Source organism: Vanellus vanellus, assembly GCF_965231255.1.
Source record: "Vanellus vanellus genome assembly, chromosome: 3".
In the NCBI taxonomy this organism is placed as follows: domain Eukaryota; kingdom Metazoa; phylum Chordata; class Aves; order Charadriiformes; family Charadriidae; genus Vanellus; species Vanellus vanellus.
Window position 1 is genome coordinate 13,586,511 of NC_138907.1, and position 72,089 is coordinate 13,658,599.

At 45.2% G+C, this 72,089-nt stretch overlaps 1 protein-coding gene across 1 annotated transcript; it reads left to right on the top strand.

Moving 5' to 3' along the window:
• Window positions 1-20,050: 20,050 nt before the first annotated feature.
• On the top strand, window positions 20,051-51,000 carry LOC309669527 (aprataxin and PNK-like factor; the record flags this gene model as incomplete). Its single annotated transcript, XM_082480229.1, is given in 8 exon segments — window positions 20,051-20,065; window positions 21,749-22,137; window positions 28,913-29,038; window positions 31,576-31,622; window positions 33,032-33,054; window positions 33,058-33,070; window positions 50,797-50,908; window positions 50,910-51,000. Coding segments are annotated over 8 exon segments (816 nt in total).
• Between the last annotated feature and the right edge of the window lie 21,089 nt (window positions 51,001-72,089).

Sequence of the window (72,089 nt, forward strand, 5' to 3'; positions counted from 1 at the left end):
TTTGGTTTGGAAGCAATGGCTGGTCGTTGAGTATTTTTGTCCCCAACCATTGGGAAAATGGCACAAGGTGGTTTTGAGGCTGAAGACAAGAGGAAGGCCCTGAGCCGCAAGGTTTGTTGGGCAATGAAAGCTGTTCCAGGGGATAGCGAATACAAGGTATAGCTTTGGTTGATGGCCCCTCTGGTGTGGAAGCAATGGCTGGTCGTTGAGTATTTTTGCCCTCGACCATTGGGAAAATGGCAGAAGGTGGTTTTGAGTCTGAAGTCAATACTCAGTGACCAGCCACGGCTTCCACACCAAAAGATGCCAGCTTGCAAAGCTGTGCCATGTCCTCGCTGTTCCTGTAACAGCTTTCATTGTTTCACAAACCTTGCGGCTCAGGGTCTTCCTCTTGACTTCAGCCTCAAAACCACCTTGTGCCATTTTCCCAATAGTTGGAGGCAAAAATACTCAACGAACAGCCATTGCTTCCACACCAAAGGGGCCAGTACGCAAAGCTGTGCATTGGACTCACTGTCAACCTCAACAGCTTGAATTGCCCCATAAACCTTGTGGCTCAGGGCCTTCCTCTTGACTTCAGCCTCAAAACTAACTTGTGCCATTTTGACAATGGTTTGGGGCAAAAATACTCAATGACTATCCACTGCTTCCACATGAGTGGGACTAGCAGGCAAAGCTGTGCCTTGTCCTCACTGTCACCTGCAACAGGTTTCGTTGCCCCACAAACCTTGGTGCATAGGGCCTTCTTCTTGACTTCAGCCTCAAAACAATCGTGGGCCATTTTTCCAAATGTCGGGGGCAAAAATACTGAACGACCAGCCACTCCTGCCACACCGAAGTGGCCAGTATGGAAAGCTGTGCATTGTACTCCGTATCCCCTGGATCATCTTTGATCGCCTCAAAAACCCTGGGGCTTAGTGCCTTTCTCTTGACCTAAGCCTCAAATCCACCTTTTGCCATTTTCCCAATGCTCGGGGACAAAAATACTCAATGACCAGCCACTGCTTCCACACCAAAGGGGCCAGCACGTAAAGCTGTGCTATGTCCTCACTGTCCACTGCAACAGCTTGGATTACCCCACAAACCTTGGGGCTCAGGACCTTCCTCTTGACTTCAGACTCAAAACCACCTTGTGTCATTTTCCCAATAGTCGGGGCACAAATACTCAACGACCAGCTATTGCTTCCACACCAAAGGGGCCAGCACGCAAAGCTGCGCTATGTCCTTGCTGTCCCTTGCAACAGCTTGGATTGCCCCACAAACATTGAGGCTCTGTCGTTGTTGGGACGGACACAACACTGAACATCAAGTTGCAGCAATCCAATTTCTTTATTTAACAAGCAGTGCTTTTTTATATTCTTTTACCCAGGTGCTTATCTATGCATATATTCTAGCATTCTACTTTTGCCTGATATGCGCTCACATCACATGCTGTTCATGCTCTGGTCAAAGCCAGGATGTTTGCCAACCCTTATCTTTTTACTTAGTTCTTCTCAGGACTCCCCAGTCTTTTCAAGGGTACACGGATATCTGCTCAAGGTTAATGTTAAACTTGCATTCTGATCCTTTGGACCAGCTGAGGTTTCCCACAATTCCCCCTTTTTGTATTTGTGCTACAAATGCTGACCCCATCACCCGCTGCAGGGCCCTTTGCAGTAGGGAGATGAGACATGGCACCATCATTAGCACAACTACAACTATCAACAATATTATTAATCCTGCTTTGACCATTGAAACCAGCCATCCTGAGAGTCCCCAGTTTTGCAAAAGGTGATCAAAAGATGAACCCATCCCCTTCCTTTAACTTTTTCATTCATTCCATTAACTCTTGTATGCGTGCATGAATAGATTGAGAATGGTCTGATGAGTTCATGCAGCACATCCCATCAAAATCTTGACAACCATGACCTTGAGCCAGCAACAAAAAATCTATTGCAGCTCGATTCTGCAGTGTGGCATGTCTGAGTCTGTATCTAGTAGTAAACTACTTAAAGCTGAAGATGTAGCATTAGATTGCATAGCCAGCCAACACCCAAGCTTGTTAAGCGTAGCGAGCGCTTTAGCTGACGCCACTCCAGGGCCTAAAAAGGATGCCACGATTATTTCTCCAGGGTTCCAAAACTGTACATTGTCATCGCAGCTATTTTTGAATGCATGAGCACTTCGTTTTGGGCACCTATAGTGGTACACAATCATAGATGTATTTGGTGTTAGTAAGGTTAATCTTCCTAAACTACAGGGTCCCCCTTCTATATGAGAGGGGATACCAGGCCATGCTCTATCTCCACAAATGAGAAAGATTCCTGCTGGCAAGCTAAGAGGATGATTAGTAGATTTAGAGATATTAGTTGATGTGTAGTTGCACCAAGCAGATTCATTTCTATAAACAATCAGACTAGAATTAATACATTGAATGTTTGACTGATATTTGCCACTATAATTAAAATACAAGCAGTAATCCATTTTAACAGAGCCCAGTAATTCTAGTTCTTGTGGTTCGAGGTTACTGTATTGCAGATAGGGTACCCAGGCATCCCAATTATCAACTACGTCACCCCCTTTTGTCAAGTGCTTCAGAGACTCCGGCACAGGCCAGGTGTCTAAGGGCTGTCCCACCAGACATGTTGAGAAAGGATTTTCTGGTGATGAGGTTGACAAAAAAAGTGTGTCCTGGCCCACTAAGTTTGCAAGGGTGACCCACACATTAGTCTTTGGTTGTGCGGGCATCCAAAATCCCGAGACAGGAGTAACTAGAGTCACGCATGCCAGGATCAAGTGCAAAGCCTTCATCCTGCGAGTTCACGTGAGGAGTCGTTGTCTGTACACTTTAGGTATGGACGAATATACCTGGACGGCACCCACTGTGGTCCGTGATCTGTGGAGACACAAGCATAACTTCTTCCCCACGTGATCAAGTCATGTGGACCCAACCATTGTCCTGTCCTGAGGTCTCGCATCAGCACTTTTGCTCCAGGACCCACCTGTTCCTGGGTCACAAGGGAACCAAAGTGCCGAAGAAGGGGTGGCATCGCAGCAGGAGTATCATCAGCAAGCTGCAAAAAGTTTAATAAATATACAGCTTTAGTTAATCGTGCTTCAGGGGTTTCCCCTATCATTCCCCCTTTTTGTTTTTGTAAAAGGCGTTTTAGAGTCCCGTGTGCACGCTCAACAGTACTCTGACCCATGGGTGAGTGGGGGATGCCTGTGACATGTGTCACGCCCCAGAGTTGCAAAAAACAAGCTACCTTTTGCGATACATAAACAGGACCATTATCAGTTTTGATCTGTTGTGGGACACCTAAAACAAAAAATGCATGCTGCCAATGGCGTAAGACATCTCAAGCTGATTCTCCAGTGTGAGCAGTGGCTACGAGGGCAGAAGAAAAGGTATCAATTGATACATGTGTATACTTCAAACGGACGAATTCAGTAATATGTGTGACATCAGTTTGCCAAAGCTGTAAAGCGCATAATCCTCGTGGATTAGTGCCATAATATACAGGTACATGTTCATCTTGACAATCGGGGCAGGCCGCAATAATATTGCGGGCCTCAGTATTACTAAGATTAAACTGACATTTTAAAGCACGATATCCCTGATGATAAAAACTATGCGATGCTATTGCTTGCTGTTTAACATTGGGCACAGGTCCCAGGGCCACTGCAGACACTAAAGCATCAGCTTGTGCATTGCCTTCTACAATAAATCCTGGTAACTGGGTATGACTTTTAATATGCGTCACATAATATTCCTGCTTTCGCCTCTGTATTTTTATCCGTAACAGTTTCAATACACCAAACAGTCATTCATTAGTTACATTACCTAAACCAGCTTTATCTAAACGTTGTACCAGACCAGCCACATAAGCTGAATCTGTCACAATGTTGACTGGGCCAGGGAAACTCTGAAACACCATGGTCATCGCTCATAGTTCTACGACTTGGAGCGAACCGTCTTGATGTTCGATCTTATGTCGCCATTGTGTTCCTTGTCTCCAGACAATGGCAGCTTTTCCAGTTTTTCCTGACCCGTCTGTGAACACCGTGGGGCCCTCCACTGGGTTTCTACGACTGAGATTTTTTTGTCCAAAGGTTATTTGTGTGCCTAATTTAATCAGTCGGTGTGAAGGTAAATGGTCAACGCTTTTGCTACAGACCATTGACAAAGTGCAGGCAAGTTTTTCATACCTTGTGGCAACACTTTCCACTGATACCTTTTGGTAGGCTCCATGTTATTCATAGACGGAACAGTAAATGCAAATTTTTCTTTGTCTTGTTCTGCCAGAGGGATGGTAAAAAAAAAAAAACAAACTTTCAAATCTATTACAACAATTTCCCACCCCATAGGTATCATAGTAGGCGAAGGTAATCCCGGTTGTAGTGCTCCCATTGTTGCCATGACATCATTAATCTTTCTCAAGTCATGCAACAATCTCCATTTCCCCGATTTCTTTTTGATAACAAATACTGGGGTATTCCAAGGGCTATGTGAGGCCTCTATGTGTCCTGCAACAAGTTGTTCCATTACCAGAGGCTCCAGGGCCATTAATTTCTCTTGGCCAAGGGGCCACTGATCAACCCACACAGGTTTTTCTGTTAGCCATTTTAGAGCTAAAGTGGGTTGAGAAACACCCTGCAATACAGTGGTCCCGACTAAAAATCCATAGTTATGCAAACTCCCCATTGGCCTAAGCAGTCCCTTCCCCATAGATTTAAAGGAGTTGAGGTCACATATGGCCGCACTGTAGCCCTTTGCCCTTCTGAGTTTACAATCACAATAGGGTTAGTGGACATATAACTATTGGCAACTCCTCCGAGTCCTGCCACTCCCAAGGCATTGGAGGTTAAGGGCCAAGCAACAGGCCACTCCCGTAAAGAGATGATCGTCACATCTGCTCCAGTGTCTAATAATCCAGTCAGTCAGATCTTCTTGGGGGTGGCATCATTAAGTTCAAGAACACAATGCATTTGTGGGCATTGATTAGATACTCTTTGCACCCAATAGACTTGTGGCTTTCCTGTAGAGCCAAAACCACCGTTACCACGTGTAACACAATTTTGAAATGGGATTAACTGAGCAAGTCGAGTTCCCTTCTCAATAGTCACAGGTGGTGTAGCTGTTGATACCATGGCACATATTTGTCCTGTGTAATCAGCATCAATCACTCCAACATGTACCCTGAGGCCTTGTAAGGTGGTACTAGATCTTCCTATCAGTAAGGCACTTAAACCTTTGCCAATTGGTCCCCAAGTGTCCAGGGGCACCTTGTGTACCTCTTTCATACTTATTGTCACTGCGTCGGCAGTGGATACATCCATCCTGGCTGCCCCTCTTGTCTCTCCTGATAGCCTGTCACAGAGGGTTGCTCTTGCACTACTCCCAGGAACGGATTGTTGAGGCGGGGTATTTGTGTCTGCGCACGCCCTTTCATGCTCTTCTTGCAGTTTCCCGATGGTATAGGTTGCCCATTAAAGTGATATTTTGAGTGACATTGCTTAGCAATATGTCCCATTCTTCCACATCGATGACACATCATGCTTGCAGCACCTCCTGTACTCTGCTTTTGAGGGCTAGTTCTCTGTGGCTTCTTTCTAGGGCACTCTGCTTTTACATGGCCCGACTGACCACACCCATAACATTTTAGGCTTTGCACATGCACTGCTGCCATTGCTGTTGCAAGTGCAGTCATTTTATATTCCACAGACCCAACTTTAGCACATGCGGTTATCATTGCCTCTAAGGTGGGATCACCTGGCAAAGCTTCAATTATTTTTTGGCAGTCCGCGTTCGCGTTATCTCGGGCTAGCTGTTTCAGTAGCATCTCACGGAGATGAGTGCCAAACACCTGTCGCTCAATGGCTGCCTGCAGTTTTTCAACAAACGGAAGAAATGCTTCACGAGTACCTTGCTTAATAGTGGTATATTTCTGTTTTGGCTCTGCCAACTCGGCAGTACGGATTAATGATTCAATTCCTACTTGCTTTACTTGTTCTAACACAAGGGGGGGGCATTGCGCTTGGTGCTGTGGATTATTAAATTGACCCGTCCCTGTTAATACTTCAGCGCCATTACCATAGCGAGGGTCCCCTTGCGGAAACTGTAAGTTAGCCACAGCTTGTGCCTCAGCTCTTTGTTGCCAAATGCTTCTAAAAACTGTTAACTGCACCGGCTGAAAAATAATCTGAGCGAGGTGTTGAATATCATAAGGAGTCATCGCTTCTAAGGACAGCAATCTTATGAGTTGCATTACTGCAGGAGAGTTAGGGCCGTACTGAGCAACAGCTTTCTGCAAATCCTGAACCACTTTCCAGGAATAGGGCATATGTTCATGGGGCTGCCCTGATGCAGAGTCATTATATACTACAGGAAAAGCAGCAGGCTCGGCAATTTCAGTACTAGGAGACTCGGCATGAGAAAGTGAAACAGGTATTTTCTATGACAAGTCCCATTCACCCAATTCCACTGCTTTTTGCTTCACCTCCCTCCAAAATCGGACAGGGTTTTGGGGTTTAACTGTCACTTGAACTGGTGGTAAGTCCCAAGTTCGGGGATACTTTGAACAACAGAGAGGAGCCCCTTGTTCTATTTGCGATTTTACATCAGTTGGAGAAGGACAAGGGGGAGGTGGGGCAGAAGGGACAGAAGCTGGAGGAGAATTGCCCAAGTCAATCAAATTGCTTTCCTCCTCATCGTCCGATTCAGGGGGCAAAGGTGGATAAGGGAACGGTGGATTAGGAGGTTCACAAGGGATGAGCACCTCCTCCGGAGGGGTCTTTTGGACCTCTTCACTGCTTTTGATTTGGTCTCTAGGCAATACAAATCCCAATCGCTTAGCACCTTCACTTGCAACTTGGTCGTGAGGTAATACATATTTATATTGTTTATCTTTCGTGTTCATTGGGAACAGTCCTTTATTTTCCCAAGCAGCAATCTCCTGCTCCTTTAAATCATCAACACGAGGTCTAGAGACAAACGGCGCAGGGGCTGCAGACAGCTGTTCACTCCCTCCTGCTAAATCTCTCTGCTCCTTAAAATACTTTAATGTCTCTAATATAAGTCGCCATGTAGTTAACAACTCAACAGCCGTTTTTGAGCCGCGCGTAGCTTCCTCAAATAAAGTCTGCCCTAGCTTTGTCCATTGCGTTATACTAAATGCTGTAACCGATGTTACTTTTACTCCCCGTTCTTTTCCCCGCAATAGCATTTTTCGCAAAGTCACTTCAGGGAGGATTACACCTTGCCGTTTCAACAACAGCGTCCATGTGGAGGATATAGTCTGCTCCTCCTTAGTTAACTTCCCTCCGATGTCCCCAGTGGCTCACCTACTACAGGTGTCTTCTTAAATATGATCCGGATCCATTAACAGCTCTGCCCGCTGTTCTCAGCTTCACTGGGCTCCATCCCCACGACTATTTCCAGTCGTCTTCTTCCTTAAAATCACGTCAGGGTCACCAGTTGTCGTTGTTGGGACGGACACGACACTGAACATCAAGTTGCAGCAATCCAATTTCTTTATTTAACAAGCAGTGCTTTTTTATATTCTTTTACCCAGGTGCTTATCTATGCATATATTCTAGCATTCTACTTTTGCCCGATACGCGCTCACATCACATGCTGTTCATGCTCTGGTCAAAGCCAGGATGTTTGCCAACCCTTATCTTTTTACTTAGTTCTTCTCAGGACTCCCCAGTCTCTTCAAGGGTACACGGATATCTGCTCAAGGTCAATGTTAAACTTGCATTCTGATCCTTTGGACCAGCCGAGGTTTCCCACAAGGCTCAGTGGCTTCCTCTTGACTTCAGCCTCAAAATCAACTTCTGCCATTTTCCCAATGATCGGGGGCAAAAATACTAAAACAACCAGCCAGTGTTTGCACACAAAAAAGGCCAGCACGCACAGCCGTGCCTTCTTCTCGCTGTCCCCTGCAACAGCTTTCATTGCCCCACAAACCTTGGGGCTCAGTGCCTTCCTCTTGACTTCAGGTTCAAAACCACCTTGTGCCATTTGCCCCATGGTTGGGGGCAAAAGTACTTAATGACTAGACACTGCTTCCACACCAAAGGGGCCAGCACACAAAGCCGTGCCTCGTCCTCTCTGTCCCCTGGAACAGCTTTCATTGCTCCACAAACCTTGGGGCTCAGTGCATTCTGTTGAGTTCAGGTTCAAAACCGCCTTCTGCCATTTTCCCAGTGGTCGGGGACAAACATACTCAAAGACCAGCCATTGCTTCCACACCAAAGGGGCCAGCACGCAAACCTGTGCTATGTCCTCACTGTCCACTGCAACAGCTTGAATTGCCCCACAAACATTGAGGCTCAGGGCCTTCCTCTTGACTTCAGGTTCAAAACTAATTTGTGCCAGTTTCCCAATGGTCGGGGCCAAAAATACTAAATGACCAGCCATTGCGTCCACACCGAAGGGGCCAGCACGCAAAGCTGTGCCTTGTCCTTACTGTTTCCTGCAACAGCTTTCATTGCCCCACAAACCTTGGGGCTGTCCCGATCCAGTGTCGGGAGGTTTCGTTATCATTCCAAGGCGAGATTAATACACTGAATTCGGTCAAGTGTCATGTAACCTTTTACTTAGTTTTCTTAACAAAAACTGAGAAAGAATGGTTAAAAGGGAAGGGAAGGCAAAGGGGAAAGGAAAGGGGGGTAAGGAATGAAACAAAGAAAGAGGGAGAGAGTTCGCTACTGCCACCCTGAGTCCAACGGTTTTCGGCTGAGTCTGGGGTCCAGAGATGCACGCAGCAGGGAGGCGAGGAGAACAAAGAGCCCTGAGAAGTCCGTCAAAAGCCTTATATATGGCTTGCTATGGACCAGAAGTGCTGGTCCCATACAAGCCTCTTCCTGCTCTTTTTGCGCCGTTAGTCCTTGCGCAGGCGCACAGAGTCATCCACTTCCAAGACTGTGATGAAGATGATCCTTCCAGAAGACGGCGGCACGGTGGCAATGTCGAGACAAAATCTCATCTGGTATTGGTTCTCTACACCACCCCGTGGCTCGACATTGCAGCTTGGTGGCAGAGAGAGAGAGAGAAAATGAGGGAGAAAGGAAAGAGAACACAGAGAGGCATGGGAGAGTTGGGGATAAGGATGGAGAAAAAGAAATGAAAACAAAACAAAACAAAACTGGGGAACAACAGGGATTTAACAACAGAAAAAATTGCTCAATGCACACTTATTCTTGAATAGTTTTGACAACATTTAACTTTACAGAACAGACATTGGAATTGAGTCAATGAGATAGGTAACCGTTACATCAAGTACAATGCGATTGACAAGTATGATATGAGTATCAACATGCAATTTTCTTTACTCACAATAAATTTATAAATTTGGAATGGACTTAAACAATAGAAACCGAGGTGGGTTGCGGCTGATTGATGGCACGGATATATTTTGTGCCATCGGGTGAGGAAGTAGGAACAAATTGCATATTTGATACAACATTTCTAATTAGCTGAACAAAGCAAGGAATTATACAGGGTAAGGACACATAGCAGATACAATATTAACTGTTTGACCCATGGTGCCCCTGGTAGCCAGGACCATAAATCGCCATTCCAGCCATTCCAGGTCTGGACAGGGACGTGGGCTATTTTTTGAATATCTTTGGTTAATTGGAGAACTACTTCACCCACATCGTCTATTTCCAAGCAACAGTTGGAGATATTCAATTTTCCACACACCCCTCCCTCCTCAGCCAACAAATAATCTAGAACCATGCGGTGCTGAAGGATTGCTGTGCGCATTTGTTGAGATTGTCGAGTTAACAAATGCATTGCGTCAGCGGTTTTGTTGGTAATGATTTCTAGAGCCACTTGTAGCCTGATTATTTGATTTAGGTTATAAATTGGTTCTCTCGCCCCTGCAACGGGCCTATTAGGATTCCAAGTTGCTGGTCCATAATGTTGAATTATTCATTCGGGGGGCCACTCATTATTCCCCCATTTTTGCATCCCACCCAAATTTACCTCTATGGATCGCGTCTTACGGGCAATGCTTCTGTCCCCGAGATTGTCAGCGCGCAGAGGTTGTGACCTAAAAGACCCTGGAGAACAGATGGAATACAATGTACAGAGGTATCAGGAAGAGTAAAATCTACTGCTGTTGCCACGTCCACGCTGGCACTTCCCCTTGTGGCGGCGGAGACGTGGTCCAGACACCCTGATTTGCTGTCATTGCGCGGGGTGTCGACTTCGCGCTCTGACTGGAGTTTCCCAAAGGAGTCCCATTTTTCTTAAAATGTGAAAAACAATCTACACTATGATGACCAAATTTATCACAACGACTACACCTGGCTGGATGAGTAGGAGGAGGTTTCTGACTTACACTAGGTCCCCTAGGCTGTACTGGTCTACCTTGCCGACATTGTCGCTGCAGGTGCCCCATCTTACTACAATTATAACAGCGTACATTAGAGGAGGATCCTTTGGCTCCTCTCATGATTAAGCAGCGGCTTAACAGCAGCGGCAAATGCATTGGCAAGATACCCAGCATTCTCTTCAGCGGTTCCTACTTTTGCACATGCATCCATCGTGTCTTGCAATACTGCTGATTTCAGTAAAACCTGCAAAATAAGCTTACAAATTGAGTTAGCATTTTCTACTGCAAGTGACATCAACACTGACTCCTTTGCTCCAGGAGCTAAATCCATATTCCTTTTAATAGCTGCAGTAAGCCTATCAATAAATTGCATATACAATTCATTCGGTTCTTCCTTAATTGAAACATAAGATGGAATAGGTTTTCCAGCTTCAGGAACTGCTTTAAAAGCTGCCAAAGCAAGCTCCTGAGATTGCTGCAAAACTTCAACAGCCATGCGTATTTGTGCATTTTCTGAGCTAACAGACCCAAAGGTAACACCAGATAATGGGATAGTTTACCCCACGATTTGCGTTGTTATCTGCGGCATGATCCGCCAAAGTTTCAAAGGCACTTTTAAAATGTAACGCTTGGGACGGAGTAAGCAGAATATTAGCCAAACGATATTAATCATTAGGCACCCAAAACCATACTAGAAAACATTGCACTAAGCATTTGCTGTGTATAATTAGATGTCAACCCATATTGCGCAATAGCACTTTTTATTTCCTTTAAAGTTTTCCAGTTGAAAGACTGCCATGCCCTTTCCCCTTGAGCATTAACTACTACTGGAAAAGCATGAGGCAAATCAAGAGGCAAAATAACCCCATCTAGCATAGCTTCTTTTATAACTCCTTTCCAACATTGGGCAGCTGTATCATCTGTCGATGGTTTTCCCTGTGGTGGAAGAGGTAAGTCATCAGGCAATGGAACATTGCAGGGGTTAACATTCTTTTGTTGTGGCATCGACAATCGTTCTAAGCGTCGCTTCAGATGGATTAATTGTCTATCTACGTCCTCCTTTGAAACCGGAGTACACCACTTTTCTTCCCACAAGTCTATAGAGGAGGGCGGCGGGGGATTTACCGGCGGAGTATCGTCAGTAAAACCCTCCAATGGAGGTGCCGATGGTTCTGGCAGAGGATCAGGCAGCTGCATAGGTGGCTCTTTTCCTTGTACAGGCGAAGCCTGAGGCAGTGGCGTTGGCGCAGGCACAGGCGCGGGGGGGGTCACTCACCCTGCACAGCGGAGACGGCTGGAGCACAGCAGGGGTGGAGGGAGGGGCGGGGTGGGGGTGTTATCAAACATGCAGACCTTACGGCGCACTACTTTTTGTGCATCTCTCCCCCTGTCCTGGTCTTGCCCAGTATCCGAAAAAGCTGCACATGCTTGTAAAGTCACATTTTTCTCTGCTTGCATACTTGCTACTGTATCTTTAAGCAATTTCCATAATGTTGCTAGAGGTAATAAATCCTTTTTCCCAGATGAGATATCTTTCCATAATTCTTGCCCAAGGCTATCCCATTTTGCTGTCTGGAAAATGTCCTGGGCATCCTTTACTATGCCCGTTTCTTTTGCCCAAAAAAGCAATTTCTTTAAGATAACGGGGTCATACTTAAGTCCTCTCGTAGAGAGGAAATGTAGCAAAAGCTTTAAGATAGCTTGCTCCTTATACCTTACATTATTTCCCATTATAACGTATGACCCAACATGCTTTCAGCTGCTCATCTTCTCTCGTGGCCATGATTTACAAAAACTTCTCGTCTCTCAGCCGGTTTTCTTTTTCTTTTTCTTTTTCTTTTTCTTTTCTTTTTCTTTTTCTTTTTCTTTTTCTTTTTCTTTTTCTTTTTCTTTTTCTTTTTCTCTTTCTTTTTCTTTCTCTCTTTCTCTTTCTCTTTCTCTTTTTCTTTCTTTTTCTTTTTCTTTTTCTTTTTCTTTTTCTTTTTCTTTTTCTTTTTCTTTTTCTTTTTCTTTTTCTTTTTCTTTTTCTTTTTCTTTTTCTTTTTCTTTTCTTTCTCTCTTTCTCTCTCTTTCTCTTTTTCTTTCTTTTTCTTTTCTTTTTCTTTTTTCCTTTCCCTTTTTCTTTTTCTTTGTCTTTGTCTTTGTCTTTGTCTTTGTCTTTCCCTTTCCCTTTCCCTTTTCCTTTTCCTTTTCCTTTCCTTTTCCTTTTCCTTTTCCTTTTCCTTTTCCTTTTTCTTTTTATTTCTCTTTCTCTTTCTCTTTCTCTTTCTCTTTCCCTTTCCCTTTCCCTTTCCCTTTCCCTTTCTCTTTTTCTTTTTCTTTTTCTTTTTCTTTTTCTTTTTCTTTTTCTTTTTCTTTTTCTTTTTCTTTTTCTTTTTCTTTTTCTTTTTCTTTTTCTTTTTCTTTTTCTTTCCCTTTCCCTTTCCCTTTCCCTTTCCCTTTCCCTTTCCCTTTCCCTTTCCCTTTTCCTTTTCCTTTCCCTTTTCCTTTTTCTTTTCCTTTTCCTTTTCCTTTTCCTTTTCCTTTTCCTTTTCCTTTTCCTTTTCCTTTTCCTTTTCCTTTTCCTTTTCCTTTTCCTTTTCCTTTTCCTTTTCCTTTTCCTTTTCCTTTTCCTTTTCCTTTTCCTTTTCCTTTTCCTTTTCCTTTTCCTTTTCCTTTTCCTTTTTCTTTTTCTTTCTTTCTCTTTCCCTTTTTCTTTCTCTTTTTCTTTCTCTTTCTCTTTTTCTTTTTCTCCTTCTTTATCAGCCAGTTTCCTCTTCTTCTTCTTCTTCTTCTTCTTCTTCTTCTTCTTCTTCTTAAATCACAAACTGTCAATTTCAGTAAGAAATTGCCAGTGGCCCCACATTGGGCGCCAATTGTGGTGGGTTTCAGACGCAGACCAATATGATCATGCTGAAGCCGTTTTATTACAATACTTGAGGTATTATATACTTTTAGTACAATGTGTGTTAGTATCGTATCTTGTGCTCACTGGCCTTTAACCTTATACACACAAAGTATTATTGGTTAAATACAGCTGTAGCAATACACATTCAGCATCTCTTTAGGGGTCGCAGCAGTTTCAGTATCAGCGTGTGAATTCCTCCTGTGAATTCCTCCTTCATGTTGACCTTCAGACTGTACCAGCTTGTCTTTTATCTCTTCTGTTGCACAAACTTCACAAGCTCATTATTTCAACGTGTCCATTGTTTTCCAAAAAGCTTCCCACAACCAGCACACACAGTGCCTTCCTATTCACTTCAGCCTGAAAACCACCTTGTGCCATTTTCCCAATGCTCGGGGCCAAAAATACTCTACAACCAGCCACTCCTTCCAAATCACAGGGGCCAGCAGGCAAAGGCATGCCTTGTCCTCTCTGTCCCCTGCAGCAGCTTTCATTGCCCCACAAACCTTAGGTCTCAGTGCCTTCCTCTAGACTTCAGGTTCAAAACCAGTTTGTGCCATTTGCCCAATGGTCGAGGGCAAAAATACTCAACGACAACACACTGCTTCCACACGAAATGGGAAAGCATGCAAAGCTGTAACTTGTCCTCGCTGGCCCCTCCAACATCTTTGATTGCTCCACAAAACTTGAAGATCAGTGCTTTCCTCTTGACTTCAGCCTCAAAACCACCGTGGGCCAATTTCCCAATGGATGGAGGCAGAAATACTCAAAGACCAGCCACTGCTTCCACACTTAAGGGACCACCACGCAAAGGAGTGCTTTGTCCTCACTGTCCCCTGCAACAGATTTCATTGCCCCACAGACCTTGGGGCTCAGGGCCTTCCTCTTGACTTCAGCCTCAAAACCACCTTCTGCCTTTTGCCCAATGGTCAGGGGCAAAAATACTAAACGACCAGCCACTGCTGCCACACCAAAGGGGCTAGCACGCAAAGCTGTGCCTTGTCTTCGCTGTCCCCTGCAACAGATCTCATTGCCCTTCAAACCTTGAGACTCAGTGCCTTCATTTTGACTTCAGCCTCAAAACCACCTTCTGCCATTTTCCCAATGGTCGGTGGCAAAAATACTAAACGATCAGCTATTGCTTCCACACCAAAGGTGCCAGCACGCAAAGCTGTGCCTTGTCCTCTCTGTCCCTGTAAACAGTTTTCATTTCCCAAAACCCTTGGGGCTCAGGGCCTTCTTCTTGACTTCAAGTTCAAAAGAGGCTTGGGCCATTTTCCCAATGGTCGAGGGCAAAAATACTCAACAACCAGCCAGTGCTGCCACACCAAAGGGGCCAGCAACCAAAGCTGTGCCTTGTCCTCGCTGTCCCCTGCAACAGCTTTCATTGCCCCACAAACCCTGTGGCTCAGGTTCCTCCTCTTGACATCAGTTTCAAAACCACCTTGGGCCATTTTCCCAATGTTCGGCGGCAAAAATACTCAACGACCAGCCATTGCTTCCACACCAAAGGGGCCAGCACGCTAAGCTGGGCCTTCTCCTCGCTGTCCCCGACAACAGCTTTCATTGCCCTACTAGCCCTGGGTCTCAGGGCCTTCCTCTTGTCTTCAGCCTCAAAGCCACCTTGTGCCATTTTCCCAATGGTTGGGGGCAAACATACTTAATGACCAGCCATTGCTTCCACACCAAAGGGCCAGAAAGCAAAGCTATGCCATTTCCTCACTGTCCCCTGGAACAGCTTTCATTGCCCCACAAACCTTGGGGCTCAGAGCCTTTCTCTTGAATTCAGTCTCAAAACCTCCTGGTAGCAGTTTCCCAAAGGTCAGGGGCAATAATACTAAACAACCAACCACTTCTTCCACACCAAAGTGGCCAGCACACAAAGCTATGCCTTCTCCTCGCTGTCCCCTGGAACAGCTTTCATTGACACACAAACCTTGGGTCTCAGAGCCTTCCTCTTGTCTTCAGCCTCAAAACCACCTTCTGCCATTTTCCCAAATGTAGGGGGCAAAAATACTCAACGACCAGCCATTGCTTCCACAGCAAAGGGCCATCACACAAAGATGTGCCTTGTCCTCGCTGTCCCCTGGAACAGCTTTCATTGCCCCACAAACCTTGGGGCTTAGGGCCTTCCTCTTGACTTCAGTTTCAAAACCACCTTAGGCCATTTTCCCAAAGGTCCGTGGCAAAAATACTCAACGACCAGCCACTGCTTTCACACCAAAGTGCCAGCAACCAAAGCTAGGCCTTCTAATCGCTGTTCCCTGGAACAGCTTTCATTGGCCCACAATCTTTGTGGCTCAGTACCTTCATCTTGACTTCAGCCTCAATACTACAATGTGGCATTTTCCAAAAGATCGAGGGCAAAAATACTAAACGACCAGCCACTAGTTCCATATCAAAGGGGTGACAAAACAAAGCTGTACCTTGTCCTTGCTGTCCCCTGAAACAGCTTTCATTGCCGCACAAACCTTGGGGCTCAGGGCATTCCCCTTGACTTCAGCCTCAAAACCACCTTGTGCCATTTTCCCAATGGTCAGGGGCAAAAATACTCAACGACCAGCCAATGCTTGAACCGTAATGGGGCCACCACGCAAAGCTGTGCCTTGTCCTCGCTGTTCCCTGGAACAGTTTTCATTGCCTCACAAGCCTTGCAGCTCAGGGCCTTCCTCTTGACTTCAGCCTCAAAACCACCTTCTGCCATTTTCCCAATGGTCAACGGCAAAAATACACAACCACCGGCCATTGCTTCCACACCAAAGCAACCAGCGCTCAAAGCTCTGCCTTGTCCTCGCTGTCCCGTGCAAAAGCTTTCATTTCCCCACAAACCTTGGGGCTCAGGGCCTTCCTCTTGACTTCAGCCTCAAAACCACCTTGTGTCGTTTCCCAATGGTCAGGGGCAAACATGCTAAACGACCAGCAATTGCTTCCACACCAAAGGGGCAAGCATGCAACGCTATGCCTTGTCCTTGCTGTACCCTGGAACAGCTTTCATTGCCCCAAAAACCTTGGGTCTTAGGGCCTTCCTCTTTTCTTCAGCCTCAAAACCACCTTCTGCCATTTTCCCAATGGTCGACGGCAAAAATACACAACCACCCGCTATTGCTTCCACACCAAAGACAAGCGCTCAATGCTCTGCCATTTCCTCACTGTCCCCTGCAACAGCTTTCATTGCCCCACAAACCTTGGGGTTCAGGGCCTTGCTCTTGACTTCAGCCTCAAAACCACCTTGTGCCGTTTCCCAATGGTCGGGGGCAAAAATACTCAATGACCAGCCATTGCTTCCATACCAAAGGGGCCAGCATGCAAAGCTCAACCTTGTCCTCGCTGTCCCCTGCAACAGATTTCATTGCCGTAAAACCTTTGAGTCTCAGGGCGTTCCTCTTGACTTCAGCTTCAAAACCACATTCGGCCATTTTCCCAATGGTCAGCGGCAAAAATACTCAATGAGCAGCCATTGCTTCCACACCAAAGGGACCAGCACGCAACGCTATGCCTTGTCCTCGCTGTCCCCTGAAACAGTTTTCATTGCCCCACAAACCTTGGGGCTCAGGGCCTTCCTCTTGACTTCTGCCTCAAAACCAACATGGGCCATTTTCCCAAATGTAGGGGGCAAAAATACTCAACGACCAGCCATTGCTTCCACAGCAAAGAGCCAGAACGCAAAGCTGTGCCTTGTCCTCGCTGTCCCCTGGAACAGCTTTCATTGCCCCACAAACCTTGGGGCTTAGGGCCTTCCTCTTGACTTCAGTTTCAAAACCACCTTAGGCCATTTTCCCAATGGTCGGGGGAAAAAATACTCAACAACCAGCCATTGCTTCCACACCAAAGGGTCCAGCACGCAAAGCTTTGCCTTCTCCTCGCTGTCCCCTGCAACAGCTTTCATTGCCCCACAAACCTTAAGGCTCAGGGCCTTCCTCTTGACGTCTGCCTCAAAAACACCTTCTGCCATTTTCGCAATGGTCGACGGGAAAAATACACAACCACCAGCCATTGCTTCCACACCGAAGTAACTAGTGCATAAAACCCTGCCGTTTCCTCGCTGTCCCCTTCAACAGATTTCATTGCCCCACAAACTTGGGGCTCAGTGCCTTCCTTGTGCCTTCATTGTCAAAAAAAATATGGGCCATTTTCCCAAATGTAGGGAGCAAAAATACTCAACAACCAGCCATTGCTTCCACACCAAAGGGCCAGAACGCAATGCTCTGCCGTTTCCTCGCTGTCCCCTGCAACAGCTTTCATTGCCCCACAAACCTTAAGGCTCAGGGCCTTAAGGGCCAGAACGCAATGCTCTGCCGTTTCCTCGCTGTCCCCTGCAACAGCTTTCATTGCCCCACAAACCTTAAGGCTCAGGGCCTTCCTCTTGACTTCAGCCTCAAAACCACTTTCTGCCATTTTGCCAATGGTCGACGGCAAAAATACACAACCAGCAGGCATTGCTTCCACACCAAAGCAACCAGCATGCAAAACTGTGCCTTGTCCTCGTTGTCCCCTGCAACAGCTATCATTGCCCCACAAACCTTGGGGCTCAGGGCCTTCCTCATTCCTTCAGCCTCAAAACCACCTTTTGCCATTTTCGCAATTATCGGGCCAAAAATACTCAACGAGCAGTCACTCGTTTTAAAGCAAAGTTGCTAGCACACAAACCCGTGCCTTGTCTTCGCTGTCTCCTGGAAAAACTTTGATTGGCCCACAAACCTTGAGGCTCAGGGCCTTCCTCTCGACTTAAGCCTCAAATCCACCTGGTGCCATTATCCGAATGCTCAGGGGTAAAAATACTCCACGACCAGCCGTTGCTTCCACATGAAAGGGGCCAGCACACAAAGCTGTGCATTGTCCTCGCTGTCCCCTGCAACAGCTTTCATTGCCCCACAAACCTTGGGGCTCAGGGCCTTCCTTTTGACTTCACCCTCAAAACCACCTTGTGCCATTTTCCCAAACATCTAGGGCAAAAATACTCAGCAAGTAGGCATTGCTTGCACACCAAATTGGCCAGCATGCCAAGCTGTGCTTTGTCCTTGCTGACCCATGTAACAGCTTGGATTGCCCCACAAACATTGGGGCTAAGGGCTTTCCTCTTGACTTCAGCATCAAAACCACTATGGGCAATTTTCCCAATGGTCGGGGGCCAAATTCTCAACAACCAGCCATTTCTGCCATACTAAAGAGGCCAGCATGCAAATCTGTGCCTTGTCCTCGCTGTCCCCTGCAACAGCTTTCATTGCCCCACAAACCTTGGGGCTCAGGGCATTCCTCTTGACTTCAGTTTCAAAACCACCTTAGGCCATTTTCCCAATGGTCGGGGGAAAAAATACTCAACAACCAGCCATTGCTTCCACACCAAAGGGGCCAGCACGCAAAGCTGTGCCTTGTCCTCGCTGTCCCCTGCAAGAGGTTTCATTGCCCCACAAACCTTAAGGCTCAGGGCCTTCCTCTTCACTTCTGCCTCAAAACCGACATGGGCCTTTTTCCCAAATGTAGGGGGCAAACATACTCAGCGACCAGCCATTGCTTCCACACCAAAGGAACCAGCGCGAATACTGTGCCTTGTCCTCGCTGTCCCCTGCAACAGCTTTCATTGCCCCATAAACCTTGGGGCCTGGGGCCTTCCTCTTGACTTCAGCCTCAAAACCATCTTCTGCCATTTTGACAATGGTAGACAGCAAAAATACTCAATGACCAGCCATTGCTTCCATACCAAAGGGGCCAGCATGCAAAGCTCTGCCTTGTCCTCGATGTCCCCTGGAACAGCTTTGATTGCCGTAAAAACTTTGGGGCTCAGGGCCTTCCTCTTGACTTCAGCCTTAAAACAACCTTCTGTGATTTTCCCAATGGTCAGGGGCAAAAATACTCAACGACCTGCCATTGCTTCCACACCAACGGGCCAGCATGCAAAGCTCTGCCTTGTCCTCGCTATCACCTGGAAGAGCTTACATTGCCCCATAAACCTTGGGGCTCAGGGCCTTCCTCATGCCTTCAAGCCTCAAAACCTACATGGGCCATTTTCCCAAATGTAGGGGGAAAAATACTCAACGACCAGCCATTGCTTCCACACCAAATGGCCAGCACGCAAACCTCTGTCTTTTCCTCGCTGTCCCCTGCAACAGCTTCCATTGCCCTACAAACCTTGGGCTCAGGGCCTTCCTCTTGACTTCAGCCTCAAAACCACCTGGTGCCATTTTCACGGCAGTGACTGGTACCAAGTATGTACTTAAAACCCAAAATATCATACAGTCGAGGTCTGCAGTGGTTGGAAAATCTTCTGGTCAAAATACATTCAGTGGAAGTGTGAAAGGAACGCATGTGTATTTCCTGTGTAAGTAGACATAAGAGTATGTTACTTTCAATTTAGAAGTGTATTTATGGCAAACATTCAGACCAAGTTCTGTGTTTACATGAAAAGTAGTTGTTTATGTTCATAATGATTTTTTCTAGCTAAAAGTTAGTTTGCTTTCTCCGAAAAAAAAATCAGGAGACATGCAGAAGCAGCACCAACTATTCATCCTGTTGAAATGTCTTGTAGTGCATCGTTAATAGAACCAGCATGTTTCAACTGTGAGATACAGGCAGCTGAAAAAATGAGAAGAGATGATGTTACTTCCAGACATTTGGTGGGTGCTTAATTTTGAAGTTAAATTTAATATTTGTAAACATATGTTGGCAATGAAGTAAAGGTGTTGTGTTTTCTAAAAACAACTGGGGGTTGGTTTTCTTTTTTAATTAAATCTTAAGGTTAATTCAGGGTAGTTTTGATATAACGTAGTGTTATCTTTTAATCTGAGAGTGGTGAGTTTCGTTGGCTAGGTACATTAATACCAACTGCAGTGCTGTTTTCTCGATGTCAAATTCTAAGGTGAGTGACTAGGTAATGAATTATTTAATTTTGTAATTTTTAGGTATGAAGCCTTACTTATTTTCTCCTAATAATTTCTTAAATCTTGTTTATCTCAAGCATAGTGCAAGAAATTGCCTTCAGAACTTTGCAGAGAAAATGATGGGTTAGTGCAAGCAAAAGTAATAATTATAGAGAGTTCTAAAACATTGGAATTTTGGTATCAAAACCAAAACTATGCTCCTGCTGTCATATTTAAGGCGATTGAGAAAATCTGCTGTAGGGTAGGAAGTGAAAAGAATCTTAATTCTTCTAAGTGGCAGCAGCCGCCAGATGGCAGTGAGGTCACATACTCGTTGTAACCAGTGCCAATCGAGCTGTTGTCTCTGGTTTTGTTTGATTGCAACCTGATTTTTAACTAGTCATAACAAACTTTAGTCTCATTATATACAATATAGGCAATGGATTCAACTATGTAGTAGAGAAGGCACAAGTGGGAGTGGGAAATTAGATTAATCTAGTTCTTCTTTTGTAAAATGAGGACTAATTTCTTAAGATGCAGTTGTTTGCTGAGCCTGATTTTGGGAGCCTCGATAAGAGAGTCATCTTTGTCTCCAAGCTGACTTACTAAATATGCTGCTGTCAGGATGATTTGATGCTAATGCTGACTTTGTCCTTTCTTAATCAAGTTGCTGCTCAGATGTAATTGTTTCTGGTTTTGGTTAACGTTTTGTAAGACTTGCATTGAAAGGAACAAAACCAAATAGGAAACCACCAGCTCTGCCAAACACATCCTTGTAAACTAAGTATAAATTCACTGGAGGGGAACCTAGATAATAAATGGTAGAGAGCAGAGACCTTTGAATGGTTCTGTAGCGTATCAAAAGTAGTTCAGCCTTCAGGTATGCTTCCAGGTAACGTCATGGTTGTTGGGACAAGTTCCTGTCTTGGTTATGTATCTCATTCTTTTTCTAAAGCACGCATCTCTTATTTTAAGTGTGCATATGTTCAAAAATTTAAAATACAGTGTTTGTCAGAAGTGAAATCGTTGCCTGATGGTATCTAGAGACAAAGCTGTTTTATGATTTAGAGTCCTGAGCTGAAGCACTTAAGATGTATTGGGGTGGGATTAAGCTCCAGGTGTATATAATGAATTCCCATATATCTCCCATACATAGATAAGTATATAGGTCTCGTATACCTTGGTACTTAAAGGATTAAAACTGATTCTTGTATAGGAATGTATGTTCTTCTGTTCTTCTACGTCTACTGTATCTTCACATGTATAAGCCTCATTCATTTTTCAGGAGCAGTACTTTTAATTGAAAGTTAATTTAAGCTAAAGTCCTTGGACTATTCACAAACTGAAGTTCTGAGAGAGGAGCCTGTCTGTGTTGTGAGCGAACTGAAGCTGAGGATAGGAGCTCTAGGATAAGTTTTTCTTTAACTGGTGTGTCTGTGTGTTCTTGAGTCTTTTATTCAGCATCTGTATTTTGCAGCTAACTTCAGTTTGGAAAGTGGAGTAGAAGGTTTTAAAGGGTGGACCACGTGATCTTTTGAGGTCCCTTACAGCCTGGCTGTTGTTCTACGATTCTCTGATTTTGAAAACCGGAATGATGAGATGAGGCAGAGTTTGACCTCAAAGCTTTTAATTCTGAAGAGTGTAAATTTTCAGGTCCTTCAAAATGTAACCTTGTTCCACAGAATACATCTGGATTTCCCCTTGAGAGTACCATGAGAAACATGGAAGGAAATGGCAAGACTGGAATAAAAAACACTGGAAGTTCTCTGGAAAAAAATGATAGGCAGCTGCACAGTAAATGTTCTAAAAGAATAGGTCAGATCTCCAGTAAAACAAATGTAATTGAGGAAACAGAAAACAAAGAGCAGATTACTGGTTCTACAAGCCAACAAGCTCACTGGGGCAGGACTTCCCAATATTTTGGTGCCCAGGAAGGGATTCTTGAGCCTGATGCAAATCTGGATTACAAGACTGAGATTTCTGATTCAACCAGAAGTGCAGATGCTTCAGAAGGCTCCAAACAGATCAAGCGTAAGAGGACACCTTGCATGTATGGAACAGGCTGTTACAGGTAAAGCAAAATTAAAACTAGCTTAAGATAGCTTATTATTAAGAAGTAATGTATTAACTATGGAAGAGAAAACAGTAAAGTTGTTACAAGCTTTGATTTGAAAAAAATCTTTTGGTAATCAGCAGACTGGTGAGAAACAAATGGCGTAACAATAATTTTAAAAGTATAAAAGGAGGAGACAGGATGTCTTGCTAACTGCTAATATAACCCAAACAAGGGATGAAGTACTTCAGCAAATTAAAAGATGAAGGTAAGAAACAAAGGTCCATTTTAAAAAGAAAAGAAATAAAAAATCCCCTGTGTGTGCAGTACATGTACCAGCAGGAAGAAGAGATGTAAATAGTTGAAATGCCCAACCTAGACCCTGTAGGCTTGTTCTATTAGCAGATAAAGCTTTTATGAAAGATGATTGTATTTATTGAAGCTATTGCATGCTTTGTGGTCTGAATATTTAAAATACTTATTATTTGTAATCCCTAAATAACCAAGAACTACAATCTGCCTCTATTTTTTTTTGGTAATGCTTTCAGTTCCTCCCTAAAACCAGAACAACCTTTTTTTTCTCCTACTCATATCCTCTCACTTCATCGTGAAAGATCTGTCATACAAATGTTTTGTGAGATACAAACGGTCCACTGAAGTTCAAAACATCAGTGCTGAGTGCCTGGCCTCCTGCTAGTTCTTTCTGCCCAGAAAAGATCTGGAGTGCCAGTGCCCTGTGTTGATATATTGAAGAGAAGATACAAATCTAGAGGTGGTCCTGAGGCTAGCAAATGACCAATGACCTGAGGATTGTATTTAGGAGAAGGCTTTTGAGCTCTAGATAAAGCTCTGTACACTGTAAGCAAAAAAGATAAGTGTCGTGGTTTAGGCCAAAATCTGCTACTGGGGACCTGAGGGACCCCAGATGGGACCGACAGATGCTCCCCTCTATCCCTCTTCAAAGAGAGAGGCAGAGGAGGAAAAAGAGACTTATGAGTTTAGAAGGAACTAAACTACTTTAATGAAATATTAATAATAAAATAAAAAAAATAATAAAAAATATATACAAAACCATATCAAGTTCCCGAGATGACAATCACGTCACCAGCTGGCACTGGGGCAGTCCCAGGCTGGACTCAGTGACAGACGGGAACTGGATTCCAGATCTGGATTCAGGATCGGGATCACAGGCAGAGAAATAGAGTCCTCCTCAGACGTTGACCATTGAAGGAAGAGCCCGTGACCCTTTGATCCCTCAGCTTTTATACTGAGCATGAGGCAGATGGGATGGAATACCCTGTTGGTCAGTTTTGGGTCACCTGTCCTGTCCGCTTCTCCCTGCAGGTGGGACCCCACTATGCTTTTCCACTTCCGACCCTCCAACGTGGCAAATAACAAAGTTGGTTGGCCCTGGGTGTTATTGCAATAAGTATAAGCAAGAGCTTCTCTGCATACCATGCCTGGGCATCAGCTCTAAACAACTGGTCTTATCACTCTGAGAGAGGGAACATTGCCTGCACAATATGCAGTTAATTTCAGTAGTTAGAAGAGGCCCAGCTAAGAAGCGAAGTTACTGAACAAAATTGGTTCTGTTTTACCTCAAACCAGGACAATAGGGCTTATCCAGGAAACAGGAGGTCCTGTGATTTATTTTTTCTTCCCCCCGCTTTTTGTTTCCCCTCAAAGGGCTTGAACAATAGAAACAAGGGAGGTTGTTTAGAAAACAAACTCGTGCAAGTAAATGGATTCTTGTTTATGTTTGATGTGTCAAATCAACGGTACAAAGCTGTTACTTTAACAAACACATCAGATTTCCAGCTTTCATGTAGCTTTTTTCACATATCTCCAATTTTGCCCATAATATGATGAAAATATGTTTTATTAGGCAGTTAAACTCATCCACAGGAGCACAAATGCAGCCTCTAGTTTGCTACAGTTACTTCTAATTTTGCTAAGGCAAGTTTTCCCCTGTGTGGGAGTGAAGCTGATTTAATGCTCTAATATGCTGAAGGATTCCTAATGTTTAGGAAGACAAATTTTAGCTACAGGTAATATGGAATAGGAGTCTGTATGTGCACATTTGTTCTTGGGTCTTTATTCTAAAAATTTTGGCAGCAATACTTTTGGAAAGTATTGCTTTGTAAGCAAAAAGAATGCTCTGGAGTAACACATAACAAAATCTTCTGTTGGAGAAGTTTGTAAATACGAAGTATCAAAAACATCAGCTTCAATCTGCCAGAAATGTCATGAGACTAACCAGCAAAAGAAATGTGCTTTGTAATCTATGTCTTAGTATTTGCTTTTGATACAAGACAACCAAGTAGTTTTTCTGCATCAATGGCATAGCCATGTTACATTAAAACAAGTTATTGCTGCTACCCATATTTTTAACAGAAGATGTATGTAAGTGTGACGTGAATGGGTGCTTTGAAGGAACACATTGAGTGCGTATTCAGTTTTTCATTGCGTAGTGTTTTCCTTGAGCAAAAACTAGTTTTTAGAGTTGCTAAGGAAGAGGAGCTGCTTTGACTGCTCTTTTCAGTACAATGGGTAGTTGGTTTCCCTCTCCTTCATTACTTGAACCTTATGAAAGGTGTCTTCCAACAAGATATGCTGTAGGAATCAACATCTTAAATGATGTTGATTAAATGAGTACTGCTTTGGTAACTGTAACACTTCCTTAAAGTTTTTTTTTTTTCTAGGTGAGGTTTCTTCTTCATAAAATGTAATTTATCCAATAACTAAATGCTCTTCAGAGTTCTAGTCTTTATTTTGTAAACTCCTATTAAGAGATACTTGCCTTGTGGATATGACTTTGGCACCTTTGGTAGGTGCCTAATAAAATAATACAAATTGAAAAGATTAAATCCTAGTTCTGTTGATTTCATTATATTTCTCTGACACATATCTTAAACATTTAGGAAGTAATTTTGTAACCCATAGTTCAGTTTCTTCATTTATGAATTTGAAAACACTGCTTTTGAAAGAATCGAGCTTGATGCACACCTTTCGCTCCAGGGATTCTTCCGGCCATCGTCATTCAGCATCAGATTCTCTTTCTGAGGCAGCCCAAAGCTTTATCAAATTGAAAGAAACTGTTGTTACTACCAGTAGGCAAAGTGCTCTGTGTATGTTATATCTGACTGTATTTGTTGTCAAGGAACTTGCTATCTGAATACTGTCCTGTGTTCGTTTTCTTGTCTGCTGCTTGTTTTTCTGAACTTGGAAGGATAGGGAATTAAAAATAAATCCAAACACAACCCCCCTTTTCAAGGGCTGCATAAGAGTGTGGTAGATCTGAACTCTCATCTCTAAAACCGTAACCCACAATTTTTGTTCACACTGGGGGTGTGTAAATCTTCCCCATAGCTGTCAAAGCTGGACATGCTCAACCAGCCTTTGGATTTGTGTGTGCATTCTTTTAAATACTTTGCTTTTTGTTTGTTTGTGAAAATAAGTATTTTTCCTTTCACCTTAAGCTTTTAAATCTGGCAGCTGAAGACCTCCATCTGTCTTTTTGAGTCCTGTCTTCTAATAAGACTTACAATTTAAAACTTACAAACATCTTAAGCGCAGTTGTAGCATAACTTCAGGCTTGAAGTCTATGGCTTTATAACTACTGCTGGCGATTCATTATATCTTCACGACCAGTTTCTTTAGTAGCTGAGAAAATAAGCCCTTGAAATGTCAGGGGTCTTCTGCATGTGGTTGTGAAGAGCCAGGGATTCTGACCTGATCAGTTAGACTTGCTTTAGAAAAAGCTTTTAAGTTGCTTTTGGTAGCTGCACAGACATAAAACTGTCTTAAATATTTCACTGGGCAATACTCAACTTCTGCTTGAGATGATTGATTCTGAATTATTTCTGTAATCTTTATTTGCGTAATTTTCTGCATCTTGAGGTGTGAGTACACAAACTCGGAGCTTCTGTGAAAGCAAAGTTGCAGTAACTCTGTATGGTTATGAGAAGGCAAATCTCTTATAAAACTTTATCCTTAAAATAGGCTTTTAATTGGTTGGGTTTTTGTGTGAGTAAAGCTTAATGATTTTGTTTTGAGCAAATGAATAACATATTCCTGTGCAGCGAGGTTTTGTTGTGAAACTAACTTTGGAGTGCAACTCACGGTGTGATAGATGTTTTGCTCTTACAACTCAAATCTTGTGTGTAAAAAAAAACCAAACAAAAAACCTCAAACCCTAACAAAAAAACCCCCAAAACAACTCAAAAAAGCCAAACCCTTAACAAAAGGAAGAAGCTTTGCATTTTTGCAAGAATGGAAAATGTTTGCTTAATGTAAGCTATGCACTTCTCTGCTTCTATTTATTTGGCTGGATATCATTGCACAACACATAGAAGAAGAATAAGTACAAATTATCCAGGTAAAGGTGATATAAAATATGATGTTTCTACTGGTCCTGAGCATCTGAAGTACAACGTGTTTAAGATGTTTCATAGGTAATGTATAATTTGAGGAGCATCATCCACTGGCCCAAAGAATCCTGAAGCCTTGTGACAGGGAGTGTACATCAAGACCCTTTTGTTTCTCCTCACCCTTCCTCCCATACTACTTTCTTTTTCTTTCTTTTCTTTTTTTTTTCCCCCTCTCCTCCAATAAGGGCTGTTTGGTGTTGTCCAAGTAGGTTTCAAAGTAAATTTTTGCAAGGAAATGGATATCCCCTAAAATACGATGGTTTGGCTAAGTGACAGCTATTAGACCTTTTTTCCTTGGTGACTATGATGCTGTATGTATCCTATTGTAGGAGTAAATATAAAAATTATTTCACAGAACATTAGTTGCTTCTGTATCCCTTTGAGAAGATGAATTGTGTCTCAAATGACTCAAAATTCTTGCTGATATTGCTAATAAGCTAGCTACATGCGTTGAGAAAACAAAGCAAGTAGCCTCTAAAACGACTTGGTTTCATCCCATTTATTTTTAAATGGGAAAATAAGTAGGCAGCCAGCCTGAATTTGGTGTAAGTGACATTTCCTGAGAACTCGTGGTAGATTAAGTGACTGGTAAATGCAATCTTGCAATGATTTCTAGTGAAACAATATTTACTTACCCTACAGTTTGCAGCAATTAACAGAAAAGACCAGGACAAGAAGTTTGTCACCTATGTAAATAGATCCAAGAGGTGCTGGGTCTTTGATAAGTAGCTCATGGAAGAGTTTATCTGTAGCTTGCTTGTTTAGTTTCCTGAGTGAAAGAGAGCAGGCAAATGGAGATTTGAAGTGTTAATACTAAATAACTAATCGTTTTTGAATGCCTAGAAGGAGGCTTGAATGGCTAGTAAAGCTCACAGTACTTAAGCAATCATTTTTCACGGAAGCTTTTTTTTTTCCCCTTATGGTAGTAGTTGAGATGCTGAAATCAACATTGGCTGTTTCCTATAAAGTTCATAAGAGGTAGTTGTGAATCTAAAGGAAAGAATGCCTGTGATCATCGAGGAAGCTGTTGTGTGTGTAACTAGATACACAACGTTTTTCTGGCTTTGTGTTTCTAAATGCAGCTGAAACAAGTGTAAAGTAAAGCAGTAATCACTCTGCAGTTTAAAGTTGTCATTCCTCTTGCTTGAGGCAAGCAGTGCGCTTTTATAATTTGCACAAACACATTGAAGATTATGTACTCTGGGAATCAGTGTGGTAAATCACTGGAGTATTTTGTGGACGTCTCTTGGAAAATAATTTATTAAAATATCTCACATTCCATGCTCTTAAATATTATGCTTGGAAAAAAAGTGTGACTAAAAGAAATCAGGGGGGAAAAGTAGGTTTGATTTTGGTACCGGTATGTTTGCTTTGACATAATTTTTGTAGTATGTTTTGGTCTGTCACGCGAACTTCTCCTGAAGTGGTAACCTGTTTTTCTGTGTTCTTTTTAACATCACTTACCGAAGTTTTATAATGCAAACTCTTCTCTAAGTAGTGTTGTTATAGCTGCCTTGTCTTGTATGGTGTGTCCAAACATATTGCCTAGAAGCAGTAGAAGTGTTCTTTTAATGATGCATACATTTGTATTCACTACTTGCCTCCCCTTGGATTCAGCTGTGTAAGTGTCATAGAGCAAAAAGTCATGGATGTGCTCTCATCACTAACATTGGTGTGACTCAACTACATGCAGAGCTGTTATGTCTTATTGTACAACTTTATGTCATCGTTGTAATTTGATATTTCAAATAAAACGTCATGGTAGGCAACCAAACTCAACAGCATAACGTAATATCCAATAGACTGCTCCACCTGGAATAATATGCTGACATTTGAAGTATTCAAGTGAGTAGTAATTTGCATACAGAACAGAAATTATAGTTGGGGCAGATTGCCTGAAGCTAATATGCGATAACCCAAAGATGTGAGGAGTCTTTAGTACTGCAGCTCTTCAGCTGCCGTGTGTTGGCCCTTCCAACTTGTGCTAAGACTTCACATAGAAGTTTCCATCGCACTTCGATACTCCAGAGGGAGTTGTAACTGAGCAACTTGTCTACTGAGCAAGATTCATGCTATATGACTACATCAGTAGATTGTATTCATGTTGGAGATCTAAAACTTAAAGCCGATGGCAAATAGGAAAATTCCTGTTTTAACCTCCTTTGCAGCCTGTGCAGAGACAAAGCTTTTCTTCTGGTACCATGAAAGTAGGTCTTACATTCTGTGTAAAGTTAAACATTAAGAGCTCTTTTCTTATGTAACCACAGAAAAATGAGTTGTCACTGATTCAGTAACACCTTTCTTATCTCCCTTTCTCGTGTTTAAATGGAACAGTCAGTTCTCTATATATTTGTCTTTTGCAGGAAGAATCCCATTCACTTTCGGCAGTTCAGTCACCCTAATGATGATGACTATCATGAAACGGAGATTGTAACTCAGGATAACAATGATAACCGGCCTGAATGTCCATATGGAACAGCTTGTTATAGGTAAGAAACACTGTACAAAACAGCTTTTCTTGTTTTACAGGTTAAGACTGTTACTGGAGTTACAAAATGACAATAAAATAATGAGCAATTCTTGGTGTGAAATCTTGAGAGTAGCCTATCATTATGGCTCTTTCTAAAGTCTCACTGCCTTCTGAAATCTACTATGGACAGACTGCTGCCTTTAAAGTACTGAAGTCTGTGCAAAATATTTGCTAGTGATTTCAGCTGGTGAACATGAAAACTTGACTTTTGGAACCTATTCAGTGACCTAGAGATCAACACTTTTTCACTTGTCAACATGTAGTAGACCGTTCTTTTTTATATAAACAATAATGTATAGTTACATGTTGTTCTTGACATGTAACTTTTAGTTTAAATTTTGATAATGTATTTGTTGAGACTTTGTACAAAAACTCTATTTTATAATCACTGTTTGATTTGTTAGAAAGCATAATATAGGTAACAACAATAAAATCCAGTTATGGCTGACTGCAGTTTCTTTTAAGCACTGTTGATTTACTTCAAAAGATTGTTTTTATTCCATGTTGTTTCTCAGTGTCTAGGTTTTACACTTTTATTTAGCGGAGTTTTGATGACTGCTGTGTAATTGAAACAATGGACAAAAGGATATATTTTGAGGCAATAGCACTTCTATGGGGGCCTATGGAAATTAACAGCTGCTGTTAATAAAGATTTGCCTGAGCAGAAACATTTTCTCCTCCCTCTCCCAGAATGTGTGATGATCCTAAAGAGCGTGTTCTCTATGAAATGTAACAAAGTGAGCGTAGCTTTTAAGACAAAGCCATGTTATATTCAGCTAATGCAGAAAGTGTTTCTCTTCTGAAAAACCTCTATGAAGTGAGGACAAGAGATCTGGGTTTATTCCAGTAATGAAATTGCCAACATACTTTACAGGAGTAGAATGGATGCCACGTCCAAACCAAAGCTCTCTCCTTACAGCACAGAGATTGTCTTATCTGGATTAGTTGATCATTTCTTAATCTGTGTTTCATTCCTTGGGGGTAGAGGAAAGGAGGCACCATGAAGCAATGATAATTCTTTCAACAAAGCAACAGATGCAATTTGAAGGTTGTTTTTTTTTTTTGTTACTTTTGTTGCCTTTATCTGTTGGCTACTATGAAGGGAGCAAAATTAAATTATCTGAATGCTATGCCTTGAGCTGAGATATACTGGTCTGATGCTGATGATAGTAGTAAAACATTGACATAGGCAATTCTTTTTGTTCCACTACAGTGTATTTAATAGGCAGCTGTATTTCCATTTTTTATTCAGAGAACTATCACTTCTATCTAATACACACATTAGATACTTTAGGATGGCGGTAGCTATAGAACTATAAATCAACTTGGAGCGTGTGAACTTGTCACAAGTTAGACACAAAAATAAGATTTTTCTGCTGAAGACTAACTGTATTACTCTTCTTTGAAGAATAAGAAAACATAAATACGCAAGTGATTTTACAAGGCAGTCTTCACAGCAGGTTTTGTAAAATATACAGAAACTTCTGCAGTTGCAGAAATTCATCTCAAGTTTCAAGCAATGTCACGTGGTATGTCATTCTTAAACAGTGGCCTTTAATTGTTGCTTATTTTCAGAAGCAAAAATTAGGACAACTGAACTGGTTTTCTTCCAAAGTTAGATTATTTTTTTTTTAATTTTCTGCACAAAAATAAATCGAGTTAAAACTATTTTAATATGCAGCCCTGAGAAAAGCCTCGAACAACACAGGTTAGCACAGTGTATGTTGGACCAAGTTAAAACATTAGAGAAGTATTTGATAACTGTGGGCGGGAGATGATCAGTGTGTTAATGACCTGGATCACAGCCTGAATGAGGGGGACGTGTATTGCAGATCCAAGAGGAAGTTGACTGTAAGTTTTCTTTCATTGCTTTGATGCTATTTTTTATAGAAGACAGAAACTTGTAAACTGAATTTGCTGGATTGCAGCAGCATATTGCAGAAGTGAGTAATCTCTCTGAAGAATCCTTTTGTGGCCTCTCCCCAAGACCTTTAAGACAAGCAGTTCTTTCCTTTAATTTTCTCCTTTAATTTTTTTCTTTAATTTTCCCAAACTATTTAATTTGTAGCCTTATGTTTCAGAATGTGGAAGCTATGCCTGGACGTCTCAGACCTGTGCATGCATTGTACTTAATGCGCCAGAAGTTAAGTTCTGGTTTCATTTTTAATGAGAGTAAGTAACTGGATCAGTTCTTACTATGCTGAACAAATGCATCTTATTATACAACTTTGAAAACTGTCTCATCTCATCTCTTTGTTTTGATCAGCCATCTATTTTTTTTTTTTTAATGCTGAAACAAGAGGAACTCCTATTTAACCTGATTTTTTTTTTTTTTCCCCAGCCTACATTCTGTAAGAGAGACTGCAGGAAGGCGCTGGTCACAGAATTCAATTTTAAAAAGAAATTAACGTTATCCATAAAATACCAGGGAGTTCCGGGCTTGTTAAGTGTGGAACAAGGTGACAAATCAAGCTGTTCCTGTTTTCTTCTTTGCAGGAAGAATCCACAGCACAAGCTAGAATACAAGCACAGTGTACCTCCAGGTAAGCCAAGTTGTTCGATGTAGCTCAAAGCGTTGGGGAGTGAAACCCCAGTAATGGATACCAAAAATTTGGACTAAAATGCTTTCAGCTACCGTTAGTGAAAAACACTGCGTTTGCAGCTTACTTTGTATTGCCCTGCACCCTTGCGCTTCTGAAGTACGAGGTCTTGCCCTTGTCTGAGATAAGGAAGGTTGCTTGGCCACTGCAAACTTGCACTCACTTTTTCAAATATTTTTCAACTGAAGTGAGGTGGCCGGGGTCAGACATAATTGACCCAGTTTGTATGCTTTGTATCTTACATTCTGACAAAAAAAGCTGTGTGGCTATTTTCATGAGTTTAATAGGTTTTATTGAAAATTAAACATGGTATAGTATGATATTAGCGGATCTCTCTATTCGACTTCCTCCGTTCAGAGCTGGAACATTACAATAAAAATAGGGAATATATTTGTTACTGAAGTATTTCTCAACATTTCAAATGGGTACTGCAGTAAATTACTTCTGTAACTTTTCTCCCATCCCCCTAGCAAAATGTGTACGCAGAAATATTTTATGTTTTAACTGTATAGATTTATATCTTAAGATTTCATACTTACTTTTTATTCTTAATTTTCTTTTGATAGGAAATCCTCAGGTAACATACAATTTTGAAGTCTTGTGATGATCTAAAACAAACATTGCAAGCCTGTCATCCTTTTTTATTTTAAATTTTTGTTTTTTGGACCAGTGATTTTCTTTGAGAGAACAAATGTTTGCATATATGTTCTCTTGAGGCTTGCAGACGATATAATTAAAACTGAATCTGAGTTTCTATTCTAAAATTTTCTAGTCTTTTATATGCCAATCTAGTCTTGTTGAAAAACACAGGGGAATGTACTGTTTACATTTTGTCTGCTGTTAAAGAATTCAAAGAGATGCTTTGCATTTTTTATGCTTTTTCTTGATTATTGGTCTTGTAGATTTTTTTCTACTTGAAATCCTAATGCAATAAGCAATACTTCAGAGCAGAACAGTTATGGAAATGTAATGATAATGTGTTCTACTTTAAAGAACCAGGTTTATGACATTATTAAGGAGAAATTGCATTTATGGAAACAATGGTGTAAAACTTTTAAATGCTTTGAAATACTTCAATTTTCTACTTAAAAACCACAACCAGTATCGATGACGTTTGTCTACAGGTAGCATGGTTCATAATAGTAAGAACAGTTCATGCGAGTAATCTCTCGGGAATCATTCAATACAAAAAAGGCTCATTTTGGGCAGCAGCATAGTTTTTATACTTGTAAATACAGCAGAACCATTGCAGCATTTATTTTAATAGGTCAGTCTTCTATTGTAACAACCTCGATGAATAACCCTTACACGAACTTGTACTCTGTCCTGACTAACAACTTTCCTTTCTTTAGTAACTCAAAGAGGAACCCGACAATGAACTTCAAAAAATGGTATGTTCTAATGTTATGAATGGGCACATCAGTATGGGACACAACCAATCTGCTTTGGTTTGGGGGCACTTAATAGTGCTGGAGAGGCTTGATAATACTTAACCTGAGGAGAAGGTAGTTGTGATTTTAGTAAAACCTTGCTTGCTTTTTCACAAGTAATAGTGCTCCAATTGGATTTGTGCCAGGCTTCCTGGGTCGGCATGCCTGTACTTCCCTGGAAGCAGACAAGAAAGCAAATGAATGTTTTAAGGAGAGACACGTGTGACTAAGTCGATTCTTCCTCCCTTACACAGGGGTCATAATAAGATGAAAGGAATCCAATATTTCATCCTGTCCTGGTTCCGGCAAGGATGGGGTTAATTTCCAAGGAGCCGGCAGGGGAGGCACGTATTCCATACCACGTGACCCATGCCCCGATATAAAAGGAGCTAGCCGGGGCGGGGGAGTCAGTCGCCACTCGGGGGTGGGTTGTGGTGGTGTGGGTCCGGTCGGTGCTCTTCGCGGCGGTACTGTAATCGCGTTCTTGTATTCCTTTACCGGTGTTATTGTTTTTCTTTCTTTCTTTTTCCCTTTGTCTGTTCTGCTAAATTATAATATTTCAACCCACGAGTTTTGCCCTTTTCTGCTGATTTTTCCCACGGCTGTGGGAGTCGTGCGAGCGGCTGCGTGGTTCTCTGTTGCTGGCTGAGGCCAAACCACGACAGTCCTTTTTGGCGCCCAACGTGGGGCTCGAAGGGTTGTAATAACAACAGATCTGACCAGAGCTTGTTAAAACGGATTTCTTATATGTATTTCTCCTATTAGTTAAATAGTTGCCGGTTACAATGTTGCTTCGTTTGTTTACGTGGCTGTGTTATGTAAATTCTTATATGCTGTATGTGATGCTGTTTGTTATCTCAGGGAGAGGGATCAGGACTATAATTTTGCTGTCCTGTGCAATATCAGCTTATGATATGGTAACATCACTATTCAAGTGGCTTTGTTGGGGTTTCTATGTAGTATTGCTGTCCTGTCCATACCTTGGTTACCGTCTCTCAGAAGTTATCAATAATCACACCCAATCTATGGGAGAAACAGGGGGAGATACTTTCCCCAGCTCTTTTGCCTCCTTTTTCTCCTTTGGGCCAGGTATAACACCTTGTCCTGGTTTGAGGTAAAACAGAACCAATTTTGTTCAGTAACTTGGCTTCTTAGCTGGGCCTCTTCTAACAACTGAAATTAACTGCATATTGTGCAGACAGTGTTCACTCTCTCAGAGTGATAAGACCAATTGTTTATAGCTGATGCCCAGGCATGGCATGCAGAGAGGCTCCTGCTTACACTTATTGCCATAACAGCCAAGGCCAACCAACTTTGTTATTTGCCACGTTGGAGGGTCGGAAGCGGAAAAGCATAGTGGGGTCCCACCTGGAGGGAGGAGCGGACAGGACAGGTGACCCAAAACTGACCAACAGGGTATTCCATCCCATCTGCCTCATGCTCAGTATAAAAGCTGAGGGACCAAAGGGTCACGGGCTCTTCCTTCAATGGCCGACGTCTGAGGAGGACTCTCTCTGCCTGTGATCCCAATCCTGACTCCAGATCCGGAATCCAGTTCCTGTCCGCAACTGAGTCCAGCCTGGGACTGCCCCAGTGCCAGCCAGTGACGTGATTGTCATCTCGGGAGCTTGATACGGTTTTGTATATATTTTTCATTATTTCTTTTTATTTTATTATTAATATTTCATTAAAGTAGTTTAGTTTCTTCTAAACTCTTAAGTCTCTTTTTTCCTCCTCTGCCTCTCTCTTTGTAGAGGGGTAGAGGGGAGCATCTGTGGGTCCCCAGTGGTGGATTTGGCCTAAACCACGACAGATTAATTGGCGCCCAACGTGGGGCTTGAACAGTGCTCCACCAGAGCTGTGATAAATTGTCCAAATAGTTTGAATTCCAACTTGCTCAGAGATTAGAACAGACAGCTTGCATCATGTCGTTCTTAGACGAAATCATGTATCATGCCTTTAAACAGCTTTGTTGGACTTTAATGCAGTCAGCTTGGTCTAACCTGTCAAATGTGTTGCAAACTTCATTTATTCTTTGTCTTTTTATGCGAAGGTTTAAAGGTGCTATGTTGGTGTGGTTTGCAATTCAGATGTATAACACGATGAGTTGGGTAACGGCTCTACCTGTATATCTCGGGCATCAGGTGATGGATTCTGTTATGAATTATACTTTCAGTTCTACCTGGGGAATGTTTACTTCGCCCTTTGATACTTATGCTAATGTGACACCCTCAGAGCTGGGGCATGGAAACCTTCTGGGCTCTGAGGATAAGGACTGGTACCTTGTTAAGATCGTGATTTTGTTGTTGATGCTCCTGAATGTGGTGCAGGGGTGGTTTCATGTGAAACATCTGTGCAGGGGTAGCTGTAGGGTACCGTGCGCTGCCGCCACTCAGACCCGCGCAGCCGCTCGGCGATCTGCAGCGGCACAAACCGCGGCCCCGCCCGGCCCGGCCGCAGCCGCCCCCCCCAGAGCAACGGCAAAACCGGCAGCCGCCCCCCCCACCGCAACGGCACAGGCGCCTCCTCCGCCGCCGCCGCCTGCAACGGCACAGGCGCTTCCGCCGCCGCCGCCGCCTGCAACGGCACAGGCGCCTCCGCCGCCGCCGCCGCCTGCAACGGCACCGGCACCACCGCCGCCTGCACCGGCACCACCGGCAGCCGCCCCCCCAACCACCACGGCACATGCGCCTCCGCCGCCGCCGCCTGCAACGGCACCGGCACCACCGGCAGCCGCCCCCCCCACCGCAACAACACCGGCCCCTCCGCCGCCTGTCCCGGCACAAGCTACTGCAGCCACTACAACCAGTACCAAACCTACTCAAACTCCATCAAAATCGGTACAAGCTGCCCCGGTAACCAGGAGGAAGAAGAAGAGGTCAACTCCTTCCCCTACCCCTTACGACAAAGACCACCTCAAGTCAGATAGCTTGGGGGAGGGTTCTGAAGAAGATCCAGGGGAGGGTCCTTCAAGACCAGATAAGGGAAAGAGACCTTTGAAAACAGACAAAGGCGAGAGTTCTAGAGCAGATGCTGGAGAGACCCCTTCTAGGGCAGCCTCACCACAGGAGGACTCAGATGTAGAGGTAGTTGTTAAATCCTTCTCTATGAAAGATCTGAGAAATATCAGGAAGGACTTTAGTCGTCATGAAGGTGAAACACTTGTCTCCTGGTTGCTCCGATGCTGGGATAATGGGGCAGATACCCTAGATTTAGATGGCAGAGAAGCTAGGCAATTGGGAAACCTGGCCAAGGATGGAGGTATTGATAAAGAGATTGGGAGAAAGACAAGCACTCTCAGTCTCTGGAGGCGACTGGTGTCAGCCATAAAGCTCAGGTATCCCTTTAAGGACGATATCGAATGCCGTCCAAGTAAATGGACCAACATGGAAAAAGGTATTAAGTACCTGAGAGAAATGGCTGTGCGAGAGGTGATTTATAGTGATGGGCAAGGGATTGTAGACCCTGATGAAATGCCATGCAAACGATCTATGCTAAAAAAGTTTGTACAAAGTGCACCATCAACATATTCCCACACATTGTCAACAATGGTCTGGGGAGGATCTGATACTGACACACCAACTGTAAATGAAGTGGTTAATAAGGTACGACAGTATGAAGACAGTCTCTCTCGTCCCTTTTCTGTGGCAGCCATAGAAAAGCTGACTGTGACCACCGAGAAAATGACTGAGAAGCTGACTGTGACCACTGAGAAAATGACTGAGAAGCTGACTGTGACCACCGAGAAAATGACTGAGAAACTGACTGAGAAAATAGAGCAAATGACCCAGAAATTAGTTGAGCAAACCGATAAACTGTTTGATAAACTAACCAAGGTGGAGGAAAAACTCCATTCTTTCCCTGTACAGACTCATGTTGCAGCTGCTAAGAGGAAACGCCCTCCTACTCAAGAGAAAAAACACCCTCCGACTCAAGACAAATCAAACCCGATGCGAGATATCCTGTGGTTTTGCCTCTGTGAATATGGAGAAGACATGAAGAAGTGGGATGGAGAACCTACCTCAGCCCTACAGGCACGGGTGCTTGAGCTGCAAAATGAAGCAGGTAGAAGAAAGGATTCTTACAGGAAGAAGGCTGCTCCAACCTACGGTAGGCGATCCTACGGACCAGGTAGGAACCAATCTGATAATCGTAGGTACTACGGTCAACATTAGAGGTGCCCTGCCTCCAGCCAGGAGGAGGAGAGGGACAACCGAGTTTATTGGACTGTGTGGATTCGATGGCCTGGCACATTAGAGCCACAAAAGTATAAAGCCCTAGTGGACACTGGTGCACAGTGTACCCTATTGCCATCGAATCATAAAGGGGCAGAAACTGTCACCATTTCTGGAGTGACAGGCGGATCTCAAGAACTGACTGTATTAGAGGCTGAAGTGAGCCTAACTGGGAATAAATGGGAGAAACACCCCATTGTTACTGGTCCAGATGCTCCGTGCATCCTTGGCATAGACTATCTCAAGAGAGGGTATTTTAAAGACCCAAAAGGGTATCGGTGGGCTTTTGGTATAGCAGCTGTAGAGACTGAGGATGTTACACAGCTGTCTACCTTACCCGGCCTTTCAGATGACCCTTCTGTTGTGGGACTGCTGAGGGTTGAAGATCAGCAGGTGCCAATTGCTACTGCCACGGTGCATCGACGACAGTATCGCACCAACCGAGACTCCCTGATTCCCATCCATAACCTGATTCGCCGGCTAGAGAGCCAAGGAGTGATCAGCAAAACTCGCTCACCCTTTAACAGCCCTATATGGCCAGTGCGAAAGTCTGATGGGGACTGGAGATTAACAGTAGACTATCGTGGCCTGAATGAAGTTACACCACCACTGAGTGCTGCTGTGCCAGATATGCTACAACTTCAGTATGAACTGGAGTCAAAGGCAGCCCAATGGTATGCTACAATTGACATTGCTAATGCTTTTTTCTCTATTCCTTTAGCAGCAGAGTGCAGGCCACAGTTTGCTTTCACCTGGAGGGGTGTCCAGTACACCTGGAATCGACTGCCCCAGGGGTGGAAACACAGCCCTACTGTTTGCCATGGACTGATCCAGACTGCACTGGAGAAGGGTGGAGCTCCAGAACACCTACAATATATCGATGACATCATTGTGTGGGGTAATTCAGTAGAAGAAGTTTTCCACAAAGGTAGGAAAATAATTAAGATTCTTCTGAAAGCAGGTTTTGCCATTAAAAGAGGTAAGGTCAAGGGACCTGCACGAGAAATCCAGTTTTTGGGAATTAAGTGGCAAGATGGCCGTCGCCAGATCCCAATGGATATAATTAACCGAATAACATCTATGTCCCCACCTACTAACAAAAAGGAAACACAAGCCTTTTTAGGTGTTGTGGGTTTCTGGAGAATGCATATTCCAGGTTATAGCCAGATTGTGAAACCTCTCTATGAAGTGACTCGAAAGAAAAATGAGTTTATGTGGGGCCCTGAGCAACGACAAGCCTTTGAGCAAATTAAACAAGAGATTGTGCATGCAGTAGCCCTTGGACCAGTCCGAACTGGACGGAACATTAAAAATGTGCTCTACACCGCAGCTGGGGACAATGGCCCTACCTGGAGCCTTTGGCAGAAAGCACCAGGGGAGACTCGAGGTCGACCCCTGGGATTCTGGAGTCGGGGATATAAAGGCTCTGAGGCCAACTATACTCCAACTGAGAAAGAAATCTTGGCAGCATACGAAGGAGTTAGAGCTGCTTCAGAAGTAATTGGTACTGAGGCACAGCTCCTCCTGGCGCCCCGATTACCAGTACTGGGCTGGATGTTCAAGGGTAAAGTTCCTTCTACTCATCATGCCACCGATACTACCTGGAGTAAGTGGGTTGCCTTAATCACGCAGCGAACTCGAATAGGAAACCCAAATCGCCCCGGAATCGTAGAAGTGATCACAAATTGGCCCGAAGGCAAAGACTTTGGGATGCCACCAGAGGAGGTGGTGACACGTGCTGAGGAAGCTCCACCATATAATGAACTCTCAGATAATGAGAAACAGTATGCCTTGTTTACTGATGGGTCTTGTCGTATTGTAGGAAAACATCGAAGGTGGAAAGCTGCTGTATGGAGTCCTACACGACGAGTCGCGGAAGCTGCTGAAGGACAAGGTGAATCGAGTCAATTTGCAGAGGTAAAAGCCATCCAGCTGGCATTGGACGTTGCTGAACGAGAAAAGTGGCCAATACTCTATCTTTATACTGACTCATGGATGGTGGCAAATGCTCTGTGGGGGTGGCTAAAGCAGTGGAAGCAGAGCAACTGGCAGCGCAGAGGTAAACCCATCTGGGCTGCTGAGCTGTGGCAAGACATTGCCGACCGGCTAGCAAACCTAGTCGTAAAGGTACGTCACGTAGATGCCCATGTACCCATGAGTCGGGCCACTGAGGAACATCAAAACAATCAGCAAGCGGATCAGGCTGCTAAAATTTTCCAGACAGACTTGGACTGGGAACATAAAGGTGAACTATTCTTAGCTCGGTGGGCCCATGACACTTCAGGTCATCAAGGAAGGGATGCAACATATAAATGGGCACGTGACCGAGGCGTGGATTTAACCATGGACGCTATTGCGCAGGTTATCCATGACTGTGAAACATGCGCCGAAATCAAGCAAGCTAAACGGTTAAAACCTTTGTGGTATGGGGGACGATGGCTGAAATATAAATATGGGGAAGCTTGGCAAATTGATTACATCACACTCCCTCAAACTCGCCAAGGTAAGCGCTATGTGCTTACAATGGTGGAAGCAAGCACAGGATGGTTGGAAACCTATGCCGTACCTCATGCCACTGCCCGGAATACCATCCTGGGCCTTGAAAGGCAAGTCTTGTGGCGACATGGCACTCCAGAAAGAATTGAGTCAGACAATGGGACTCATTTTAAAAACAATCTTATAAGTAATTGGGCAAAAGAACATGGTATTGAGTGGATATATCATATCCCCTATCACGCACCAGCTTCTGGGAAGATTGAGCGATACAATGGACTGTTAAAAACCACCCTAAAAGCTATAGGAGGTGGAACCTTTAAAAATTGGGACAAGCATTTACAACAAGCTACCTGGTTAGTTAACACCAGGGGATCCATCAATCGAGCTGGTCCTGCTCAATCAGACCTTTTACATACTGTAGAAGGGGATAAAGTCCCTGTGGTGCATGAAAGGAATTTGTTAGGGAAAACTGTTTGGGTTTTTCCCTGCTTCAGGCAAAAGCAAACCCATTTGTGGGACTGTTTTTGCCCAAGGACCTGGATGTACTTGGTGGGTGATGCTGAAGGATGGAGAAGTTCAATGTGTACCTCAAGGGAATTTAACCCTTGGTGAGAATACACAATCCTGAGCTGTATGATGCTGATCACTACATAATACTAACAGTGTTCAATAAGTGTTTTTCAGAATAACACAGTGGTGATGAAACCTGAGCTAACTTCATCAAGTGGCGTCCAGCAAGCTCTTCAAGATGAACATGCTACCCATGGGCATAAACCACAATGAATTTTGTACCATCTTTCCTGCCCTGAGATGAGATCCTGCAATCATGAACTAAATGGACTTAAAAATTTGTATATAAACATAAACCATAGATGAGTGACCTGCATATATCCATATCATATATAACTATGTGTGTATAAATTTGATGTATAAAAGTAATAGTAATCTGAGCAAGATGCAAATGGTATGGAATAAGGGGTGGAATGTCCTGGTTTGAGGTAAAACAGAACCAATTTTGTTCAGTAACTTGGCTTCTTAGCTGGGCCTCTTCTAACAACTGAAATTAACTGCATATTGTGCAGACAGTGTTCACTCTCTCAGAGTGATAAGACCAATTGTTTATAGCTGATGCCCAGGCATGGCATGCAGAGAGGCTCCTGCTTACACTTATTGCCATAACAGCCAAGGCCAACCAACTTTGTTATTTGCCACGTTGGAGGGTCGGAAGCGGAAAAGCATAGTGGGGTCCCACCTGGAGGGAGGAGCGGACAGGACAGGTGACCCAAAACTGACCAACAGGGTATTCCATCCCATCTGCCTCATGCTCAGTATAAAAGCTGAGGGACCAAAGGGTCACGGGCTCTTCCTTCAATGGCCGACGTCTGAGGAGGACTCTCTCTGCCTGTGATCCCAATCCTGACTCCAGATCCGGAATCCAGTTCCTGTCCGCAACTGAGTCCAGCCTGGGACTGCCCCAGTGCCAGCCAGTGACGTGATTGTCATCTCGGGAGCTTGATACGGTTTTGTATATATTTTTCATTATTTCTTTTTATTTTATTATTAATATTTCATTAAAGTAGTTTAGTTTCTTCTAAACTCTTAAGTCTCTTTTTTCCTCCTCTGCCTCTCTCTTTGTAGAGGGGTAGAGGGGAGCATCTGTCGGTCCCGTCTGGGGTCCCTCGGGTCCCCAGTGGTGGATTTGGCCTAAACCACGACACACCTCTTGAGAATTTTGAATATCCTTGGGATGCTCAAACCAGCGTGTTCCTATTGCTATGTCTCCTGAATGTTTTTCAAGTCTTTTTTTAGGGTAAAACAGCTGTTTAAGACTACCACTCAGAAATCTGTCCCAAGGCCAGATAGTCAGGGGTGGCATGGGATGTGGGAGAACATGGGCAGGTATCTAGAAAACTTCTCACCTCCAATGGTTTGGGACTTCACCCTTGAACAACTACAGGACCCTGATAAAGTAATAGAATATTTCAAAGGAAAATGCTGTGGCTATTCCAGAGAGGCACAACTTACGGCACTGTGTTGGGCCCTGGCCAGTATCTACCAAACACTGCTCAGTACTATGCAGGACCCTCAGGGGAAAGAGGGGAAAGCCAGACCAGCAGACAAGGAGGCTACTCCAACTCCAGTGGTAGGCACTGTGGCTACTCAAACCCTGGTGACAGGCAATGCAGCCACTCAAACCCCAGCGGCAGGCACTGCAGCTGAACCGGACAACCAACCTGTGACAGTATCAGTTGCTCCTATACAGAAGAAGAAATACACCAAGAAATCAGTTCGCATAGTAAAGGATGATGATGAACCAGGGCCATCAAAGGAACAGGAGGAAGAGACAGAACCAGAGATAATCACCCAATCCCTATCCCTGAGTGAGCTGCGAGATATGCGAAAAGATTTCAGTCGCCTTCCTGGTGAGCATATTGTCACCTGGCTGCTCCGATGCTGGGATAACGGGGCCAGTAGCTTGGAATTAGAGGGCAGGGAAGCTAAGCAGCTGGGATCCTTGTCTAGGGAGGCAGGCATTGACAAGGCAATTGGGAAAAAGACACAAGCCCTCAGCCTCTGGAGGCGACTCCTGGCAGGTGTAAGGGAAAGGTATCCTTTCAGCGAAGATGTTGTATGTCGTCCAAGCAAGTGGACCACCATGGAAAAAGGTATCCAGTACCTAAGGGAATTAGCCGTGTGAGAGATGTTTTACTTTGACCCAGATAATGCGCAGTTACCCACAGATCCTGATGAAGTCCAGTGCACAAGGCCCATATGGCGGAAGTTTGTACGGAGTGCACCATCATCATATGCCAACTCCTTGGCAGTGATGGAATGGAGAGGTGAAGAGGGACCAACGGTGGATGAGGTGGCTGGATGACTCCGTCAATATGAAGAAAGCCTGTCTTCCCCCCTCGTTTCAGCTGTGGAAAACTGTCCCAGAAGGTCCAGCAACTTGAAGAGAGTATGTCCTACTCCCCACCTGTACAGGCCAGCATCTCAGCTATTAGGAGCAGGCGTTTCCCTACTCAAGAGGAAGAGTATAGGGGGTACACACAACGAGGCACCCTGTGGTTTTACCTGCGTGACCACGGAGAGGACATGAGGAGGTGGGATGGACAACCTACCTCAACACTACGGACACGGGTACGTGAGCTGCAAGGAAGAACAAACACAAAAGGGGATCCCTCCAGAAAAAGTGCAGCTCCTGTTTCCAGCAGACAGTTCCCCAGACAGAATGGAAGGCCTGATCTAACCTCCGATCCTCTTGAAGGGACTTCCAAATCATTTTTGCAACAAGTGAGTAATGTATATTATGATCAGGATTAGAGGGGCCCTGCCTCCAGCCAGGTGGGGGAAAGGGACAACCAGGTTTATTGGACTGTGTGGATTTGATGGCCTGGCACATCTGAGCCACAGGAGTATAAGGCTCTGGTGGACACCGGTGCACAATGCACCTTAATACCATCAAATTACAGAGGAGCAGAACCCATTTGTATTTCTGGAGTGACAGGGGGATCCCAAGAGTTGACTGTACTGGAAGCTGAAGTAAGCCTAACTGGAAACGAGTGGCAAAAGCATCCCATTGTGACTGGCCCAGAGGCTCCATGCATCCTTGGCATAGACTATCTCAGGAGAGGATACTTCAAGGACCCAAAAGGATACCGGTGGGCTTTTGGCATAGCTGCCTTGGAGACAGAAGAAATTGAACAGTTATCCACCTTGCCTGGTCTCTCAGAGGACCCCTCTGTGGTAGGGTTGTTGAGGGTCAAAGAACAACAGGTGCCGATTGCTACCACAACGGTGCATCGACGGCAATATTGTACTAACCGAGACTCTGTGATTCCCATCCATAAGTTGATTCGTCAACTAGAGACTCAAGGAGTGATTAGCAAGACTCGCTCACCCTTTAATAGTCCCATATGGCCAGTGCGAAAATCTAATGGAGAGTGGAGGCTAACAGTGGATTATTGTGGCCTGAATGAAGTCACACCACCGCTGAGCGCTGCTGTGCCAGACATGCTAGAGCTTCAATACGAACTGGAGTCGAAGGCAGCCAAGTGGTATGCAACGATTGATATCGCCAATGCATTCTTCTCAATCCCTTTGGCGGCAGAGTGCAGGCCACAGTTTGCTTTCACTTGGAAGGGCATCCAGTACACCTGGAATCGACTGCCCCAGGGGTGGAAACACAGCCCCACCATTTGTCATGGACTGATCCAGACCACACTGGAACAGGGTGAAGCTCCAGAACATTTGCAGTACATTGATGACATCATTGTATGGGGCGACACAGCAGAAGAAGTTTTTGAGAAAGGGAATAAAATAGTTCAAATCCTTCTGAAAGCTGGCTTTGCCATAAAACGAAGTAAGGTTAAGGGACCTGCACAGGAGATCCAATTTTTAGGAATAAAGTGGCAAGATGGACGCCGTCAGATCCCAATGGATGTGATCAACAAAATAGCAGCTATGTCCCCACTGACTAGTAAAAAGGAAACACAAGCTTTCTTAGGTGTTGTGGGTTTTTGGAGGATGCATATTCCAAATTACAGTCTGATTGTGAGCCCTCTATATCAAGTGACGCGGAAAAAGAATGATTTTAAGTGGGGTCCTGAGCAACGACAAGCTTTCAAACAAATTAAGCAGGAAATAGTTCATGCAGTAGCGCTGGGGCCAGTCAGGGCAGGACAAGACGTTAAAAATGTGCTCTACACTGCAGCCGGGGAGAATGGCCCTACCTGGAGCCTCTGGCAAAAAGCACCAGGGGAGACTCGAGGTCGACCCCTGGGATTCTGGAGTCGGGGATACAGAGGATCCGAAGCCCGCTATACCCCAACAGAAAAGGAGATATTGGCAGCATATGAGGGGGTTCGAGCTGCTTCGGAGGTGGTTGGCACTGAAGCACAGCTCCTCTTAGCACCTCGACTGCCAGTGCTGGGCTGGATGTTGACAGAAAGGGTCCCTGCCACACATCATGCAACTGATGCTACGTGGAGTAAGTGGATTGCACTGATCACCCAGCGAACTCGAATGGGAAACCCCAGTCGTCCAGGCATACTGGAAGTGATCATGGACTGGCCAGAAGGCAAAGATTTCGGAATATCACTAGAGGAAGAGGTGATGCGTGCAGAAGAGGCCCCACCGTATAATGAACTGCCAGAAAATGAGAAGAAATATGCCCTGTTCACTGATGGGTCCTGCCGAATTGTGGGAAAGCATCGAAAGTGGAAGGCTGCTGTGTGGAGTCCGACACAACGAGTTGCAGAAACCACTGAAGGACAAGGTGAGTCGAGTCAGTTTGCAGAGGTAAAAGCCATCCAGCTGGCTTTGGACATTGCTGAGCGAGAGAAATGGCCGGTACTTTACCTCTATACTGATTCATGGATGGTGGCAAATGCTCTGTGGGGGTGGTTACAGCAGTGGAAGCAGAACAACTGGCAGAGCAGAGGTAAGCCCATCTGGGCTGCTGAACTGTGGCAAGATATAGCTGCCCGGATTGAGAATCTGGTTGTGAAAGTACGTCATGTAGATGCCCACATTCCCAAGAATCGGGCCACTGAGGAACATCAAAACAACCAGCAGGTAGATCAGGCTGCTAAGATTGAAGTGGCTGAGGTGGATCTGGACTGGCAACGTAAGGGTGAACTATTCATAGCTCGGTGGGCCCACGATGCCTCAGGCCATCAAGGAAGAGATGCAACATATAGATGGGCTCGTGACCGAGGGGTGGACTTGACCATGGACACTATTGCACAGGTTATCCACGAATGTGAAACGTGTGCTGCCATTAAGCAAGCCAAGCGGTTAAAGCCTCTTTGGTACGGAGGACGATGGCTAAAATATAAATATGGGGAGGCCTGGCAGATTGATTATATCACACTCCCACAAACTCGCCAAGGCAAGCGCCACGTGCTCACAATGGTGGAAGCAACCACTGGATGGATGGAAACATACCCTGTGCCCCATGCCACCGCCCGTAACACTATCCTGGGCCTTGAAAAGCAAATCCTATGGCGACATGGCACCCCAGAAAGAATTGAGTCGGACAACGGGACTCACTTCCGAAACAGCCTCATAGACACCTGGGCCAAAGAGCATGGCATTGAGTGGGTATATCACATTCCTTATCACGCACCAGCCTCGGGTAAGATAGAACGATATAATGGACTGCTAAAGACTACCCTGAGAGCCATGGGGGGTGGGACCTTCAAACATTGGGATACCCATTTAGCAAAAGCCACCTGGTTAGTTAACACTAGGGGATCTGCCAATCGAGCTGGCCCTGCCCAATCAAAACTTCCACGTACAGTAGAAGGGGATAAAGTCCCTGTAGTGCATATGAAGAATATGTTAGGAAAGACAGTCTGGGTTAGCCCTGCCTCAGGCAAAGGCAAACCCATCCGTGGGATTGCTTTTGCACAAGGACCCGGGTGCACTTGGTGGGTGATGCGAGAGGATGGGGAGGTCCGATGTGTACCTTATGGGGATTTGATTTTGGGTGAGAATAGGCAGTGAATAATTTTATGATGTAATAAGAACTGATCTCAGTATCTGGCGCCCAGCAATTTTCCTTGAGATCGACATCTTCAACCTGTGGACCGTGGGCATGGACTGTATTGCATTCCCCAGTCACGAGCTTCAAATACAGCACCCACCAGTTCAGCACTACACATCATCTTATGTGCCCTGAGAGACTGTTCTCACTGCTGGAGCCTACCGTCATGGACTACGTGAGCTTAATGGACATTTTTTAAGGGATGGCTCATAGACTATGGGAACTGAAAGATCTGTGCATGACATAGATGGTATGGAATAAGGGGTGGATAATGTCCTGGTTCCGGCAAGGATGGGGTTAATTTCCAAGGAGCCGGCAGGGGAGGCACGTATTCCATACCACGTGACCCATGCCCCGATATAAAAGGAGCTAGCCGGGGCGGGGGAGTCAGTCGCCACTCGGGGGCGGGTCGCGGCGGTGCGGGTCCGGTTGGTGCGCTTCGCAGCGGTACTGTAATCACGTTCTTGTATTTCTTTACCGGTGTTATTGTTTTTCTTTCTTTCTTTTTCCCTTTGTCTGTTCTGCTAAATTATAATATTTCAACCCACGAGTTTTGCCCTTTTCTGCTGATTTTTCCCACGGCTGTGGGAGTCGTGCGAGTGGCTGCGTGGTTCTCTGTTGCTGGCTGAGGCCAAACCACGACACATCCACAACTAGTTAAGGTTGCCCTGTAAAGACTGATTGCTCTTGAAACATCGAGATATTCCTTCTGCATTGCACTGACCTTTAAATAACTTCTGAGTGATGTCTGTGCATGTGCTGGTGAGCTTTCCTTATACTTACTATGAGGTATCGATGTTTCAGGTAAGATACTGCCTTGTTAGGACTAAAGTGTAGAAGAAGGTTAATGCCTTTGAATTAGGGGCAGCTTTCACTGTAAACCACATGTGTATCTTTCTTACTTTAGTTTCTAGTTGTCAGTGAGGATTATGTTAGTAGCACAGGCAAGCTGTCGTCTCTCTTGAGAGTGTAAATTTTAATACTGTGTATGAATATCTCCTCCATTTACCAGTGGCACACCTTGTTTGCTTTGCTGCTGCCAAGAGTGTTAACCTACATGTTGTGGGTGCACAGACTCCAGTTTTAAATATCCTTTGGGTCTGTTTCCAGGCTTCTTTTGTGTCTCAGCATCCACATGTGAAGCTTCCTATTTTTTCTAAAATAATTTAAAAGTGAGCTTTAAAGAGCAGTCTGAAAATCCAATGATGTGGTGTCTTCACTTTCGCTAGTCTAAAGAAGGCATGAGGATGTGGGACTGCTGCATCTCAAGTGGGAGCGGGAACTGGCTTATCTTCCTTGAGATCACCAAGGTGTGGCTGGGCATTTCCTAAAGAAATCCTCAAAATAGATCTACCTTCTAGAGAAAATACATAGAAGTGGAAATAGGTGTAGTTAGTTTTCTAGGCAAAGTGTTTTGGCCTCTGTTTCTTTTGGGGGGGATGCAAGAGGATGCTTTTATACTTTCTGCTGAGAAATTTCTTTCCCATCCCATTTCCTTATCACGTATGCTTGCACTTTTGCTATCACTGAATGCTCTATGTGGTTGTATATGTGCACTATTGTATTCTGAAGCATATATTTGTTACCTGCCTGTTTTGCCGCATCCCATGATGCAAGTACCAGCCCTGTCTTGGTCACTGCTTCCTTGTAGAAATGTGTATTACAGCGTGGTGAGAATTGTTAGCAGCGTTGTAAAAGCAGTGAGGTGTTAAGATTTCATAATGAAGGAAGCTGAACTGTGCGCATATCTAAAGTCCTTCCTACTCTAAATCTAAATCTTGAAGGTTTTAAACTGTAGCTGTGCCTTTCACAGGAATACCTTGTTTACCCGAATGGTAGGTCCTGTGTGTACAGTTCATGGCATGTGGTCAGCCAAGCGTGACTATGGATGGAAAAGCGCTTCTCTTGTAAGCATATAAAACTTTACCACAGAAGTGAAATTCAGTGTATCAAATTCAACTCCTATTATTAAGAACGAACCAGGGAAGAACTGATACTCCATGCACAGGGAAAAGAAGGGAGTTCATTAATTAAAGTGCTGTTCATATTTCCTGCTTTTTATTATTATTTTTTTTCAACATCTTGTTGACTGGCTTGCTTAGCTCTCTTGAGGACAAAGCTTGTAAAAGGTTGGGCTTATCCAGTTCACGTCTGAGGCAGTCACACGGAGCCCTGCAAGGTCAGTCACACAGTCAGGGCTTTATTAACCTTTATTTCGTGCCATTTGGCACAACTGCATTGTCAAGCACAGCAGGATTAATTTCTGTACAAATGTATTTAAACTCCACCAGCCAAGAAAAGAAGGATACCATCTACATGACATTTGACATGTTTAGTTTTTAACATTTTTAGTCTAATTGCTACCAGAGGGATTGCAGATTGCCTGTAGAGAATGTGGTCTATGTTTGGAGAAGTAATCTAAGGCGAATTGCTGGGGGAATAGTTGCAATGGAGGAAGAAAAAAAAAAAAAAAACCACCAAGGAAAAAAAGGTTAGAGTTATGCTGTCATTAAATTGTCACTACTGAATGATGTCATAACGTTGCTGCTACCTAGGTGAATGACCTGTTGGGGCTATGGACTATGCAGGATTGTCCTACATGTTTCTTTGTAGGTTTTTCTAGCAAGCTAATCAGCTCACTTCCAAATATTACTCTTTGAAAAGGGTTGTCAGCAAGCCTTTTCTCTCCACATGGAGTGGATACTTTCAGAGAAAGATTCAAGGTCATCTTTATAAATACGGTGAGGGAAAAGGCAGAATTGTGCTTAATGAGCAGCTTTAGGGGCTGTGGGGCTGAATTAAACTGTAGTGGAAAGAGGTGGAGTGGGAAGACATGGAAGGAAGTGCATCATTCACTGCTGAAATCTAAATGTATGGGGAGGAAAACCATAGTATGCTCCTCATACATTTGTAGGAAAAATAGGGAAGTAATCAGTATTTTGCCAGAATTCCTACTTCTGTTGTAAAACACCACCCACGGTGGTGTGAAAGTGAAGAAGGGCTTTTATTTGCTAAGCAGGTCTTGGGCTTATTATTCTCATAAGCTTAGTCTGAGGAGAGGGATTTTGTTCTTACTGTAGTATTTAGCATCTTTGTTTTCACCTCTCCCCTCTAAGACATAACTCATTCTGCAGGGGCTATAGTCGGTGATTCTGATAAGAAATTCTGCTGGTATGGGTAAACATGGGCGTGATTAATTTCCTCTGAAGTCTGGTAAACAATAAACTAGAAAGCAGAAAAGTGGATTCCAGCTCAAATTCAGAGTTGGCATTTTCAGGATTTTCTGCTAGGTGGTGCACAGTCGGTCCTTCAAAGACTATAGATCGCTAGCCATGGGATATTTCTCAGTTGTATTATTGGCTGTCACACATGGCTGACATTATTCTAGGAGGTCAGTTAGTGCCCCTGTAGCACAGTTCACCCATAAAATTGTGTGTCTTTGAGAAATTTGACTAATGCTGTAAATGCTTTTGAAAACCTTGGGTGAGAGTTGCTATAGAGTGCAAAACGTTAATCATACCATAAGATAATGCTGGAATAGTAACATTCCCACGAGCAGAAAAATGTAACTGATGGAGGATGTGATTTGACTACAAAAGGTACTGGTGTTCTTGTTTGTTCACCACACGCATAGCTTCATAGCTTGAATGCCTGGAGCTCTGACCTGAGGTTGCAAGAAGTTGCTAAGAAGTGCTTATGGTTAATAGAAATGTTGATGATTTGGTCTAGGGTCTGTAGCTCAGAAAAAAATACGTGTTGTTAGTTTCATATGAAAGATGAGAAGAACTGCTGAACAGATAAATTATCTGTACGAAATAATGGACAGGTTATCTCTAGGTGAGATAAGAATGCAAAAATTGGAGGCTAGGAAGAAGAGGAATGAACATGGATTTACTCAGAGGTATGGCTTAAGGGCAGAACAACACTTGATGGGAATATTAACAGACTGTGGCTAGTTAGGAATTGTGGACATGTAAGAAAAAGGGAGATAGCGTAGGCTTGTAGAGCAAGCATTACGCGCATCTGCCAAAATCACAGAGCAGTAGAAATAAATTTGTTAAAGGTTCACAGCTACTGATAAATAAAAGGAAAAGGCAGTGCTGCCATGGCAGCAGCATTGTATAGCCACTACCATGTCAGATAGATAAGGCTTCTTCAGACAGCAGAATTATCCTGCCTCTGGGAATTGGTTTAAATGTGCCAACATATTCAAGCAATTAAAAGAACACTGCAAAACAAGCTGTCTTAAAAAAGTTTAGGAACGTGCTGCAAACAGCAACCATTTCTTGTAAGCAGAGGTTTCCGAGTCTGATTCCTGCCAATAGAGAGTATTGTGAAATACCATGAAAGTACTTTAGTTCTGGGTATATGACTCCTGAATATATGACATTTTGTCCCTACAGGAAGAAGGACTGTGGAGCAAGACGGTGCCAATGATGATGAGCCAAATGAATATGACCTTAACGACAGCTTTATAGATGATGAGGAAGAGGAGTGCGACCCTACTGATGAAGACTGACTGGGAACCAAGTTCAGAAGACAAGGATAACAAAGATGTTGAAACACTTTTGCAAGAAGCACATACGTTCATTAAGACCAAAAAGTAGCTGCATGGAGCAACAATATGAATGTCTGATCTGGTTGCGCTAAAACATGGATGCACAAGGAGAGGAGTTTCTTGGAAAACTGTTTTTTCCTCAGTGATGTAAGGCACTACAGGAAGATTTTAATGGGGACGAGGGGATTCAACAATGTCTTTCTTGTCCATATGTATTATTTTGGTACGTTGGTTGGTTGGGTTTTTTTTGTTTCATTAGTGGTGGAGCCAGAAGACTGAGCTCTGAGTTTTTTGGGGGTTTTAGTTTTTTTTTTTTTTTTTTTTTTTCTCATTCTTGCTTTTGAAACACCACTGGTATCTCAGAGTTTGAAATACAATTTTAAAGGTTGATAACGTTTCATCTTCCTGTGCTTGAAAGAAATATTGGCATTAGGAAAGCCTTTTGTTTTGCTGAAACACAATATATACTGTATTGAATGAAGAGGAGTTATACTTCCCAGTTGCAGTATCGCTGACTAATTCTTGGCCATTGCTGGGGAATCTGTCTAAACAATTTTTTAATGTTCTTCTGAGTTAGGGCAGACTTAAACTTCATTAGTCTGCTACTAGCTTTCCTTTTAGGTGTCATTTGTTTGATTCTCTTGATGTACAGTAGTTAAATACAGGTTGTCTAAATCACTTGAGAGGAGTATCTCAGTGTATCAAGCCACTTGGTTGCCTCAACAATTATGGTGTCTTTGTGGTAATTACAGTAGTACCTCTTTCCATGCCTGTACACCACTGGAATTGTGTTCAGTTCACAATAAAGCTGAAGTCTTGATGACTGTATTTTTGCACAATTAAACTTGTAACATAGTGTGGGAAAAACTTGTAACTGCATCTCTGTGATTTCTAAAGACTTTGTTGGAAGATCTTGCCTTCAATGTGTTCACAACTTGCCTGAGCTTTTAAGGAAGAAAAGGGAAAAAGTTTTTGTATGTTTCGGGACAGATGACTGGAGTATTGTGCATTGGGCACTTTTTTGGACACAGTCCTGAAATTCAGCAGGGGAAGCATTGTGTGGCCCTGGTTCCCCTGTGAACATTGCCCTATCGTGGCTGAAAACAGACATCCAAATACACTCAGGCTTTTCAGGTGGGTGGTAAACTGTTCTCTGCTTAAAATGAAATGGCCATTGCTGCCAAGTGGCATTGGACTGCTTTTAGATGCAGGATTATCTTTTGCCAATTGTGTCAGAAGCTTCTCTTGAAAATTGTAGGTATTGAAAATATAAACATTCATGATGGGCAACTGTTCCGCATGTGGAGAACATCAGCTTCTATTGGTCAGTGGCTTACTGTTTGCTGAAGCTACTGCTGAAGTGGTTTTTGCAGCATCTGATGATTTCTGTGACTAATCTTTCCTCAAGCCGAAGCATTCTGCATCGTAGCATTATCTTGTGAATAGCTATTTAAGCTGCTCTCAGGAGCTACTAGCCTTTACTTTGAAAGTAGAAATAGCTTTTTGTTGCTGGAGGCTCCCAGTCAGATACGTAATCACAAAAGCAAATCGAGAAGTAATTATTGGTTTTGCATGATAGATCAAGAACTGAAAAAATAATGTATGACCAAAGCAGTACACTGGGAAAGTGAAAAAACCCAAGCTGCTCTATACTGGTAGGCTGAAGTTATCTCTGTTTAAGCATACTTTCTTGCTCTTGTATTCTTTCCTTAACAGCAGGATATATTTTAATCTTCTGGAGGGATGAACTTGTAACTCCAGGATATTGGAATATTGACTGAAACTACTCTGTTTGAGATACAGATGAGTCTACTCAGATGCTCAGCAGATCCTCAAATGTCAAGTTACCCAATATTTTGTCAGTGAGTCAGGAATGCATCACAAATGAGTGGGCTGAGGCTAGAGACAGTCCCCTGATTACACTCACTCTGGCTATAGTTTATTCTGTAAATATATTAGTGAAACAATAAGAGGTACATTCTGACCACCTATGCCAATTGCCTCCAAAAGGCAGAGTGTAACATTTCACTATGGAGTCTCTGCATCAAATTACCCTGTAATATATGCTTATTAGCTTTGAAAACAAATAGACTGGTGAATCTTTACCGCCCTCCCCCAAAAGTATTTTGAAATGGTGTACTTTAAATGAAGTGAATAAGAAGTGTTTTTCTTCAGCTGTCACCTTACAGCGTAACTATCTGTTTTCACAAGACAGAGCTAAGATAAGCTCTCTGTTCTGTGCATTGAGGCACAAACTGTAATTCCTTCTTCTGTTAACTCGTGATACCACAGACCTCTTTCAAACTGCCTCTGAATTCCCGTCCTGTAACACCCCAACTGCGTTTTCTTTGCTTCATTTCAAGCCCTTTTCTTCCTCGCCCTCAACACAGAGCACAGGGAGAAGTCAATGCCCTTTTTATTTGCAGCATCCTTTTAGATATTTGAGGGCCCTTACACAGCTCTCGTTTGCCTTCTCTTCCTGACATTAAACAATGAGCCTGTTCACCCTGTGATTAATCCCGTGTGACTGTGTTTCATGATCCTTCTTAGTCATAGTCTTCTCTGGATGCTTTCTCATTGGTACCTCTCTATCTTGAAGGGTGACCCTCAAAAATGGGCACTATTTCAGATGAGAACTAACAGGACACCCCAGCCCAGGCATGGCTCTGAGAGAGGTTTACCCTCAGCTATCAGTAATTGAGTAATTAGTCTGTTTCTGGGAGTCGGGGGGGGGTGTTGAGGCTTTCAGGAGTCCTCATCCAGGTACCTGCCCTGGACAGGCTGTGAGACTCTCAGAGAAGGAAACTAATTTGTTGCTCCTTTCACACAGCCCCCTCTTTTTTTTTTTTTTTTTTTTTTTTTTGTGAATATGCATCAACTCTTGGTTAATTCCTTTCTTGAAAAGAATGTCTTTGAATTTCTTTCTTTGTTCGGGGGGACATGGCGGGGCCGGGACACCTCCTGGCACCACAGACACCCTCTCCGTTTCAGCCATCAGCCTGACGGTTTGGTTTTCGTGCTTCCTGCAGCTTTTTTTATGTCTTTCCCTCATTCCCGTCGTGCCGCTAGGCGCCACCTCCCCCCCTCCCCTCTGGCGGCAGCTGCACGCGCCGCTTCGGGAAGCTTCGGGCGGTAACGGCCGGCGCGAATCGCGGGGGCGTTGGCGGCAATAGCCGCGCCCGCGCCGAGGAGCCGCCGGGAGCGGAGCGGCCCTGAGGAGGCGGAGGGCAGCGTTTTCGAGGAGGACGGCCGGGGGAGCGGACAGCTTGTCCCCAGGTACCGGCGAGGGGACAAAGCCGCTTTCCCGTCGGGAGCGGCGGGCGGCCGGTCCTGCCCGGAGGTGCGGCGCCTGCGCCCGGCCCTGCTGTGAGGGCTTCCACGGGCAGCAGCAGTGCTGCAGGCTGTGGGAAGTGGGGTGTCACAATGGGTGTTTGAAGGCTGAGGCTTCAGCAGGTCAGAGTTTGGGAGGCTGAGGGGAGCTCAGGTGCTCTCTGTTTCCACCTCCGAAGTGGTCATTACAGCCCCCCCCCCCCCCCCCCGCCTTGGCGTTTGGAAACTAACAGGGTTGTTTCAGTGTTGAAATAAGGGGCATGTGAGAAGGTTCATGAACGTAAGCATATTCTAGATGTGTCCTTCAGGTGGAATTATTTGTGTGGAATAAATGAAGGCTGGCTCATGTACTGAGGTACGCCTGAGGGCTTGGGGGGCAGAAACCAGGCAAGGCTTTGTGATCAGGGAGCTCCTCCAGCCTTCCTGCGGTGGGCATGGGGACGAGGGGATGTAAATCACCTCTGAACAAAGTGGGAGCTCCCTGAGCAGGTTTAGTTCTGGCGGTGCCCAGCTTTGTGGTGCTTGACCGAAAAGGTGGTGTGGAGTCATCTTGTCTGAGCGGTGTCGGAAAGGTGCCTTTGCTCGTGGTGTGGGTGCCTGTTGCTCTTCCACCCCTGGTGCTGAGAGGGAGAGGTGGGGGCTCACTATGGCAGAGGCCTCCGCGCCCTCATACATGTGAAAGTCTTGTAGGGTGTGGTCTAAAGTGTACTGGCTTGGTCGTTGCTTTCCCTCTAAGGACCCATTTTCAGAATTTGGGGACATTTAGCTCGTTTGTCACAGTTCCCGCTTTGTTGTTTTTGTGTGTTGTGATTGCCTGAATACATCTGAACTCATGGAGAATTTATTTCTTTGAGTATTTTAGTGGCAACTGAAGTTTACCTCACTAAATTAATGTGACTTAATTTTTAAACTAAATTAATGAACTTTCAAATGAATTTTCCTTTCCTCCTCCTGCCTCGTAATTCCTTGTTATCCCACCGTGACAAACCATGTTGCTCTGGGGACATGGTGGAACCACGCGGGGCCAGTGGGGCTGGTGTACGTGCTTGGGCCACTGACATGCTTTCCTTTTCAGACACCAGTGTGATTGAGTTATGCGGGAGCATTTGTTTTCATGGTTCCTGCAGCATTTGTTGTTGTTTTTTCTCCCTTGTGTCTCCCCGGTGGGATGCTGATGCCCTAAACCCCTCTGCCGCAGAGCCAGACCTGCCTGTCAGCAGTCTGGAAGTTTTAACCGGCCCCAGGCAGCTCTTCCAGCCTTGATTTTTAGTGAGATTCAACAGAAACGTCAGCTGTAGCCTCAAAAGAAAAGAATAGCTGTGATTTTCCCTTTGTTGTACATCCTTGTGCAGTTTGGCTGAAGCCCTTGTGGCCACACTTCCCTGTGCCCGTGGTAACCCCTGCCAAAGGGCCATAAAGTCACCCTGTTCAGTTCAGCCCTGGGGAAAGGCCGTGCCTTTTGCGTCAGCCCCTCGGACAGCTGGGCTTTGCTCCTGGGTTTTCCTCAGGGCTCTTGTATGCTGGGCACTGCCAAAGGACATGCCTGTGGTGAGAAAGATCAAAATCTGGGAAGACCAGAAAGTGGGAACTTTCCTGAGCTGTTGACACTCTGGGGATCCAGATGTGCAAGAAGCTGAAGCACATGAGTGGTATTTTTAAGTAGTATTTTCCCCGTGTCGGATGACTCAGATTCGTTGTTAGAAAGGTGAAATCCTTTTGTTGTTGCACTTGTAATCAGCAGATCTCAAAGAGCTCAACAAAGATCATAATTTATATACGTGGAGTGTTTAACAGGTGGATTCTGAGTGTGTTGTTTTTTTTTTTTCCTCCTCTAACACTTTAACTGGTTATTAGTATGTCTATTAAATAATGTATCAACCAGACACTGTTGCTGTGGATCCCACAACAGGTATTTTGCCTGTGCTGAACCACAGTTGTGTGTGGACAAGGGAATGGGAGATTTCTGTATGCTCAACTGTGAGGTTTTACCAACTTTATTCCTTGATGTTTTTGCTGAGGGGAGTCAACATGAATGTTGTTGATACTGACATGAAAGAGCATTGCAGGGCTTGGCCAAATCCCCTCTCTGTGCAGCGCTGTCCTTTTTGTGACTGCTGGTCAACAGTGAGGGGGACTTTGCGGACACGGCGACCCCTCCAACCCCCATGCTGTGTTTTTTGACCAGCTTGTGTGCCTGTCTTGTTGTTGAGAACAGGGTACTCTAGGGGGAAGGAGCCGAGGGGGAAAGAAACTTGGCGTTGACTGGGCCTGGCCACTACTGTGCTGAGCTGTGTGCGGGCTCAGCCCTCCCTGCGTCCCCAGGCCCTCCCGCTCCCCCTGTGTGGGGCTGTGTTGGCACAGCTGGGCCTGGCCTGTGGCTGCGGAAGGGCCGGTATTGGCCGGGACAGGCAGTAGGCCGGGGCCTAGCTGGGGCTGCCAGCCCTGTCACCTAGCAACGGGTGCCAGGGACTCGACATTGGGGTGGCGCTGGGGTGCAGTAGGGAGAGGCTGGGTGGTCAGCTGGGTGCCTCTGCCTGCCCTGCCGCGGTTTGGGGGGGCCAGGGCCTCTGTGGTCCGCAGCAGGTCTGTAGCGCGGGGCTGGGCTTGCCCCAGGCGGGGCTTCAGGCGGGGTTTGGCCGTGGCTGGGGCTGAGGCTGAGGCGAGGGGCCTTCGGGGCTGGGCAGGCCAGCGCTGCCCCCAGCCCGTCCCTGCCCTGTCGGGCTTTGCCGCTGGGGCCGGTCCCTGGGGCGGGCGCCGCTTTGTCTCCCCTCTGCCGGCTGCCGCCGGAGCTGCGGGGGGGCGCGCGTGCCTGGCAGGAAGCTCTGCTCGGGCCGCTCTCGGCGGTAACGGCCGGAGCGAGGCGCGGGGGCCGTTGGCGGCAACAGCCGCGTCCGTGCCGAGGAGCCGCGGAGGCGGAGGGCGGCGTTTTCGAGGAGGACGGCCGGGGGAGCGGACAGCTTGTCCCCAGGTACCGGCGAGGGGACAAAGCCGCTTTCCCGCGAGGAGCGGCAGGCGGCTGGTCCTGCCCGGAGGTGCGGTGCCTGCGCCCGGCCCTGCTGTGAGGGCTGCCACGGGCACCAGCCGTGCTGCAGGCTGTGGGAAGTGGGGTGTCACAATGGGTGTTTGAAGGCTGAGGCTTCAGCAGGTCAGAGTTTGGGAGGCTGAGGGGAGCTCAGGTGCTCTCTGTTTCCACCTCCGAAGTGGTCATTACAGCCCCCCCCCCCCCCCCCCCCCCCCCCCCCCCGCCTTGGCGTTTGGAAACTAACAGGGTTGTTTCAGTGTTGAAATAAGGGGCATGTGAGAAGGTTCATGAACGTAAGCATATTCTAGATGTGTCCTTCAGGTGGAATTATTTGTGTGGAATAAATGAAGGCTGGCTCATGTACTGAGGTACGCCTGAGGGCTTGGGGGGCAGAAACCAGGCAAGGCTTTGTGATCAGGGAGCTCCTCCAGCCTTCCTGCGGTGGGCATGGGGACGAGGGGATGTAAATCACCTTTGAACCAAGCAGCTCCATTCCATCTTTTCCTCCATGTAGCGGTACCTGACACCTCTCGTTTGCCTGCTTGACAGGTCTGTTTGCACCTAGCCGTAAAAAATGGAGATATTTAACAGCACATCAGATTATTCTAGAATATCCTCTGATTTGAAAAGCATTACTTTTTGCTCAAATGGGAAACAGACTGTGTGATCAGTGCAATCCACTTACTCCATGTAGCATCAGTTGCATGATGTGTGGCAGGGACCCTTTCTGTCAACATCCAGCCCAGCACCGGCAGTCGAGATGCTAAGAGGAGCTGTGCTTCAGTGCCAGCCACTTCCGCAGCAGCTCGAACCCCCTCGTATGCCGCCAATATCTTCTTTTTGGTTGGGGTATAGCAGGCTTTGGATCCTCTGTATCCTCTACTTCACAACCCCAGGGGTCGACCTCGGGTCTCTCCTGGTGCTTTCTGCCAGAGGCTCCAGGTAGGGCCATTCTCCCCAGCTGCAGTGTAGAGCACATTTTTAATGTCTTGTCCCACCCTGACTGGCCCCAAGGCTACTGCATGAACTATTTCCTGCTTAATTTGTTTGAAAGCTTGTTGTTGCTCAGGACTCCACTTAAAATCATTCTTTTTCTGCGCCACTTGATATAGAGGGCTCACAATCAGACTGTAATTTGGAATATGCATCCTCCAAAAACCCACAACACCTAAGAAAGCTTGTGTTTCCTTTTTACTAGTCGGTGGGGACATAGCTCCTATTTTGTTGATCATATCCATTGGGTTCTGATGGCGTCCATCTTGCCATTTTATTCCTAAAAATTGGATCTCCTGTGCAGGTCCCTTGACCTTCGTTTTATGGCAAAGCCAGCTTTCAGAAGGATTTGAACTATTTTATTCCCTCTCTCATAAACTTCTGCTGTGTCGCCCCATACTATGATGTCATCAATGTACTGCAGGTGTTCGGAGCTTCACCCTGTTCCAGTGTGGTCTGGATCAGTCTGTGACAAATGGTGGGGCTGTGTTTCCACCCCTGGGGCAGTCGATTCCAGGTGTACTGGATGCCCTTCCAAGTGAAAGCAAACTGTGGCCTGCACTCTGCCGCCAAAGGGATTGAGAAGAACACATTGGCAATATCACTTGTTGCATACCATTTGGCTGCCTTCGACTCCAGTTCGTATTGAAGCTCTAGCATGTCTGGCACGGCAGCGCTCAGCGGTGGTGTGACTTCATTCAGGCCACGGTAATCCACTGTTAGCCTCCACTCTCCATTAGATTTTCGCACTGGCCATATGGGACTATTAAAAGGTGAGTGAGTCTTGCTAATCACTTTTTCTAGTCAGTCTCTAGTTGACGAATCAACGTATGGATGGGAATCACAGAGTCTCGGTTAGCGCGATATTGCTGCCAATGCACCGTTGTGATAGCAATTGGCACCTGTTGTTCTTTGACCCTCAATAACACTACCACAGAAAGGTCCTCCAAAAGACCAGGCAAGGTGGATAACTGTTCAATTTCCTCTGTCTCCAAGGCAGCTATGCCAAAAGCCCACTGTTATCCTTTGAAGTATCCTCTCCTGAGATAGTCTATGCCAAGGATGCATGGAGCCTCTGGGCCAGTCACAACGGGATGCTTTTGCCACTCATTTCCAGTTAGGCTTACTTCAGCTTCCGGTACAGTCAACTCTTGGGATCCCCCTGTCACTCCAGAAATACAAATGGGTTCTACCCCTCTGTAATTTGATGGTATTGAGGTGCATTGTGCACCAGTGTCCACTAGAGCCTTATACTCCTGTGGCTCAGATGTGCTGGGCCATTGAATCCACACATTCCAATAAAGCTGGTTGTCCCTTTCCCCCACCTGGCTGGAGGCAGGGCCCCTCTAATCCTGATCACAGTATACGTTACTCACTTGTTGGAGAAATGACTTGGAAGTCCCTTCAAGAGTATGAGAGGTGAGATCAGGCCTTCCATTCTGTCTGGGGAGCTGTTTGCTGGAAACAGGAGCAGCGCTTTTCCTGGAGGGATCCCCTTTTGTGATTGTTCTTCGTTGCAGCTCATGTACCCGTGCCCGTAGGGTCGAAGTAGGTTGTCCATCCCACCTCCTCATGTCCTCTCCATGGTCACGCAGGTAAAACAACAGGGTGCCTCATGGTGTGTACCCTCTATACTCTCCCTCTTGAGTAGGGAAACGCCTGCTCCTAATAGCTGAGATGCTGGCCTGTACAGGTGGGGAGTAGGACATACTCTCTTCAAGTTGCTGGACCTTCTGGGACAGTTTCTCCACAGCTGAGACGAGGGGGGAAGATAGGCTTTCTTCATGTTGATGGAGTCGTCCAGCCACCTCATCCACCGTTTGTCCCTCTTCACCCCTCCATTCCATCACTGCCAAGGAGTTGGCATATGATGATGGTGCACTCCGTACAAATTTCCGCCATATGGGCCTCGTGCACTGGACTTCATCAGGATCTGTGGGCAACTGTGCATTATCTGGGTCAAAGTAAATCATCTCCCGTAGAGCTAATTCCCTCAGGTACTGGATACCTTTTTCCATGGCGGTCCACTTGCTTGGACGACATACAACATCTGCACTGAAAGGGTACCTTTCCCTCACACTTGACAGGAGTCGCCTCCAGAGGCTGAGGGCTTGTGTCTGTTTCCCAATCGCCTTGTCAGTGCCTGCTTTCCTAGACAGGGATCCCAGCTGCTTAGCTTCTCTGCCCTCTAATTCCAAGCTACTGACCCTGTTATCCCAGCTTCGGAGCAGCCAGGTGACAATGTGCTCACCAGGAAGGCGACTGAAATCTTTCCGCATATCTTGCAGCTCACTCAGGGATAGGGATTGGGTGATTATCTCTGGTTCTGTCTCTTCCTCCTGTTCCTTTGGTGGCCCTGTTTCGTCATCATCCCTTACTATGCAACCTGATTTCCTCTCGCTCGACTCCCACAGCCGTGGGAAAAATCAGCGGAAAAAGGCAAAACTCGTGGGTTGAAATAGTGCAATTTAACAGAGCATCCAAAGGGAAGAAGAAAGAAAAGCAATAACACTGATGAAGGAATGTAAGGACATGATTACAGTACCACCGCGTAGCGCACCAACCGGACCCGCAGCACTGCAGCCCGCCTCGGAATGGTGACTGCCCCCCCCTCCCCGGCTAGCCCCTTTTATGGCTGGGCATGGGTCAGGTGGTATGGAATACCTGCCTCCCCTGCCATCTCCTTGGGGAAATTAACCCCATCCCTGCCGGAACCAGGACACAAGACAAAAATTCTTTCCACTTGATGCATTTCATAAAAATTGATCTGCATTCTTAGATCAGCCTATTGTCTCTGAATTTTATTGCTTTCCTGAAGGGTAGTTTCCTTAGTTCCTTCTTCTCTGCCTTCCCGGGATTAATTCACTTGGTAGGCTGTAGTGATTCCCTCTTCTGCTTGATAAGTACAGTGTCATATCTGGTGTTCGTGGTAGCATCTTGGGTTAGGGGAAAAGCAAGCAAGAGACATTTATTCCCATTGAGGAGGCCAGTGTCAAGATTTACTGTTGTTGTGGACCCTTGCAAAGCAATATAGCACACAAGTCATACCGAGAGCGCTGTCCTGGGGTAACGTGCTTTCTGGGCTGTCTCTGCTTGAAGCATAGTCCTGTCTGCAGTGGTAGCACGCACTCTCTTGTCTGCTTAGTCAAGGAGGCCCTGTGCCTGGGCCAGCACTCCTTGTTGCTCACAGAAGGGTCCTGTGGTCATAGGAGCAAAATCCTTGACTGCCGCCAGCCTGATGGTGTTAAGCGTCAGGCTGTGTTTGCTCCTATTTGCGCTTTCCTGAGGAGAATCCTGCCAAGGCCCCAGGCTCTTCCACCCCCTCGCAGGATGGTGCTTGATGTCACTGGTGTCCCATGTGGATGCCTGGAAGATAGGCAAGGGATGGGAGGAAAGGAAGGCAGGAGGTGACTGCACATTCATGCAAGCAATGGAGAAGGCCTGTCCTGCTTCCCCCAGCCCATCAGGATATATTCTATGAACCAAGAGAGAAGTCTTGCCTTGCCTTACCCTTCTGCCTGTGCTCTATAAATAGAGTGTGTTGCCTATGTACAGGCAGGAGCACCCCACCTTCCCCTACCTCTCTGGATCTGTTGTACAGATGACAAGTATATTTTCTAAGTACAGAGTCATCTCTTTGGTCTATAGGCAGCCTATATTCCACATACAGGCAGCAGAGCCCTGTGCTTGCTGTGTGTAGCAAGTCTTTGCTCTGCAAAGAAAAAAGCCTCAGCTCCCCTGTTTGTGTGCTTCTATAGGCAGAAGGTGCCTCATGCACAGCAAGACACCCCCCCCCCCCAGTCACCCTAGATTTCACATGCAGGTGGGTGGCAAAGCCCTGCCTCACCTGGCCCGTCTCTGCTGTGTAACCAGAATACATTCTGGGTCCCAACAGGAAAGTGGTGCGTGGTGCTCTCCACGTGTATTCTCCATACAACCATTTTATAGTCTGTGTGGTGGCAGAAAGGTATTGCCCCACCTCACCCTTCTGTTGTTTTCTATTCTCTATACAGCCAGTGTACAGTATATAAGCAGACCAAAAAGCCCAGCCTTGGCGTATCTAGTCTGTGACTAGATAGAAGAGACCTATTTTGCCTGCATACAGTCAATCTACAGATGGAATATAGTCTGTATCTGGAGAGAAAAGCCTCACTCCCTGTTTTCTATAGGCAGAGTATATTCTGTTATATGCTACATACCGAGAAACCAAATCTGGCTTTGGCTGTCCATTTATATAGCCTTGAAGAAGACAGTATGTGGTCCGTATAGTGACAGAAAAGCTTCCTCTTGTTGTTGGCGTGTCATGTGTATACAGCTGGTAGATACAAAATGTAGAGGTAGATGAGGCATGGCTTTTCTATGTTCATGTATATTTAGCCCATATATTCTCTATGCAGACGGAAAAGCCTCATCACCTTGCCTGTGTATATTCCACATGTGGATAGGCTGTATTCTTTATAGACTGAAAAGCCTTCCTCCTATCTATGTATGTGCTATGCACAGAATGTATTCTATAGACATAAACAAAATCCTGTTTTCAGCCCTGCCTGTATTTTGTAGATTGGATCACTTCTGTGTACAGACAAAAAAGCATTGCTGTATGGATCTCTGTCTTCTCTCGAAAGATGCTGTCCTCTGTAAGCAGAGATGACCCGCCTCACCTGTATCTACTCGACATACAGAATGACTATAGTTTATATGCAGACAGTATATATGCTCTATGCAGACAGAAAAACAATGCCTTGCCTCTCTCTGTGTATGTCTGCATGTAAAGTATGTGTATTCACGTGCATTTGTTCCAAGTAAAGACAGCATATATTCAATACCCAGAAAGAAATGCCCTTGGCCTTGAAAATGAAAAGTGTAGCCTCTGCTCACCTGTCTGTCTCTTTTGTGTAGTATGTATGCAATTTACAAATTGTATGTATATTCTGTACATTCTGTGTGTGTGTCTTGTGTATAGAGCGCATCTACAGCTAGAAGACCATGGTTGTGCTTCCTGTGTCTGTGTGCTTTTTATGCATAGAGGGAGGAAAAAATCCTCGGTGAGGTGAGATCAGATGAGGCTTCTCTTCCTGGCTATAAAGCGTATAGTGTCTGTACAGACTGTGTCATGGTGTGTATATGTATATATTCCCCAAATACATCTATTTACATGTATCTATGTCTATCCGTGTATATTCTCTATATATTTGCTGCATGTTTTATGTGCAGATTCTGTGTGTATAAGCCTATGTAGATGGTGTCCTAGCTGTGTGTATTTTATATCCAGACAGAAATTACCTCACTCAGGCAATGCAGGACTTGTTCTGATGTAGAATATGTACTACCTATGCATAATGTAAACAAAATGAAAAAAGCTTCAGCTAAGCGAGGTGTAAAATACATATTCTCTGGTTAATGCCCTATTCACAGATACAAAAACCTCAGCAAAACTTCTCCGAGGGTACACAGTAAATATACTGTCAAGTTGTATTCAACCTACAGATGGAAAACAGGAAATAGTCCAAACCCTTTTGTCCGTATGCAGAGTCTCTGCTGTCCGAGTGTCTTCTCACTTCAGCCTGGGGAGCTCAGCTGAGTCTTCTGCCTTGACACAGGTGTGGAATTTGAGCTGCTCGTGTATCTCTTGGGTAGCAGGCAAACAGGAGGGCAAGGTGAGAGTGACCACAGAAGCAAAGTATCTCCCAGGGGAAACGAGAGCTCTCCAGGTGGTCATTTGAAGGGGCTGACAGGAATGTTTTGGGAGCCACCTAGTATTTTGGCCAGAAAGGGCCTTCTGTGAGTTGCAGATTTCTTCAAAGGCAGGGAAGTGGGTTATGCCTCTCTGCAGGTGGTGCTCGTGAAGGATGAAAGCTCTCTAGGAAGCATTGAGAGAGGTTGCCCACAGAGTTGACTAATCCCTGTGCAATAGCAGGGGTCTGGGAAGAGGTCCAGCATTTCTGTCCCCATCAGGTGTAGTCTGACTAAACACAGGCAGCGTTTCCATTCTGGAAATGTGCAGTGTGGTTCTTTGGAACAGGAAAACGAGGAAGAAAAGAGGAATTTCCCAGGAACCTCTAGGAGGTGATGAATTTGGATGCGTTCAAGAACTTTCGCACAACTTCCTAGGAATTATGATCTCTGTAAGGTTGATAGGAATGTTGTACAGTTGTTGGCTGGGAATTTCCAAATGAGAATAAAAAGAACTATTTCACTGCTGTTTTCTAGGACGACCCACAACAGTTTTGAAGCAAGCCAGGAGGAGCCCTTCATCATGCCGCCTGGCTCGCCTTGGAGCCCCAGAGGAGCCCCTGATAACACTGCACTGCAGGAGCCCGTTGTCATCCCACTCCCGAGAAGTTCTTCATCACCGTGCGCCAGTCTTCTTGGAGCCCCTCGTCACGCCACGCCTGAGGACCCCATTATCGCCCCTCACAGGAGTAGCGCCTCAACATGTGAGCCTTGAGGTGCCCTTCATCGTGCTGTGCTGTAGGAGCCCCTCACTGCTCCGGCCCGGAGAAGTTCTTCATTGCACCGCCTAGGTCTACTTGGAGCCCTTCTTCACGCCGCCCCGGAGGAGGCCCCATCATCACAGCTCCCTCGCCTAAAGAGCGTATGGTATTTATTGTACGGAATGCGTTGTGTAGTATTGTGTTACATACACTGTGTTGTCCTGTATGTACTGGAATGTATTTTGTATTGTATTGTAATTTTTAGTACCTGTTCCCTTGCAGTGAGCTGTATGTATTGTATGCGTTGTGTTATCTTGCTTTGTCTGGTACTTATAATACAGTACTGTAGCTTGTTTTGTCCTGTTTTGTATTGTGTATTGTATGTATTTAATTGTATGTTATTTATTGTAGATAGTGTGTTACATGGTATTTATTGCATGGTGTATTACATAGTTGGTATTGTAATGTACTTTGTATTGTAATGTACTTTGTGTTGTATTAGGGTTTGTATTGCATTACGGTTTGTACTGTATGGTTTCGAATGCGTTGTGTGGTATCAATTCTGTTGTACACGTGAGATACTGTGTTCTATTTTTTGTATGTATCGGTTGTGTTGTTTTTTACCGTATGGTACACTACTGTGTTGTATGTACCGTATTGTATGTATTACATGCTATGGGATGTTACTTATTACATTGTATGTATTGCATTGTATGTATTGCAATGCACGTATGGTATATAATTTAGGGTAAGGAATGTATTGTATCAAGTTGCATAAATTGTACTGTTTGTGTTCTATACTGTTGTACCTTGTATGTGTTGTATGTATCGTGTTGTTTAAATATGTTTAGTTAGTGCATGGCATGGAGTTTATTGTACTTTATGTATTGTACTGTATTGTATTCCCTGTGGTGTTCCATACGTGTAGTATGGTATGTGTTGTATTTTGTACTGTTTGTATTGCTATTGTATACTGTATTGTATATAGTGTAACGTATTTTATATATTGAAAATGTGACAGGTATTGAAGGGTAGGGTATTGCATGGTATTGTATGGTATTTTATTGTATGGTATACTATAGTGACGTAAGCTATTGCCTGGTCTTGTCTGGTATGTATTGTCTGTGTTGCTTAGTGTGATATGGTATTGCCTGTGTTGTATTTTTTAAATTGTATTGTATTAATTGTACCGTACCATAGCTTTTTGTGCATTGTGTATTGTATTTTGTATTGCATTAGGTGTTGTATGTATTTTCTTGTATGATACAGTATTTATTAAATGGTCTGTATCGAAGTGTACGCATTGTATCCTAGTATATGTACCATCTTGTATGTATTGGAGGCATTGTATTACCTTTTACTTGTGTTGCTTATATTGCACTATGTATTGATTGCGCCGCCCTGGAGGAGTCCCTCATCACGCTGTGCCGGACGAGCCTGTCGTCACGCCGCTCAGGAGGAGTTCTTCATCACCGTGGCCAGGTCTTCTTGGAGCCCCTCCTCACGCCACGCCTGAGGACCCCATCATGGCACCAGGCCAGAGGAGCCCCTGATGGTGCGGCCCCGCAGTAGCGTCTGGTATTTACGGTATCGTGTGTATTGTGTAGTATTGTACGTCTTGGATTGGGATTTGTATGGGACTGTATTTTTTTCTACTCTATTTTGTTGCTCTGTGTTGCCTTGTGTTGTCTTGTCTGTGTTTTCTTGCCTGTTCTGGTAATTCTTGTGTTGCATGTGTTGTCTTGTCCCGTAGTCTGGTTTGTATTGTCCTGTAGTTAGTGTTGTACTGTGTTTTTTCTTGCGCGTTGTATTGTGTATGGTATGTACTTTATTGGCTGTTGTGGTATTTCTTGTACTGTAGATTGTATATGTGTCTTGTGTGTTTATTGTCTTGTCTGTCTTGTATTTTGTTTTTTGGTCTGTTGTGTTGTACCTTATCATCTGTGTTGTAATTATGGTGTTGTTCAAAGAGGTGTAGTGTATGGCGTGCTGTTTACTGTATTTTGTGTATAGTATTGTGTTGTATTGTCTGTGTTGTATTGCACGTGGTGTTCTGTACGCGTTGTGTCTTTGTGTGTGTTTTCTGCTGTACTGTAGGTATTGTACTGGAGGTGTTTTGTATTGTCTTGTATGCTCTGTATTGCACTGTATTGTATGTATCGTCGGTTAGGTATGGTATTTCTTTTTGTCGGGTAGTGTATGTACTGTATGGTATGAAAGTTTGCGTGTTGTCTTATGTTGCGTGTGTTGCCTTGTTGTATCGTCCTCATTGTCTATTTGGTATTGCACTGTATTTGGTATTGTAATATATTTTCTGCTGTGTTGTATTGTATGGTATGTAATGCAATGTATTTTGTCCTGTCTTGTGTGTATCTTATTGCAAATCTTGCCACATATTTTGTGGCGTAGTGTCTTTTGCGTGGTGTGTTTTGTACGAGGAGGCCGTTGTGTTGCCGCCCTGGAGGAGCCCGTCATGGTGCCGCGCAGCAGTTAGGCCTTCATTGGTCCGCTGGGGAAGAGCCCGCCGTCGTGCTTCCCCGGAGGAGTGATTCATGGCGTGGCGCAGTTCTTGTGGGAGTCGTTCCTTGCAGCGACCCGGAGGAGGCCCTCACGGCAACTTGATGGTGGGGCCCGTCATCGCGCAGCGCCGGAGGAGCCCTTCATGCGCCGGGCCAGAGGAGGCCATAGTCCGGCAGCCCTGGAGAGGAGGCCATCATCGCGCCGCTGCGGAGGAAGCCTTTGCTGTGGCGGCCTGGCGGAGCCTTTGGCTGCACAGCCCCAGAGGAGCCTTTTGTGGTGCGGCCCCAGAGAGGCCTTTGTCCCAGCGCTCTGGAGCAGCCGTTTGCTGTGCCATGCCGCAGGAGTCCTCCACCGTGTGCCACGCCAGAGAAGGACATTGTCGGGCCGCGGCGTAGGAGCCAGAAATTGCGTCGCCTTGCAAGAGTCCTTCCCGGTGCTGCCGCGGCGGAGCCCTTCACCGCGCTGCCACGGAAGAGGCCTTTGCCGTGCCGGTGGGAAGAAGCCTTTGTATGTGCCACCGCCGAGGCGCCCTTCAGCATGCCACTTTGTAGGGGCCCTTTGTTGTGCCGTGCCGGAGGAGGCCTTCATGACAGTGCCTTGGAGGAGCCCAAGGTGGCGATGCGCTGAAGGAGCCGTTGAATGCGCCCCTGCAGAGGAGCTCTTTGCCGTGCTTTCCTGGAGGGTCCCATCGTTGCGCCGAGCCGGAGGAGCCCTTTGCCGTGCGGCCGCAGAGGATCCCTTTGGCACACTGCTGCAGAGGAGGCCATTGCCGTTCATTTGCATAGGAGCATTCCGTGTGCCACCGTGGAGGAGCCCCTGGTTGTGCCGCGCTTGAGGAGCCCCTAATGTGTGTGCCCCGGAGGAGCCCTTCTTTAATGCCGCCCTGGAGAGGAGGCCATCGTTGTGGAGCCGTGGAGGAGCCCATTATCGCACGGCCCCAGAGGGGCCCATCGTCGTGCCACCAGGGTGAAGCCCTTCAGCGTGCCGTGCCGCAGGAGCCCTTTACCGTGCTGCGCCAGAGGATCCCATCATCGCAGCGGCGTGGAGGAGCCCTTTTCTGCGCCCGAGGAGCCCGTTGATGCACCACGCCGGAGGAGTCCATGGTTGCGCAGACCCGGAGGAACCCATTGTGGTGCCAGCAGAGAGGAGCCCTTCATCGCGCCGCCTTGGAGGAGGCCATTGTTGCGCCAAGCTGGAGGAGACATTCACTGCAGTAGCCCGGAGGAGCCGTTCATCGCAGCGCTCCGGAGGAGCCGTTTGCCGTGCTGCCCCATAGGAGCCCATTGTCCCGCCGCTGCAGAGGAGCCCTTCGTCGTGCCACCTGGGAGCAGTCTTTCATCGTACGGCGCCGGAGGAGCCCTTCATCACTCTGCCCTGGCGGAGAGCATCGTCGCAGCGCCCCGGAAGCAGGAGCCTTTTGCTGTGACGCGCCTGGGGAGCCCTTCACAGCGGCAGCCCGGAGGAGCCCATTTTCGTGCCAGCCTGGTGGTGTTCTTCATCACAGCGCCCAGGTCTTCTTGGAGGCCTTGATCGTGCCTTGCCGCAGGAGGCCTTGATCGTGCCGTGCTGGAGGAGCCCTTTGTGGCTCTGGCGCGGAAGAGCCCTTTGTGTATTGCCCCTGTATGGATTCTGTGGTGTGGTATTTCTGGTATTGTATTGTATGGGCTTGCATAGGCTATGGTACCATGTTTATTGTCCTTCCGGTAAGTATTGTCTGTATTCTCTTAGTTCAGTTGTATGTAGTTTATGGTATGGTCTTGATTTTCTTGTCTGTCTGGTATGTATGGTCTTGCCTGTATTGTACGGTAGGCGTTGCTTGTGTTGCTTATATTACGTTGTTTATTGATTGCGCCGCCCCGGAGGAGACCCTCATGGTGCTGCGCCGGAGGAGCCCATTGTCACGCCGCTCCAGAGGAGTTCTTCATCACGGTGCCCAGGTCTTCTTGGAGCCCCTCCTCACGCCACGCCTGAGGACCCCATTATCGCCCCTCACAGGAGTAGCGCCTCAACATGTGAGCCTTGAGGTGCCCTTCATCGTGCTGTGCTGTAGGAGCCCCTCACTGCTCCGGCCCGGAGAAGTTCTTCATTGCACCGCCTAGGTCTACTTGGAGCCCTTCTTCACGCCGCCCCGGAGGAGGCCCTCATCGTGCCCCGCCCGAGGACCCCATCATCACAGCTCCCTCGCCTAAAGAGCGTATGGTATTTATTGTACAGAATGCGTTGTGTAGTATTGTGTTACATACACTGTGTTGTCCTGTACGTACTGGAATGTATTTTGTATTGTATTGTAATTTTTAGTACCTGTTCCCTTGCAGCGAGCTGTATGTATTGTATGCGTTGCGTTTTCTTGCTTTGTCTGGTACTTATAATACAGTACTGTAGCTTGTTTTGTCCTGTTTTGTATTGTGTATTGTATGTATTTAATTGTATGTTATTTATTGTAGATAGTGTGTTACATGGTATTTATTGCATGGTGTATTACATAGTTGGTATTGTAATGTACTTTGTGTTGTATTAGGGTTTGTATTGCATTACGGTTTGTACTGTATGGTTTCGAATGCGTTGTGTGGTATCAATTCTGTTGTACACGTGAGATACTGTGTTCTATTTTTTGTATGTATCGGTTGTGTTGTTTTTTACCGTATGGTACACTACTGTGTTGTATGTACCGTATTGTATGTATTACATGCTATGGGATGTTACTTATTACATTGTATGTATTGCATTGTATGTATTGCAATGCACGTATGGTATATAATTTAGGGTAAGGAATGTATTGTATCAAGTTGCATAAATTGTACTGTTTGTGTTCTATACTGTTGTACCTTGTATGTGTTGTATGTATCGTGTTGTTTAAATATGTTTAGTTAGTGCATGGCATGGAGTTTATTGTACTTTATGTATTGTACTGTATTGTATTCCCTGTGGTGTTCCATACGTGTAGTATGGTATGTGTTGTATTTTGTACTGTTTGTATTGCTATTGTATACTGTATTGTATATAGTGTAACGTATGTTATATATTGAAAATGTGACAGGTATTGAAGGGTAGGGTATTGCATGGTATTGTATGGTATTTTATTGTATGGTATACTATAGTGACGTAAGCTATTGCCTGGTCTTGTCTGGTATGTATTGTCTGTGTTGCTTAGTGTGATATGGTATTGCCTGTGTTGTATTTTTTAAATTGTATTGTATTAATTGTACCGTACCATAGCTTTTTGTGCATTGTGTATTGTATTTTGTATTGCATTAGGTGTTGTATGTATTTTCTTGTATGATACAGTATTTATTAAATGGTCTGTATCGAAGTGTACGCATTGTATCCTAGTATATATACCATCTTGTATGTATTGGAGGCATTGTGTTACCTTTTACTTGTGTTGCTTATATTGCGCTATGTATTGATTGCGCCGCCCTGGAGGAGTCCCTCATCACGCTGTGCCGGACGAGCCTGTCGTCACGCCGCTCAGGAGGAGTTCTTCATCACCGTGCCCAGGTCTTCTTGGAGCCCCTCCTCACGCCACGCCTGAGGACCCCATCGTGGCACCAGGCCAGAGGAGCCCCTGATGGTGCGGCCCCGCAGTAGCGTCTGGTATTTACGGTATCGTGTGTATTGTGTAGTATTGTACGTCTTGGATTGGGATTTGTATGGGACTGTATTTTTTTCTACTCTATTTTGTTGCTCTGTGTTGCCTTGTGTTGTCTTGTCTGTGTTTTCTTGCCTGTTCTGGTAATTCTTGTGTTGCATGTGTTGTCTTGTCCCGTAGTCTGGTTTGTATTGTCCTGTAGTTAGTGTTGTACTGTGTTTTTCTTGCGCGTTGTATTGTGTATGGTATGTATTTTATTGGCTGTTGTGGTATTTCTTGTACTGTAGATTGTATATGTGTCTTGTGTGTTTATTGTCTTGTCTGTCTTGTATTTTGTTTTTTTTGGTCTGTTGTGTTGTACCTTATCATCTGTGTTGTAATTATGGTGTTGTTCAAAGAGGTGTAGTGTATGGCGTGCTGTTTACTGTATTTTGTGTATAGTATTGTGTTGTATTGTCTGTGTTGTATTGCACGTGGTGTTCTGTACGCGTTGTGTCTTTGTGTGTGTTTTCTGCTGTACTGTAGGTATTGTACTGGAGGTGTTTTGTATTGTCTTGTATGCTCTGTATTGCACTGTATTGTATGTATCGTCGGTTAGGTATGGTATTTCTTTTTGTCGGGTAGTGTATGTACTGTATGGTATGAAAGTTTGCGTGTTGTCTTATGTTGCGTGTGTTGCCTTGTTGTATCGTCCTCATTGTCTATTTGGTATTGCACTGTATTTGGTATTGTAATATATTTTCTGCTGTGTTGTATTGTATGGTATGTAATGCAATGTATTTTGTCCTGTCTTGTGTGTATCTTATTGCAAATCTTGCCACATATTTTGTGGCGTAGTGTCTTTTGCGTGGTGTGTTTTGTACGAGGAGGCCGTTGTGTTGCCGCCCTGGAGGAGCCCGTCATGGTGCCGCGCAGCAGTTAGGCCTTCATTGGTCCGCTGGGGAAGAGCCCGCCGTCGTGCTTCCCCGGAGGGGTGATTCATGGCGTGGCGCAATTCTTGTGGGAGTCGTTCCTTGCAGCGACCTGGAGGAGGCCCTCACGGCAACTTGATGGTGGGGCCCGTCATCGCGCAGCGCCGGAGGAGCCCTTCATGCGCCGGGCCAGAGGAGGCCATAGTCCGGCAGCCCTGGAGAGGAGGCCATCATCGCGCCGCTGCGGAGGAAGCCTTTGCTGTGGCGGCCTGGCGGAGCCTTTGGCTGCACAGCCCCAGAGGAGCCTTTTGTGGTGCGGCCCCAGAGAGGCCTTTGTCC